General features: G+C 38.0%; 1 protein-coding gene across 1 annotated transcript; it reads left to right on the plus strand.

The window, feature by feature from the left end:
* The first annotated feature begins 601 nt into the window (after positions 1-601).
* LOC102150893 (proline-rich protein 2) lies at positions 602-32,596 on the plus strand. Its single transcript, XM_023643128.2, has 5 exons — positions 602-694; positions 1,600-1,635; positions 2,576-3,994; positions 31,097-31,344; positions 32,503-32,596. Exons 1-4 carry the CDS (start codon positions 631-633, stop codon positions 31,324-31,326), a joined length of 1,749 nt encoding a protein of 582 aa, XP_023498896.2. The 5' UTR covers positions 602-630; the 3' UTR covers positions 31,327-31,344; positions 32,503-32,596.
* Positions 32,597-72,089: the final 39,493 nt, after the last annotated feature.

Below are 72,089 nucleotides of genomic sequence, written 5' to 3' on the forward strand. Positions count from 1 at the left end.
GATCTCTGTGAGCCCGAACAGGCTGAGGGTCAACTTTCTGTCATCCATGTGAGCCCAAACATTTGTTTTCCTCACACATTTCAATGTTACACAGAAATGATCTAATTTTCATCAAAAAATTTTGATAAATATCATAAAGACAGGTACACACACACAATGATTCATAGAGCCAGAGGTGTAATAATGGCCAGAGATACGGACCTTCTTCACTTTTGGCTATAAGATCACTGTCAACACATACACACACATACACACACACACAAAAGACAATGTTAGTACAGAGAAACACTCTCACCATCAGTCTGAAAATCAGATGATGACATAAACATTTCTAACATCAGTACTGACTGCTTGGACACAGTTCCTTCAAAAATGACCCAAGTCACATGTGGTGCCTTTTAAGAGTGAGACAGCAACAACAAGCTCTCCACACCATCTTGCTGGGCAAAGTCCCAAAAGGAAACAAGGGATGCACTTGACTTGACTGAGTAAACTCTCACGTAGTCGATCAGGTGACGAGGTCCATCCAGAGTGGAGCTCAAAGATTCCATTGTTCTGTTGTCTTTATAAAGGAAGCCGCCCGGGTTCTCCCAGCACAGAGTCGGGAGCAATTCCAGAGCTTCCTCCAAGATGCTGCTGGTTGTGCTCTCAGTGGCCTTGCTGGCCCTGAGCTCAGCTCACCGCCCAAATTATGGTAAAAACACAAAAATGGCGCGGGGGGTATTGGGACTCTGCTTGGGGCTTGGCAGATGACACTGCAGTGAGGAAGGAGGTATGGAGGGGAGAGAAATGAGAGGAAAGAGGAAGCTACAGTGGTCTTAAGACAAAGATAAGGCCAGTCATGTCCTCATTGCATGCCATGTCCTTATATTTTATTTAAAGTGCAGTTGGAACCCAAGAAAGAATTTCAGCCATGGGAAAAACAAGGTAGGGTTTATGTTTTGAGAAAAGTCTCTCTGACTGTGCTGTGAAGGATGCACTGGACGATGGTGAGACTGGTACAGGAGACGTTCAGTTATGAAGATATTATGGTAATGAATATAGACAGTGAGTGAGGTAGCATTGCTAGGGGATGCGATATAGACGAAGATGAACACACATCAGAGCTATTTTAGAGACAGAGAAAAGAATAGGAGATTTCTTTCTCTCTACGTAGAGATAGAGAGATACCAGGGCCCAAGATTCTCATTTTTCTCCCACCCACATTTAATATTTCAGTGTGCTGTGGGCGATTTATGGAAGACTGTATCCAAATATTTTCTCCTGGTCACCCCTTTTGAACAGCATGTTAATATAAATCTAATAGTTAATGATGAAAGAGGGCAGAAGTATACTAAAACATGAAATACTATAGCACTTAGCTTAAATTAGCATTAGGCTTTGAAGGATCCGAGGTTGGTTGATTCTCAGAATACTAAAATCCTTGCCATCCCCTTACATCTTCCTCCCTATCCAAGGGCATCACAGACCATGACAGACAAGCTAACTTATGAGATATACAGGTAGTTGTTGGAAGGGTGTCTTTCCCTGTAGAACAGTTGTGAGCTCTCAAAGATTTGGGACTTCATTTTTCACTTCATCCTGTGCTTCTTTTCCTAGATGATTCCTATGAAGTGTATGCCGACCTTATATCAGGTAAGTCCCAATTAATCCTCAATCAAAATTCATTCCTTTCTTTTCTCAAGAATTTTTCAATTCTCCAATGTTTTATTATCATCATTTTCTTGTCAAATATTGATTAATGTTAGTACCCTAGAGAAATAGGCCATCCTTTAACCAACCTTAATTCTGGGAACCAAGAGCAGGTCCCCAACTTGAATAACAGAGATGTCTCTGGCCTGGATGACAACAGGAGTGTGCTGCCTGTTCCCTCAGGCCCGGAATGACTGCTGAGAGGTGACAGAAAAAGGGCAGAAGTCTTAATTCTGACTCCTTCATCCTACTGAAAACCAACCCCTAGGTTTTTTCCTTCTTCCCCAGTGTTCCTCTCTATAAACCTGTGGTCTAACAAGAAATGCAAAGAAATAAGGATCTGGCTCCCTTTTCTCCATGTTTCTGCACTTGACTGTGTCCCTGCGGCCAATAACAATTTGCCACAGATCTTTAGTGAATCCTGTGTGGGCCATCACTGTCTCTCTCTCTCTTAGTATTTCTCTACCTGGGTCTTTCAGCCTGAGGTTCCCCCATGGAGCCCAAGTGGCCAGACTGGGAGTCACAGTTGGCAAGTTATGTCAGTGGCTCGAAATAAAACTGGCAATATAAGTGAAATTAATAATCACTTTTCTTTTACTCTGCCTTTGGAGACATTCTCTGGGAATTTTAAGATATCTAAGAACTGCTGCTTCATCAAACTCAAAGTCACATGTTTGTCTCAGGAGCAAAGAACTAGCATTTCCATATCACTGGTGTGCACATTAAGATTTTACTGCATAAGGGAGCTGTGGACAGGAGTGAGGTTGGAAGTTAGGAGGCAGGCTCTGAGAAAAAAGGGTGTTGGAAAAGGTCATCAGAAATGAAAAGGAAAGGGGAGAATTCGATCACTAAGCTCATCTATTCTTCTGTCATACCCTTGCAGATGAAGATAACTCAAGCCAGAGCCAAGAGCAAGAGCCTCAGAGACCACCTCCTGGAGGAAGACCACCTCCTGTAGGACGCCCACCTAGACCCCCTTCAGAGGATGTAAACCTAGGGGATGCTCCTGAGCAGCAACCACCCAGACCACAAGGCAATCAAAATCCTCCTCCCCCACCTCCTCCTGGAGGGCCCCAGGGACCACCACCCCCACCAGCAGGACCTCCACCTCCAGCCCCTCCTGCTGATGGAGACCAACAGGATGCTCCTGAGGAGAGAGGACCCCAAAGAGGAAGACGCCCAGAAAGATCCCCTTCTAAGGATGCTCCCCAGCAGCAACCACCCAGACCACAAGGCAATCAAAATCCTCCTCCCCCACCTCCTCCTGGAGGGCCCCAGGGACCACCACCCCCACCAGCAGGACCCCCACCTCCAGCCCCTCCTGCTGATGGAGACCAACAGGATGCTCCTGAGCAGAGAGGACCCCAAAGAGGAAGACATCCAGTAAGATCCCCTTCTAAGGATGCTCCCCAGCAGCAACCACCCAGACCACAAGGCAATCAAAATCCTCCTCCCCCACCTCCTCCTGGAGGGCCCCAGGGACCACCACCCCCACCGGCAGGACCCCCACCTCCAGCCCCTCCTGCTGATAGAGACCAACAGGATGCTCCTGAGCAGAGAGGACCCCAAAGAGGAAGACGCCCAGAAAGATCCCCTTCTAAGGATGCTCCCCAGCAGCAACCACCCAGACCACAAGGCAATCAAAATCCTCCTCCCCCACCTCCTCCTGGAGGGCCCCAGGGACCACCACCCCCACCAGCAGGACCCCCACCTCCAGCCCCTCCTGCTGATGGAGACCAACAGGATGCTCCTGAGCAGAGAGGACCCCAAAGAGGAAGACATCTCGTAAGATCCCCTTCTAAGGATGCTCCCCAGCAGCAACCACCCAGACCACAAGGCAATCAAAATCCTCCTCCCCCACCTCCTCCTGGAGGGCCCCAGGGACCACCACCCCCACCGGCAGGACCCCCACCTCCAGCCCCTCCTGCTGATGGAGACCAACAGGATGCTCCTGAGCAGAGAAGACCCCAAAGAGGAAGACATCCAGTAAGATCCCCTTCTAAGGATGCTCCCCAGCAGCAACCACCCAGACCACAAGGCAATCAAAATCCTCCTCCCCCACCTCCTCCTGGAGGGCCCCAGGGACCACCACCCCCACCGGCAGGACCCCCACCTCCAGCCCCTCCTGCTGATGGAGACCAACAGGATGCTCCTGAGCAGAGAGGACCCCAAAGAGGAAGACATCCAGTAAGATCCCCTTCTAAGGATGCTCCCCAGCAGCAACCACCCAGACCACAAGGCAATCAAAATCCTCCTCCCCCACCTCCTCCTGGAGGGCCCCAGGGACCACCACCTCCAGGGGGCCAGCCACAGCAGTAATATGGAATTCAATGGGAGGTATGATTCTATTTCACTCTCCATCAAAGGCCCTAATACCTACAGTTTCAAACTTCACTTTGCCAATGAATCAACTGGAAACATGTTGGAAGTGCAGAGTCCTAGGGCCCATTTATAAGGATTTCTCTTTGGATATTCTAAAATAGGGTCAAGACTTTATTTTTAACAATCTGTTCAAGGTAATTTCCATTTTGAGATACACTGCCATAAGTCTCAAATGTAGACTTTTTCCCCAAGATTACCTGTCTTAAAATGGGCTGGTAAAGAGGAACTAGAGCAGTGTCCTCCCTTTGGTCCTCCCTTCTGCTCCTCCTCAGGCTCACAGACTTCCCATCTCAAGTTTCCACTGGACCGCTCTTTGCTCTGTCCTGCCTCACAACAGGCTTCCTGGGTCCAGTGTCCCTGCTAAATGATACTTCAATTTTATACTGCTAAAACTTACATAGTCTTTTAAATATTTACTTTTAAATTAGTATATGCTCAAGATAAAAAAAAATAACACTAACAGAACAGAGTGGTGTGAAATTAAATCTTAAAGGCTTGTCTCGCCCATCTCCCCACATCCTCCCCAAAACCAACCACTATAACACTTTTGAACATCTTCTTAGAATAATTTATGCTTATTTAAACATAAACTAATCTTTTTATTTTTGCAAATGATATCTTAATATGCAGAATTAACATTGCTCATTTCAAATAACGTTTCTTAGAAAACTTCCTTTTCAGTTCATAGAGGTACAAGGCCCTGTTTGGTCTTTTTTGCTTTTGTTTTATGATTGGACACTAATTCATTGTGTGGCTATGTCAAGATTTCTATAACCAGCCCTCTGCTAGTGGACATGTAGGCTGTTTCCATTTCTACTGTGATAGAATATGTTGCATCTTTGTAAATATCTCTTTGAACATTTTCAATAACAAACAAAAGATAAACGCTCTGAGAATAATCTATTTCATTCATCTTCCAAGCGACTACTTAGGGCACATTATCTCCCAGGTGTGTAAAAAAAGGAAACAAAAAGAAATTAGGAAGGAACAGGGAGAGCGAGAGAGGGAGAAAGATGGGGTCCCACTTACTTCACTTCTGTAACTCCAGCAATGGATTAGAAACTACCTGCCATGTCTTGGCTTCTCTGTCAACTTCCTTTCTTGTTTATTTCAAAGGCTGAAATTGGGTCCAGGGACTCTTTCAACGGAATATAGTCACGAGACATGTAACCATGTTTCGGTCAACAATGCACTGCATATACAATGGTGGTCCCATAAGCTTAGTACCACATAGCCTAGGTGCATAGTAAGCTATGCCATCTAGGTTTATGCAAGTACATTCTAGGATGTTTGCACAACAATGTTGCCTAGTCACTCATTTCTCAGAAGCGATTCTTGTTGTTAAGCGATGCATAGTGGTATTATTCAGCCTTAGAAAAGAAAGGAAATTCTGACACATGCTACAACGTGGATGAACTGTGAAGAAATTATGCTATGTGAGATAAGCCAATCACAAAAGGACAAATACTTTAGGATGTCATTTATAGGAGGTTCCTAGAGTAGTTGAATTCATGGGCTCAGAAAGTAGAATGAAGGTTGCCCAGGGCTGCAGAAGGAGACAATGGAGAGTTAGTGTTTAATAGGTACAGATTTTTCCTTGGGGAAGATGAAAAATTTCTGGAGATGGATAGTGGTAATGGTTGCACAACAATGTGAATGTACTTAATGCTACAAACCTGTGCTTAAAAATGTACGCTGGTAACTTTTATGTTATGTGTGTTTTATCACTAAAAACTTTTTTAAGCGTTTTTGTTCTCTGATGTTTCTTTAAATTATGAATCTCGTTCCAAAGAAATTTGCTTTATCTCTATCACACAATATTTATCACATAATGATTTCACTGTTGTTCAGCTGTAAATTTCTTTCCTCATAATTTTTCTCTAACCAAAGGTTATTTTATACTATACTAAGTTTCAAGTAGTAGGGGTTTAAACTATCCTCTCACTATCGATATGAACTGTCATATTTTCAATGAATTCCTTCCTTAAATTTTATGCCTATGGTCGATTTCTAAGAATGATTCTTGGGTGCTCAAAATAATGTCTTCTCTACTTCTAGATAAAGTTCTATATGTTATATATGTTCAAGCTTAACAATATCACTTCTATCTTTTCTTATTTTTGCCTGCTTCAACCATGAGCTTAGGATTTTAACATGCCGTCTACTCCCTTTGGTGTCTTTTGTTCCCCAACTTTACCACAGACTGTCTTGGTATCTTCCTCACTCAGTTTGTGATTAGTATGATTATAATTTCAAGGGAAAGGATTGCCTTTTGAGACAAAAATAAATTTACTAGGTGATTTTACTCACATTACAGCCCACGCAGCTCATTTTCACCTCTGGGATATAGCTCTCTTCTTTCTGGAGGCCTTCCTCCAGAAAGGGTTTTTAGAGAGGGTCTTCTGAGGACTTATACACTAGAGAATACATGTATTGTCCCCTCAATTTAAATGATAGTTCAATGGATATATATTAGATCTTGAAAGTCTTTCCTTCAATACGTTAAAGAAAAGTTACTACACTTCTTCTCTGCCTCCAGTGTTGCTGTTGAGATGTCTAATGTCAATCTGATATTTTTATTTTGGGTATGATCTTCTCTTTCTCCCTAGTCACTGTTAATATTTTCTGACTAACTCTCATGTTTCTAAGTTTCCTGTAAGCTGTTTTGTGTGGCTGTCCTTTTCTTGTTGCTCCTGTTGCCACCCCATGAGTTCTTTCAATGTTGGATCTTTCGTCTCGTCTTGTCTGCATGCTCAAATCATTCTCCTTCATTTTGTCTAAGGTTGCTCAGGATTTTCATGTATTTTTTGTAGTGAATGGTCTTTTCAGTTGTCTGGTTATTTTTCCCGTGCTCTCATGTTCCCCTGAGGGTATCAATTATATTGTGTGACAATGAGTACCAAGGAGTGGCCAAAGCACAGACTTAAGGTTTTGAGACTCCTGATGATTTTAAGAAGGTGGAGGATGTGCACTCTCAAGGAGGACATTCATGTCATGGAGTGGGACCAGCCCCTGTATGCTGACCCCCCACGAAATGACTGTTTACCTTAGGGAACTGCTATACCTCCACACCAACCATTGCTCCTTGCCAAGAACTTTTCTCGCTTAATTGTAACTCACTATCTTGTGGTATGGTAGACAAAAGAGTGAATAAATCAAAGTATCTCCCTTATCAGTGTTTCCCATCTATTCTCAACCTCAAGCTACTATTTTCACTCACACCATCTCATAACAATGTTCTATCTCTTTAAGCTTTCTCACAGTTTTTACTTTAGTTCTTCAGATCCAAATACTCTCCCCTCACTTCTATGGCATCTCCAGAATTGGATTAAGCAGAAAGCCAGGAACTGGATCTATTTCACATGTTATTTAAAAAGTCTCTGTTTTACAAACACTTTATTTCAACATTGATAAAAATAAAATAACTTCTACCTACAGTGTTGCCAAGCATCAAATAAGTAACCACATGTGAAAGTGGTTTAAAAAGCAAAAACAGGGGCTGGCCCAGTGGCGTAGTGATTAAGTTCACACACTCCGCTTCGACGGCTAGGGTTCACAGGTTCAGATCTCAGGCACAGATCCACACACCACTCAACAAGCCATGCTGTGGCAGTGTCCCACAGACCAAAGAAATAGAGGAAGATTGGCACATATGTTAGCTCAGTGACAATCTTCCTCAAGCAAAAAGAGGAAGATTGGCAACAGATGTTAGCTCACGGCCAAACTTCCTCACCAAATACAGTAAAATTACCTCACCAATGTGAATATAACTATTAGTAGGAGCAAAGTCATCATAGTTTGAATGCATTTGTCTTACAGCCGGGTCCAGTGGACAAGGAAAGTTATTTGGCTCTATCTTCAAAATATATCCACATTTGACCACTCTTCACTCTTCCTGCCGTCACCTTGGTGGAATGGTGGCTGGTCCAAGTCACCATTACCTCCCATGTAGATTATTGTGGAAGCCGCCTATGGGTCTCTCTTCTCCTGTTTCAGCACCCACAGAGTGATTCCAGTAACATATAGATCAGACCATGTCGGAATCCTGATCAAAACCTACCTGTGGCTCCCCATGTCATCATAGATCATTCATAGAGAGGCATACTTAATATTTTTAGCATGTCAATAACACAAAAAGCAATATACAGTCAAGGCAGTCCCTATCAAAATCTCAACAGTATCTTTTTGCAGAAAAAGAAACCTCTATCCTAAGATTCATACGGATACTCGAGGGACACCAAATACCCAAATAATCTGTAAAAAGAAGAACAAAGTTGGAAATCATACATTCATGATTGAAAAACTTACTACAAAGCTGTGGGAATCACTGTGGTACTGGCATAAAGACAGATATGGAGACCAATGCAACAGAATCCAGAGATAAACTCCAGATATATGTCAAATGCTTTTGGACAAGGGTGCCAAACCATTCAACAGCGAAAGGACCATCTTTTCAACAAATGTTGTCAAGAAAGCTGGATATCCACATACAAAAAAATGGAATTAGGACCTTACCTTGCACGATGTACAAAGTTAACTTGAAATGGATCAAAGACCTAAACATAGGAGCTAAAATTAGACAACTATTAGAAACCATGACATTGCACTTGGCGATGATTTCTTGGATATGACACCAAAAATGCAGGCAAAAAGAGAAAAGGAAAATATTAACTGGAATTGATCAGAATTAAAAACCTCCACATCAAAAGGAAAACACCACAAAGTAAAAAGACCACCCACAGGATGGAAGAAAATATTTGAGAATTAAAACTTTCTAAAGGTACTATACGAAAAATATATAAAGAATTACTACAATGCAAAAGGTAAACAGAAACACAACTCAATGACAAAATAGCCAAAGGACTTGAATAGACAATTCTCCCAAGAAGACATCCAAATGGCTAATAAGCATCTGAGAAGATGATCAACATCACTAAATTATATGAAAATTTTACTCAAAACTAAACTAAGATACCACCGCAAGCCCATTAGAATGATTTTTTTTGAAAAAGAAAACAGAAAATAACAAGTGTTAGCAAGGATGTGGAAAAATTGTAACACTTATACACAACTGGTAGGAATCTAAAACTGTGCAGTTGTTGTGGAAAACAGTAAGGCAGTTTCTAAAATCTTAAACATCAAATTACCAAATATACAGAAATTCTACTTCTGGGTTTATACCCAAAAGAACTGAAGCAGGAACTCAGACAGAAGTCTGTACAACCTCTGAGCAAAGAGTGGCATTACTCACACTAGCCAAAGGGTAGAAACAACCCAAATATCCTTCACCGGGTGACTTTATAAACAAAGTGTGGTGTGCATGTGCATACAATGGAATATTATTCAGCCTTAAAAAGGAAGGAAACTTAGGCTTGAGAAAGGAAAGAAAGCCTAAGAGGAAAGAAATGGAGACCGATACATTTTAGGTCTCTGATAAGGGCCCCCTACCACCTGGCTTACATCTTCAAAACCTACAACAGATTTGAAGTACCCAGGAGTGAATAAGAGATCCAAAACTAAGCTCTGAAAAATGAAACAAAAGATATCTGCATCTGGCCTTCTGGCAAAGTCTGAGGAGGCAGAAAGCCTTGTGCAGAAAACCTCTTGTCCAGGTGGAAGACACATAACAGATTAGGAATGACTACAAAGAGATGCTTAGACAAATGCTCCCTGTATACACAGCACAGTCAAGTGGAAAGTCTTTTCCAAGATGACCAAGATAGGTATGAACATCCCTGGAAGATGGCTAAACCAGAGAGAGGACAGAGGGCCACAGCAGTGGATGCCAGAGTGGACTAACATCCATAACCGGGGAGAATCTCGAAAGTCTCCATCAGTGCCATTATGGGACCAACAAATGGAGACCTGAGGGATTAAGATGAAGCACAATGTGGCTACTAACCACACAGACCCCATTCCCACTAATGTCCTGGTAGAACTTACATGCCACCTGAAGTAGAGGGTTGGATGATACTTAGAGCAGAAAGATCCTGAAATAACTGGGTGTACCCTGAATTAACCAGAATGAAAAATAATTGGAGCAAGAGATAGAAATTAAGTTAAGATAGAGAAAAACAAAGAAAGCGGCATTTTTCAGACACCTGGGCTGATGGTCTTGGGTTTACATAACCACTGCATAATCAAAAAATCATGGCAGTAGGTGAGATAGAGATGTAGACAGGGCTGAGGGAACACACAGCAGTGATATCTAAGAGGCACTGCAGGACAGCCAGAGGAAGGGAACCTAAATTAAGATTGGAAAGATGGATGGAATTTTAGTAATAAAGGTCATGGAAAGAATTTCAATGCTGAGAGAACAGTATAATGCAAAGGACAGGAGTTGGGATAGGGCAGGGAGCCCTTGAAGAAGAGAAAGATTTTTAAAGTGGGTAGAACATGGAATGGAATGGAGGAGGGGGAGGGACAGAATTCAATATTAAGCTGGAGTTCTGAATCCAAAAGCCGCTGGAACTAACTTCCAGCTTCCTGGAAATACAGGGGATAGCCTAACAAGTTCAACGGGACAATGAAAAGAGAGCCAACATATCCAGAATGTGAGACAATCCTAAAGACATATGACCCACTTACATCAATAAAGCAACGGCATGGGGAGAAAGGAGAGAGGACGCCCTTCTCTAGATTTCTTCATCTAGAAACAAAAACTATTTGTAACAACCAAATATAGGGAAGAATCCAGGTTTTTCTGGAGCTTAAAGCTTGTATAATTTAGATTGCTCTCTTTAAGAAAAACAATACAAAATGATGAATGCAAAATTGTTAGGCCCCTCCCAGGGCCTTGGAAGGGGCCTGTGTAGATGAGGGACCCCAAAGCTTAAGCTTCATTAACGTCATCGAAAATGCAAGACCTACTAAATGCAACAAGTAAAACTTGTTCAGATCCAAATTTGATCAAACCAGCATTTGTTCCACAAAAACCTGAAAAGACATTTTTAAGATTATCAGGAAATTCAAGGATAGATTAGGTTTAGCTAGAAAACAAACAAACTGAGTGAAATTTTCAGACAAATCCAAACACATTCTGTGCCTCATCAGAAACTTGAGTTTCTGTCTGTCTGTTTAGTAAAATGGACAAAGGATTTTCCTGTAATATTGAGAAGTTAATTTTCATAGTTCTAAGGCTGGTTAACTGGTAGACTTGAAAGTACGGGTGTCTCTTATAGGAAACTTTCTTTATCAGATTATTGGAGTAGAAAACAGTGATTGTTCACCTAAAATTGTTTTCTAGGGTTAAAAAAGTAGTTGAGCTACTCACCAAGAAAACTGTGGAAATTTACCATTGACTATGAACTCATGTTCATGGTATGTTTAATGCAGCCAGGGAAAAAGGACTGTGCTGATGCTTCTAAGTTAGGCACAGAGATAGCAATCCACCTTGCGAGTAACTTGAACAAACAAAAAAAGGAAAGAAAGAAACAAAGTGACCATTTATAGAAGCTCTTTTATGCTCTATCAAGGACTTTGTCCTTTTAATCTAAGGATGTAGGAATGCTCTCAGAGTATGAAGCCAGGAAGTTACAGGATCAGAACTACACATAAAGATACTGATTGTTTTCAACATGGGGCATTGAACACATATGTTTATTTCTGCTCTTTCCAAATGCCCCCAAAAAACCTATAAGATGACATAAAGAAGGAATGAATGCCCAGGGATCAGAGGGATGGGAGAGGAGACAACCACAAACGAGACACGTGAACAAAATTGTAGAAGTGGAATGACTAGGTGACAGGACAGCAGTGCAAATCTATTTACTCCAGAATTCCAGAAAAGCTTGGTTTTTTTAGGCTATTGCAATTTTCCATCCAGATATTTGTATTTCTACACGTTTGACTGTATAATCTGCATTTCTGATTTTTTGATTGCAGAAATTTTAAATGGTTCTTACAAACAAAGTCATTCTCTCTCCATTGCATTTCCTAAATATAGCTGATGCTTACAACGTGTGTGGCTTTGTGAAAGTCACTCAATCCTATTATGCTTTTATTTCCTCATCTCAAAAGTGAACATAATGCAGATATCAAAGGGCTATTGCGAGGACTAAAATGAATAAAAAACATTTATCACCATGCTAGGCACAAAGAAAGGATCAATAGACATTGAGCTACATAGCCACACATGTAAAGAAATTTAACATGTGATGAAGAGAGCAATTCAAATCACTGCAGGAAACTTGGTCATTCAATATAGTTTAGGGACAATTAGCTAACCAATTATCTTTTTTAAAATTATCTTATTGAGGTCGTATTGGTTTACGACATTGTGTTATTTCAGGTGAACGCTATAACATATCAGTTTCTACATAGACCACACTGTGCTCATCACCAGTAGTCTAGTTTTTATCTATCACTATTTATATGTGTCCCTTTGCCCCTTTCACATACACCCTCAACCCCCTTCTGCTCTAGAAACCACTAATCTGTTCTCCTTATCCGTGTGTTTCTTTATCTTCCACATATGAGTGAAATCACACTGTGTTTGTCTTTCTCTGTGTAGCTTATTTTGCATAACATCATACCCTCAAGGTCCATCCATGTTGTTACAAATGTGGTGATTCCCTCTTTTTTTATGACTGAGTAATATTCCATTTTATACATATAGCACATCTTCTTTATCCATTCATCAGTCGATGGGCACTTGGGTTGCTTTTCAGCTCTGGTGAAGAAGGCTGCAATGAACACAGGGATGCATAAATCTAGTACGGTTGATTTCACTTCCTTTGGATAAATAGCCAGTAGTGGGATAGCTGGATCCTATGGTATTTCTATTGTTAATATTTTGAGAAATTTCCATACTGTTTTCCATGCTGGCTGCACCACTTTGCATTCCCACCAGCCGGGTGTGAGGGTTCCCTTTTCTCCACACCCTCTCCAACATTTGTTATTTCCTGTCTTGTTAATTATAGCCATTTCAATGCGTTTCAGGTGATACCTCATTGTAGTTTTGATTTGCATTTCCCTGATAAAGAGTAATGTTGAACATCTTGTCATGTGCCTCTGGGTCATCTGCATATCTTCTTTGGACAAATACCTATCCATATACTCTGTCCATCTTTCAATAGGGTCGTTTGGTTTTTTGGTTGTTGAGCTGTATGAGTTTTTTCTATATTTTGAAAATTAACCCCTGTCAGATATATGATTCGCAAATATTTTCTCCCAATTGGCAGGTGGTCTTTTCATTTTGTTCATAGTTTCCTTTGCCTTGCAGAAGCTTTTAGTCTGACGTAGTCCCATTTGTTTATTTTTTCTTTTGTTTTCACTGCCTGAATAGACATGGTATTTGAAAATACGCTGCTAAAACTGATGTCAAAGAGTGTACTGCCTATATTTTCTTCTAGGAGTTTTATGGTTTCAGGTCTTCCATGGAAGTTTTTTTCCATTTGGAGTTAATTTTTGTGTATGGTGTCAGATAATGGCCTACTTTTATTCTTTTGCATGTAGCTGGCCAGTTTTCCCAACACCATTTATTGAAGAGACTTTTCTTTTCTCTATTGTATGTTCTTGACTCCTTTGTGAAAAACTAGCTGTCCGTAGATGTGTGAGTTTATTTCTGAGCTTTTAGCTCTGTTCCACTGATCCATGCATCTGTTTTTGTGCGGGTACCATGCCATTTTACTTACTAGAGCTTTGTAGTATATTTTGCAGTCAGAGATTCTGAGGCCTCCAGCTTTGTTCTTTTTTCTCAGGATCTCTTGAGCTATTCAGGAGCTTTTGCTCTTCCACACAAATTTTAGGATTCTTTGTTCTATTTCGGTGAAAACTGTCATTGGGATTCTGATTGGGATTGCATTGAATCCGTAGATTGCTTAAGGTATCATCCACATTTTAATTATGTTTATTCTTGCAATCCATGAGCGTGGACTATCTTTCCACTTCTTTATGTCTTCTCCAATTTCTTTCAATAACGCCTTATAATTTTCAGTGTATAGCGCTTTCACCTCTTTGGTTAAATTTATTCCTAAGTATCCTAGTCTTTCTGTTGCCATGGTAAATGGGATTGGATTCTTGACCTCTCCTTATGCTAGTTCGTTGCTGGAGTATGCAAATGCAACTGATTTTTCTAAGTGGATGTTTCACCCTGTAGCTTTGCTGCAGTTTTGATTATTTCTGTTTTGTTTTGTTTTGTTTTTTTTCTGGAGGAAGATTAGCCCTCAGCTAACTACTGCCAGTCCTCCTCTTTTTGCTGAGGAAGCCTGGCTCTGAGCTAACATCCGTGCCCATCTTCCTCTAGTTTATACGTGGGACGCCTACCACAGCATGGCTGCCAAGCAGTGCCATGTCCGCACCCGGGATCCGAACCAGCGAACCCCGGGCCGCCGAGAAGCAGAACTTGCGAACTTAACCGCTGCGCCACCGGGCCGGCCCCCAGTTTTGATTATTTCTAATAGTTTTCTGGTGACTTCTTTAGGGTTTTCTATTATTGAATCATGTCATACAGAACCAGGGAGAGTTTTACTTCTTGCTTTCTAATTTGGAAACATTTTATTTCTTTTTTCTTGTCTAATTGGTCTGGCTAGGACATCTAGTACTATCTGGCATAAGAGTGGCAAGAGTGGGCATCCCTGTTCTTAGAGGAATAGCTTTAAGTTTTTCATCATAGATTGTGATATTGTCCATGGGTTTGTCATATACAGCCTTTATTGTGTTGAGGTACATTATTTTTTTTTTTTAAGAAACTTTTATTACATGTGAGGTTATCCTTCATAGCATCTCAAATCACCAAGGACACTCTACAGGACATCTTTGGATAACTGAATTTTTCTCTTTTTTTAGGAAGATTAGCCCTGAACTAACTGCTGCCAATCCTCCTTTTTTTTCTGAGGAAGACTGGCCCTGAGCTAACGTCTGTGCCCATCTTCCTCTACTTTATACGTGGGACACCTACAACAGCATGGCTTGCCAAGTGGTGCCATGTTCGCAACTGGGGCCAAACCAGTGAACCCCAGGCCTCTAAAGTGGAACCTGCACACTTAACCACTGAGCAACAAGGCCAGCCCTGACATACATTATTTCTTACCCATTTTATTGAGACTTTTCAGCATAAATGGAAGTTGGATCTCATTGAATTCTTGCTCTGTATCTATTGAGATGATCTTGTGATTTTTGTTCTTCATTTTGTTTTTCTTTGTTTGCTTTGCTTTTTATCCATTTTGGTAGCCTTTTTTCTTATCTAGAGCATTCAGTCCACTTATATTGTTTTCAGATGTACATCATAATATATTTCGAACTCTGTGTAGATCACATCATGTTCACCACCAAAAGACTAGTTACAATCCATCCCCACACACAAGTGCCTAATCAACCCTTCCACCCTCCTCCCTCCCCCTTCCCCTCTGGTGACCTCTAATCCAATCTCTGTTGCTAGGTGTTTGTGTGTCATTGTTTTGATCTTCTACTTATGAGTGAGATCATATGGTATTGGACTTTCTGCCTCTGACTTATTTCACTTAGCATAATGCCCTCAAGGGCCAGCCCTGTTGTCACAAATGCCCGGATTTCACCAAGTCTGTGGCTGAGTAGTATTCCATTGTGCATATATACCACATCTTCTTTATCCATTAATGCCTCAATGGGTACCTAGGTTGCTTCAAACTCTTGACTATTGTGAACAATGCTGCGATGAACATAGGGGTGCATGTATCTTTATGCATTCGTGTTTTCATGTTCTTTGGATAAATACCCAGCAGTGGGATAGCTGGATCATATGCTAGATCTATTCTTAATTTTCTGAGGAAACTCCATACTGTTTTCCATAGTGGCTGCACCAGTTTGCACTTCCACCAGCAGTGTATGAGTGCCCCCTTCTCTCCACATCCTCTCCAACATTTATTGTTTCCTGTCTTGTTAGTGATAGCCATTCTGATGGGAGTGAGGCGATATCTCACTGTAGTTTTGATTTGCATTTTTCTTATAGGTAATGATGTTGAACATCATTTCACATGCCTGTTGGCCATCTGTATGTCTTCTCCGGAGAAATCTCTGTTCAGATCTTTTGCTCATTTTTTAATTGGGGTTGCTAGGTTTTTTGTTGTTGACATGTATGTGTTCTTCGTATATTTTGGATATTAACCCCTTATCTGATATATGGTTTGCAAATATCTTCTCCAAATTGTTAGGTTGTCTTTTCATTTTGCTGATGGTTTCCTTTGCTGTACAGAAGCTTATGAGTTTGATGTCCTGTGATTGGTGTATTTTTTTCTGTTGTTTCCAATGCCTGGTCAGACATGGTTTTTGAAAGAATGCTGCTAAGACCAATGTTGAAGAGTGTACTGCCTATGTTTTCTTCTAGAAATTTCATGGTTTCAGATCTCACATTCAAGTCTTTAACCCATTTTGAGTTGATTTTAGTGCATGGTGTAAGATAATGGTCTCCTTTCATTCTTTTGCATGTGGCTGTCCAGTTTTCCCAACACCATTTATTGAAGAGCCTCTCCAATCCCATTGTGTGTTCTTGGCTCCCTTGTTGAAAGTTAGCCATCCATATATGTGCGGGTTTATTTCTGGGCTCTTGATTCTGTTCCGTTGATCTCTGTGTCTGTTTTTGTGCCACTACCATGCCTTTTGGTTCATAGCTTTGTAGTATATTTGAAATTCATGAGTGTAACACCACCAGCTTTCTTCTTTTTTCTCATGATCCCTTTCATTATTTGGGGTCTTCTGTGGTTCCATACAAATATTCAGGTTCTTTGTTCTATTTCTGTGAAAAATGTTGTTGGAACCTTGATAGGGATGGCATTGACTCTATAGATTGCTTTAGGAAGTATAGACATTTTAACTATGTTAATTCTTCCAATCCAAGAGCACAGAATATCTTTCCATTTCTATGTGTCTTCTTCAATTCCTTTCAACTATGGTGTATAGGTGTTGGGGTACAGCTTTCACTCCTTTAGTTAGGTTTATTCCAAGTATTTTATCCTTTTTGGTGCAATTATAAATGGGGTTGTATTCTTAATTTCTCTTTCTGCTACTTTGTTGTTAGTGTATAGAAATGCTTCTGATTTTTGTATATTGGTTTTGTATCGTGCAATTTGGCTGGATTCACTTCTTATTTCTAAAAGTTTTTTAGGGAATTCTTTATGGTTTTCTATGTATAAAATCATATCGCCTGCAGGTAGTGACAGATTCACTTCTTCCTTTCCAATTTGGATCCCTTTTATTTCCTTTTCTTGCCTGATTTCTTGGCTAATACTTCCAGTACTATGTTAAAAATAAGAGTGGTGAATGTGGGCATCCTTGTCTGCTTCTCGTTCTTAGAGGGAGAGCTTTCAGCTTTTCTCCATTGAGGATGATATTTGCTGTGGGTTTGTCACATATGGCCTTTATTATGTAGTGGTATTTTCCTTCTATATCCACTTTGTTTAGACTTTTTATCATAAATGGATCCTGTATCTTCTCAAATGCTTTCTCCACATCTATTGGGATGATTGTGTGAATTTTATTCTTCATTTTTTTACCGTGGTGTATCACATTGATTGATTAGTGCATGTTGAACCATGCCTGCATTCCTGGTGTAAATCCACTTTGATCATGGAATATGATCCATTTCATGTACTACTGTATTCAATTTGCTATTATTTTGATGAGAATTTTTGCATCTATGTTCATCAGCAATATTGACCTGGAAATTTCCTTCTTTGTATCCAATTATCTTTAAACACTAATTTCAGAGGTCTATCACAGAGCAATCACAAAAATTAATTTCAAATGGTTTAAGGAGGCAAACGTGATTTTTACAAAATTTATGTATGTTTATGATGTTGAGGTGAAGAAGTAGAGTGAGAATGTCTATAACAGTGAGGTGGGGAGGTGAAGTAGAGGTGTTTAAGGTAGTAAAGTAGGAAAACAAATCTGAAATGACACACAAAATGCAGGGATGTAAACAAAAGGTAAGCAAACTGAAGTACAACAAAAATTTAAAGTCTTTATAATAAAAACCACCTAAACAAAGTGAAAAGACATTGAAGGGATAAGGAGGAAATATTTATAAAAGGTCTCTCATACGCAGAATTAATATCCACAATATAGAGAGAAACTAAATGAAACACTAGGAAAACTACAAAATAACCAATAGAAAAATTAATAAATGTCATAGAAAATGTTATTGTTTCACGTCTACAGGTCTATATTCAAGAAAGTACTGGAACGACTATAATAGGCTGAAGAGCAAAGGGTGAGAATGGAGCTCATGTCTGGATGTATGGTGCTTTACCACATAGTCATCTGGAAAATTTTAAAACTCTGATATGGACAGTGGTCCTGGCCATATGAGGTGTTTATGGCATTAATACACATCGGCTTACACACTCTCAGACACAGTCATCTCAGCTGAGATGAACTGCTGAGCCCGGAGGGGACAGTCCAGCTTCCAGGAAATCTGACACTCACTGAGTCCCACTCATCACCCATAACTATGAACACACTGGAGAGGATTTGGGGGGTCAGAACACTACCTGCACTCTCCTGGATAATGGTGCGCATCCCTCCATGAGGCATTCCGACAGTCAGTCCTCTCTTTTCTTTGAACAAGTTAGCCTTATCTGATTTATCCATCCGCTGCCTGTGAACCTTCTGACTACTACTCAGAAACAGATACGAGCAGTCATTTCACACACACAAAAGTACACATAAATGGCCAATAATCATACAAAGCAATTCCACTCTCACTGATAATCAGGAAGATATACATTAAGATGAAGTACCTTTTGTCTTCTAGAGTTACAAAATTATAAAAATACCAGATATCAAGGAATGGAGAAGATGTCAGCAAACCAAGTATCTTCATGTACTGCTCCTATCATCATAAATTACCACAGATTTTCAGGGAAGCGTATATTGACATTGTAGAACTGCAGACATTAGGACACAGAATTCCATTTCCTGACAAACTCTTGCTATCCTTGAAATTCTCTATAAAATACGCAAAAGTAGTGTTAGTGTCCTTAAACAATATTGGCACTACCGTGTACAGACTTTTCATTCTTATTGCGTTTCACTGAATTAGCATGCTGTGGATTCTCAAATACACCATCATTTTATGTGCCACTAAAAAGGAAAAAGCATAGCCAATTAAGCTAACATGTATTATCTATTGAAAGACCCATTCTGTTTCAGTTAGTACTGCTTAGAACAAAACACCCCGAAACTTAGCGATAATATAACTTGACTGTGGTGAGAAATCGTATTACTGCTGAAAGTCATAATGTTGTTATTCTGAGACTGTTTACGTAATGTGAGAACATCCCATCACCCCTCGTGTCCCCTTAATTTTTCAATGAGTCAAGAATCCATAGATTCTGAGACATAGAAATATGTCTATCACCTGCGAGGCAGTGAAACTAACATGGTAATATCTAATGTTGCCGACTATTTCTTTGATTAGGGAACGAAGGGCTGACAGAACCACCCTTTGAACAACCTCTACGACTCTTGATGTGCTGAAATTCCCACCTCATTGCTTATTGTAAAATGATAATTTTTGCTCTCTCCTTTTCAATACACCCTAAAGACACAGTTCTTACATGGTTCTTTCTGAGGACATTAAAGGTCTCAATGTCCAAGACTCATAAGACCTGCCATCAGGCCTTTACTTCTCTTGGCCTTGGATACTTACCAGTTCTTCAGCCTCTCAACCTTATGCCTGGGCTCAGGGTCTAATGCCATCTTTCCCCCACAAGGAAATGTCATGCCTTGGAAACACCCTTCTTTCTCATGGTTGACTGCAACCATCATTGGCAGAATGATGTTCCCCTGATCTACTTCAACATTTAAAGCTTAACCCAGCTGACACGCCCAAGCTTCAAGAGTACGGGATACATCTGTTCTCACTTCAACGGCAATATTAGCTACTGTGTGCCTCACTTTATATGAGAGTTTCCATATTTGAAGGAAATTTAGAATCTGAGATAGGAGTCTTAAACAATTATTATCCATGCCCTTCTCTTTATTGATGCTTTCCTATGAATCATAAGGAAATGAACCTCTTCAGTAAACTCTGTCAAGGCTTCAATTCCCTTCCCGAGGTTTCTGAAAACTCTCACTATCTTCTTAGGAGTATTAAAAGATTTGGTGAAGAGTTCCTTCAGGTTGTCTTGCACCATCCACTGAGGGTCGCTAAAGCACAAACGACCTTTGATTTTCCACACTCATCTCCCTACACTAATTATGTACTAGCTCCAAACCATTTTCCAAAACAATTATGGTCATGGTGGGCAAAACAACTGCCTTCATCTGTAGACCTACAATCTTGGATACCTAGGTACTCTGCCTCCTCATTGGAGGTTGGACAGAGAACACACACTTAGTATTTTAACCTGGTGGTGAGTGCACTGGGGTCTTTCCTCCCACAGCCATGGAAGAGGTAGAGAGTTGAAGACCCAGAATTTCAAACGAAGTTTATCTCTATTAATCATCCTGATGTTTTCTCCAGGGCCACTTCCCACTCCTGATATCTACTCAACTCTGACTTCCAACACTCTGAACCATTCTCACCTCCTGAGATGTCTTCTCTTGGATGTGCTTTCAACTATGACTTTTCTTCCATAATGCTTCTCTGTCCCTCTAAAGCCCTGCTTTCTACCCTTAGGAAGTCCTCATAAATTTCTAATCTACACTTAATACTCTATTTTTCAAAAGTGTTTTGAATTCATTCTTTTATGAATACTTTCTATTATTTCAGAGAATTTGCCTCAAAAGGCAATGTAAATACATGACTTCTGTTTCATTTTCCTGATCAAATCTCATGCAGAATAATTTTTAATGGTTACCTGAAATGACTAAAGAACAGCAAGTTTCTTTTCAATATTTACAAACACTCCAAGAAATTTATAAGCATATATACATTTTTGGGGGGGTTTCTCCATAATGAAATGCTTCTCATTATACAGATTATTTTGTTATCAGAATGATTGTAGCTTTATGAAAATAAGTGCAAAATATTCCTTCTTTCTATGCTGTATTATAATTGGAATAGCATATTCATGGTCTAGTCCTTGACGATTTAAAAGAACTAACATTTAAAACCATGTGGAATTCTCTCTTTTAAAGAGGTCATTTTTACCATCTTTCTCAATTTCAGCCATGGATTTTGGTTTCTTTGTGTCAATCAGATATTTCCGACTCAGTTGTGTGAATTTATATTTTACTAAGTGTTTGTTTTACTCAGAATTTAATGTAACTCGGCATAGAGTTGTAGTTTCTATTTTTTAATCCATTTCCTTTCATCATCCACAGTTTCTTTCTCAATTAGGTAAGCTTATTTATTTATTTCAAATTATACGCTTGCATTTATTTAAAATTTTGCTTTTATTTTTATTCTGAGGTTAGCATTGTATTTGCTGATTATTGGGTTTACTTTGTTTTTCTTTCACTATGTCCTTGAATTTATTATTTATTTCACTTATTTTTATAATATTTTCTTTAGTAACAAAGGCGTTTGATTCCAGAAATTTTTATGAGGAAAATGTTGATCTAATCCATAGGTTTTAACAAATTGAATACTCGTTTTCTAAATTCTTGAATAGTCTGTGATTTCACATTTGACTTTTTTCCACCTAAGAATTCCTTAGAAATGCTTTTGCTTTTGTCTTCAAGTTCTTAGAAGGGTTTGTCAATGATTAATTTCTAAATTCTAACTTGTGTTTCATGGTGGACAAGAAAGCTGTTTACTAAGTTTCTTTCTTAGGATTGGCTGTTTTTCTAGTACTTTAATTGGATAGCTGTTCTCTAGTTTTAAAGTGTATCAAAAGCATCGGGGTGTTTGTTAAAGTGAAGTTCCCAGAGCTTTGGTTCTGCAGCTACTTCTTTACTCTGCCTCCAAAGGAGGCTGAAAACTTGCAGTTTAATAAATATTCCAAGTGATTCAGATGCACCTGATCTACAAACAACAGTCCTAGGGATATTGTTATAAATAATCAATATTGGGAAATCTTCCAGGGGCACTGAACAAAATCCTTAAATTTCTTGAGGGAATGCTTGTGGATACCTTAACATAGTAGAACAGTCTTATGATTGGTTATTTACATCACCTATAGCCCTTTATGTCCACACCTATGAAAAAACAATGAATGTATATAAACCTATTGTGATGTTGTAGTGTTTCTGCCCATTTCTTCCAACAATTTTTGTTTAAACACAATATTTCATGGATTCCTGAACATATTTTTTCTTATTGCAAAGCTGAAATCAGTCTGTATCATAAAATTAATGACATCTTACAATTTCTTTGGGCCTGATGAATCATTGCTGGTGCAGGTACAAAAATCAGGACTGCCAGCTTAATATCTGTAGACTGATTGTCATTGGTTTGAACAAAAGTCTGAAGGACGATTGTAAAGCAGTCTTTTAGATCATGATAACTAAACAGTTGTGGGAGAGGTGGTGAGTACTAAATCAGAAATATCTGTCAATATCCATGAGACAGGAGTCAAAGATAGGCTAACTACACAACAGTAGCAACAGCATAAGACAGCAACAAAAACAGCTTTTTTAAAAAAATATAATCTTTTTCTTAAACGTTGCCTTACAAACAGATTTAATGGATTTTACTATCAGAAACTGCATTCGCTGACTCCAACAGGATTTCTCATCTCGGCTGAGGATGCATAGTCCAGCTGTCAATATCGTTTGATCTAGACCCAGTTCATCAATGGAGCTGATTCTCTAAATGCTGCCAAACAAATGAAGGAACAAGTGTCACTTAAAGAAGTTACTATACACTCAAACAAACCCAGTTCTGTACTACGTCCACCTGTAGGAAACAGAAAAGAAAAGAGGCAAAAAGATGTAAATGAAACAGTGTCATCAGGAGCACTAAATAGGAAAGTAGGCTGCCATAATAGAAGGCAAACAGTTATGATAAATTTACAACACTGTTTTAAAGTAGGCAGCCTAAACAACAGAATGAACAGAGATAAAGATTGAAACAGGGAGGAAAACAGAATATTAACGTATTTCCCACGATACAATGGAAAAGAGGAGAGAGAAAAGAAGTGTAAGGGAAAATTTCAGAACACAGAGAACAGATTTAAACATTTTAATAACTGTTTAAAAGGGTTCTAAAATAAAGATTATAAAGAATGAATTATCAATAAAATAATATGACAATTTTTCTAAAGTTAAAATGATTCCAGACTCTCTAAATGTTAAGGGAAAATAATGTAAAAACTCCCCAGGAAGAACCGGGAGAAATTTTTGAATTCAAATCTAAGCAGAAGATTCAAAGATCCTTCTAAAAGTACAATGGGAAGCCAAAGAGTAGACATTGCCAAGAAACAAAGGAGCATCATGTTGACTTCAGACTTCTCATTTGAAATTTTGCAAGCTTTAAAATATTAAACTAATCTGTTCGCAATTCCTGAAGGATAACATCTTCAACTAAGATAGCTACTATTTACTTGTCAATGCAAATAAGAACTTTTCAGACTTGCAAGGATTTTTGAAAGAATTGCTCCACTAAAACCAACACAAAGGGGGCCAAGAAAAACAAATAAGGAAAGAGGATTCTAAATAATAATGGTCTCAATAATTACTAACGAAATAGCAATAGAACTTAAAGAAATCAGAACTAATATCCAAGAATGTGAAGATAATTTTTCCAAACTAAAATAAAATTCTTGGAGATTTTAATCAAAGGTGAATAAGAAACGGTATCTTGGAGAACCAGGGAAAACACAGTCTTCAGAGGAGATTTGTGTTGCGTCCAGAGCCGACCACAATAGATGCTGATTAGTTATCAACATGCATAGAAAAATATAAAAGTCTTAATCCAAATAAGCTGTTCATGCAGAAAAAATTAATCTCCTATCTCATGCCATAAGGAAATAAATTCCAGATGATTGAAAATACACTAAATAGTCATCTCAACAAAAAAGGAATAAGAACAATAAAAAGAAATCGAAGGAAAAGCAGGCAGGAAATCTATTACCTGAAAGAATAAAGTTTGTTAAATTACATAATTGGTAAGTATTTAAAAGGCACTTGGTTAGAATGTATAAAAAGGCATTCTCACACAGTTATATATGCTCAGATATATTTCATACGTTAGCGAAGTACAAATAAGATTTGTGACCCAACGGATTCTTAGTCTTTGTCAACGGGACTGCCCTATGCTGAAGTTTTAAACTCTCAATGCATTGCCTCTCAGTAGCCACAGAAAAGGTTGAGTTTAAAATTCAGTACTTAGTCCCAATAGAAACCCCTTAATAATCAGTACTGAAGGATAATTCATGATAAAGGGCATCAGTCAGCACGTTTCTAATGGTGCAGAAGAAAAAGGAAAAACCAAATTGTGATAAATGAGCAGAATAAGGAATTGAAGCTAGACTGCTTGGGAATCTAAACAAGGATTAAAGAGCTATCTGGTTCTCTACTGCCCTTTACCCTTGACCTTCATCCTTGGCAAGAAGCTCATATACTCCTCCCTGGTGCTCTTTGTGTTTCATCTGGGGATATCGCTTCTGATATTTGCTCTGTAATGGTACATTGATAACTTCTATGCATTCCCATTATTTGGAAAACTTCCTGGATTCAATGACACTTTTACAATGAGCATAACAAAATTGGTATTAATAAAAGACACCTACGCAATAAGGCTACTGACCTCAAGTCAGAAAAAGGATTTGGGATTTCCTCTGGCTCTTCCTTCTATCTTGAAATCAGAAAGAATGATGAGAATCTATCCAGTGGGATCTCTGTGAGGGCACAGAGCTCATTCATGAACATCTCTGAAGAAGATTGACAAACCTCATGTGTGTAGAGGAGGGGATCTGAGGAACTATCCCTCAGCCTCAGATTTATCCACCACTCCAATAGTCTAGTCATTATACTTTATCCTGTGAATGATTAAGTAGGATTTTGTTTTCTTAATCCTGCCTCACACTCTTAACTCTTACTGAGCTAACCATTAACGGAAATAGATTTTGCTTAAACTGCTACTTGAGTAATTAACTTTTAAATCTCATAAACAACGTCATACATGGTTGATTATAGCTTGGAACTGAGAGTATTTCACATTCGGATTTTGATATCTATGAAATTTAACAGAACATTCAGTTTTATGTCCATAAACTGAGGAATATATTCTCTATCTCTGCTCAGAACAGACGTGTCCTTAATTTGATTTCGGTAACTCTTCCTAAGGCTTTTTCTATATTATGTTTGTTCTACCAAGCTCTAAATAGAAGGCTCACATTATTCCTACTGAAAAAGGCATAAAACAAGAGGACCTACATAAAGCCAGTTTGGAAAAACAATGGCATGCAATGTCGACTCTCCCCTCTAGCTCCCCAAAACACCTCCAAATATGATTGGTCTCTGACAGAATAAAGGGCTCCAAAAGGGGCAGAATATCACTAGTTGAAGCCACTCCTCCAGCTTCAGGAAGTCAAATGTATGCAGTTTGACAGAATAATTCCAAACTGTATCACAAAATGCGTGTTACTACCTTACTGAGAGAAGTCCGGTAGTTTTGGTTTCAGGGAGAAATATCTCAAAGTTTGTGCTTTGCAATTAGCCCTCTTTCCTCCAGCAGGATCATTTTGGTTCCAAATGCAGGAAACTCTACTAAAATTAGCTGAAGTGAAAAAGGAAAATTGAATATTCAAATAATGGGGAACTCAAATATGACTGGATTCAGTGGTTCAAAAATGTTGTCAAAAGGCTTTAATCAATCTCTCAGCTTTCTATGTGTGGCTGCCACAATAAGTGCCGGCAGCTTCATATTCCACCTCCTTATCTCAGCAACTCATTCATATATGAAACACTTGGAAGACCCTGATGAGATATGTCTTAATCACATGTCAATTCCTCAGCCGGGAATTGTAATAAAAGCTAAGTACTGTTCTTAGCGAACCAGGTTCATTTTGCCTTTCACGCCAAATGCTGATCACCAAGATGATGAGTTTGCAGCAGAGAAAGGGTTTATTCACAAGGCAGCCAAGTGAGGAAATGGGAGAACAAGTCTCAAATCTGCCTCCCCAAACATGAGGACTAGAGATATTTATGGGGTAGAGGGGCAAGGTGGTCTGCAGTGTGGAGGGAGATGACTGGAGGCAACGAGGAAGGAGAAAACTGACGATCTGCACAAGTGTAGTCAAGCTTCATGGCTCTTCATAGGAAACAAACTCTCAAAATGGTGGCATTAACATGATCTTGGTGTGGAGTTTTTGGTTCCATGATGTCAGGAGGCCGCCTATTGGACACTTGTGCAAGTCCAGTTTGTGGGGTGCTACTCTCAGCCAGCAAGAAACAGACAGAGGTTGACTCTTAGTTCCTTAGGCGTCTGTTACCATGGTGACCCAAGACTCAGAGAGATGTTATCTGGGAGGAACCAAGGGGGAGTCCGATAATATATTGTCTACCTATATGACTTTTTAAAAATTATCTTAGGGAAAGACCCGAACTGTGTGATATTTTGCAGAATGCCCTGCTCTCCTCCAGTACTCACCAAGCTGAAGAGAAGCCTGCCTTCCATCAGGACTGCCCCTTCTGCAGCCACCCACACAATGTCACTAAGTCTGCATGGCACTCCCTTCTCACCCTTATGTCTGACCCTCCTAACCAACCTGAGAGTCTGCCATAAGCCGCCTCGTCAGGACTGCTCATATCCAGTCTCTCTTGTAAAATACATACGGAGAAATCAGAGACAGTCATCCCAATAACAGAAGGGAAACTGAAGGCCCAAGACATCTCCCTTCCTCACACAAAGCCTAGCTAGAACCATTCTACTTTCCAGTGCAACCAGAGAAGAATGGCCAACTGCTGCTATCTCCCCACTTCTGGAATTTATCCATAATTATGCCAGGAAAAAAAAGAGAAAAACAGTCTGCCTGGTCACCTTGCAAGGGCAAAGTTATCCGGAGCAAACTCCATTGTATTAGAAAACTTCCCTTTAATGTGTTGTGCAACAATTCAGAGAGGGCCAGACTCAGACAATCATGTGCGCAGCACAGGATCCACTCATCCACAGTGCTCAAGGGCCTGTCTTGAGGATTTCCAGCCACATGGCCCTCCTTGTGATATCCCATCCAAACTATCTGCAAATTCTCACTAGCCCTGCGCAAAAACTGAACAACATATTAGAGACGGCACAACCCAGACGCTCAAGGGTCCACTCATCCACATTCCTCCTGAGGCCTACCTGTAGGGTTTCCAGCCACATGGCACTCTTTGTGATATCCCAGCCTAACTATCTCACATTCCCACAAGACTTGCAAAAAATCTGAACAGTAACACGAGATCTACACTTGTTCTGAGATCAGTGGCAGTCGATGACACTGAATCAGCTTGATTTTCACTGAGGATTAGCTGACAACTACTGAATATGACAGAATGATCAGCAACTGAAAAGGCAATGAATGCAAGTAACTTAAAAACACCTTTTTGGGGGCTGGCCCCATGGCCAAGTGGTTGAGTTCGCACGTTCCGCTGCAGGCAGCCCAGTGTTTCGTTGGTTCGAATCCTGGGCGCAGACATGGCACTGCTCATCAGACCACGCTGAGGCAGCGTCCCACATGCCACAACTAGAAGGACCCACGATGAAGAATATACAACTATGTACCAGGGGGCTTTGGGGAGAAAGAGGAAAAAATAAAATCTTTAAAAAAAAAAAACACCTTTTTGGAAACACGATGATTTGGTGCAAAATTTTACACACAAAAGCAACAAACCTGGTGGAGAGCAGAACAGCCTCTGATTAAGATGATTAAATAAAGGAATTCTCCCAGAATGCATAGCCAAAAACAGAAAACACACACACAAAAAAAAAGCTGGACATGAGAGAAAAGAAACCTAGGGCAGATTGATTCAAGAGATAAAATAGCAACAAATAAGTTTCAGAGGTAGAGTGGGGAGAAATGAGCATCTGAATATTGCAGAGAAATTTCCCTGTGTTGAAGAAATATCTGAGGAAACACATTCCAGCACAGAACCTGACTGAAAACTAGACGATCAGTGCAATGCAAGAGAGGATTTTTGGTGGGCACCCGGCTATACTATTGGAGTGGATAATTTTAGACACTAATTGATAAGTGGGGGTGGTAAAATGTATTTCCTAGAAGAAATAAGGCCCAAACTGAATCCTACAGAAGATTCTAGAAAAGGGAAACAGCATAGAAGTCTTAGAGACATAAGATAGCATGATTCATTCAAGCAACTCTATTCATCTTGTTCAAATTTAGAAATCCCACAGTGGCTTCAGTGTCCACCTTTGCTTTCACTAAGTTTCATAACCCCAAGAATATTAATGAAAACAGAAAGTTGTAGTTCACCTGTGTTCTACAACACCAAGGCTTCCCTGATTAAAGACAGATGCAGAGAATCTTGAATGATCTCTCTGGGCCCGAACAGGCTGAGGGTCAACCTTCTGTCATCCATGTGAGCCCAAGGTGTGCTTTCCTCATACATTTCAAAGTTCAACAGAAATGTTCTCCGGACCATCAAAAATTTTTCCTAAATATCATACACATAGGCACACACATGCACCATGATTCATGTAGTTAGGGGAAAAATAATGGCCAGAGATACGGACCTTCTTCACTTTTGGCTATAAAATCACTGTCAACACACACACACAAACAGACACACTCATACAGAGAAACAAACAAGACAACGTAAGAATAGAGAAACAACCTCACCATCAGACAGAAAATCCAATGATGACAGAACATTTCTAACATCTGAACTGACTTCTTGGGCATGGTTCCTTCAAAAACTACCCAAGTCACACATTGTACCTATTAAGAATGAGACACTAACAATATCCTAGACACACCATCCTGCTGGGCGAAGTCCCAAAAAGAGACAAGGGATGCACCTGACCTGACTGAGTAAACTATCACCTAGTCTATCAGATGATGAGGTCTGTGCAGTGTGGAGCTCAAAGATTCCATTGTTCTGTTGTCTTTATAAAGGAAGCCACCCGGGTTCTCCCAGCACATAGTCAGGAGCAACTCCAGAGCTTCCTCCAAGATGCGGCTGGTCATGCTCTCAGTGGCCTTGCTGGCCCTGAGCTCAGCTCACAGCCCACATAATGGTAAAAAAATGAAAATGGGGAGGAGGGGATTGGGACTCTGCTTGGGGCTTGGCAGATGACACTGCAGTGAGGAAGGAGGTATGGAGAGGAGAGAAATGAGAGGAAACAGGAGGCTACAGACTTCTTGACACAAGAGAAGGCCAGTCATGTCCTCATTTCATGGCAAGACCTTGTAATTTATTTAAGGTACTGTTGGAACCCAAGAAAGAATTTCAGCCAGAGGGATGACAAGGTAAGGTTTACATTTTCAGAAAACTCTCTCTGACTGTGCAGTGCAGGATGCACTGGAGGATGGTGAGACTGGTACAGGAGAAGTTCAGTCATGAAGATATTACAGAAATGAATATAGACAGTGAGTGAGGTAGCCTTGCTAGGGGATGTGATATAGACGAAGATAAATACACATCAGAGCTATTTCAGAGATGGAGAAGAGGATAGGAGATTTCTTTCTCTCCACGTAGAGATATGGAGATACCAGGGCCCAACATTCTCATTTTTCTCCCACCCACATTTAATATTTCAGTGTGCTGTGGGCGATTTATGGAAGATTGTATCCAAATGTTTACCCCTGCTCACCCCTCTTGAAAAGTATGTTAATATAAGGTTAATACTTAAGGAAGAAAGAGGGCAGAAGTACACTAGAACACGAAATACCACAGCACTTAGTTCAAATTAGTTTTAGGGTTTGAGAAATCCTAGGGAGGACAAAAAGGGCCTGTTCTATTTGCAGTTTGTAGTGGATTCCCAGCATAGTAACAACCTTGCCATCCCCTTACATCTTCCTCCCTTTTCAAAGGCATCACAGACCATGACAGACAAGTTAACTTATGAAATATACAGGTAGTGGTTGGAAGGGTGCCTTTCCTGGTAGAACAGTTGTGCACTCTGAAAGATTTGGGACTTCACTTTTCACTTCATCCTGTGCTTCTTTTCCTGGATGACTCCTAAGAAAAGTAGCTCCACCCCTCGTATCAGGTAAATCCCAATTAATCCTCAATAAACATTCTTTCCCTTCCTTTCTTGGGAATTTTTCAGTTCCCCAATGTCTTATGACCATCACTTTCCTGTCAAATATTGATTAATGTCATTACCCCAGAGATATAGGTAATCCTTTAACCAACTTCAATTCTAGGAACCAAGAGCAGGGCCCCGACTTGGATAACAGAAGTGACTCTGGACTGGATGACCACAGGAGTGTGCTGCCTGTTCCCTCAGGCCAGGAATGATCGTTGGAGAGGTGACAGAAAAAGGGCAGGAGTCCTAATTGTGACTCCTCCATCTTACTGAAAACCAACCCCTCAATTGTTTCCTGCTTCCCCAATGTTCCTCTCTATAAATCTATTGTTTAAGGAGAAATGCAAAAAAAAATAAGAATCTGGATCCCCTTTCTCTCTGTTTTTCTACTTGACCATGTCCCTGTGGCTGATAAAAATTTCCCACCATTCTTTGGTGAATCCTGTGTGGGCCATCACTGTCTTTCTCTCCCTCTTAATATTTCTCTCCCTGGGTCTTGGAGCCTGAGGATGTCCCATAGACTCCAAGTGACCAGACTTAGAGTCACAGTTGTCAAGTTATGTCAGTGGCCTGAAATATAACTGGCAACATAAGTAACTTTAATAATCCCTTTGCTTTTCCTTTGTCCTTTGAGAAATTCTCTGGGAATTCTAACATATCTACAACCAGCTCTATTGTCACAATAAAAGTCACATGTTTGTCTCAGGAGCAAAGAACTAGAATTTCAATATCACTCTTATGCACCTTAAGAGGACTACTGCATAAGGAAGCAGTTGACAGGAGGGAGGTTGGAAGGTTTCAGGCAGGTTCTGGGAGAAAGGGGACCATAGGCTAAGGTCATCGGAGATCAACATGAGAGGGGAGTCTTTGATCCAAAACCATATCTATGCTTGTGTCTTACCTATGCAGATGTAAAGGCCCCAAGCCAGAGCCTAGAACAGGAGCCTCGGAGACCACCTCCTGGAGGACCTCCACCTGGACTCCCTCCTGCTGATGGAAACCAAGAAGATGCTCCTCAGCAAGAACCACCACAACCAGGAAGACACCCAGCTAGATCCCCTGCTGAGGATGACAAGCCAGAGGATGCTCCTCAGCAGAAACCACCCAGACCACAAGGCAATCAAAATCCTCCTCCCCCACCTCCTCCTGGAGGGCCCCAGGGACCACCACCTCCAGGGGGCCAGCCACCCCAGTAATATGGAATTCAATGATAGGTATGATTCTATTTCACTCTCCATCAAAGGCCCTAATACCTACTGTTTCAAACTTCACTTTGCCAATGAATCAACTGGAAACATGTTGAAAGTGCATAGTCCTAGGGCCCATTTCTAAAGCTTTCTCTCCAGATATTCTAAAATAGGGTCAAGACTTTATTTTTAACAATCTGTTCAAGGTAATTTCCATTTTAAGATACACTGCCATAAGAGGCCTTTTTCCCCAAGATTACCTGTCTTGAAATGGGCTGGTAATGAGGAAGTAGAGCAGTGCCCTCCCTTTGGTCCTCCCCTCTGCACCTCCCCAGGCTCACAGACTTCCCACCTCAAGTTTCAACTCAACCACCCTCGCTCAGTCCTGCCTCACAGCAGGCTTCCTGGGTCCACTGTCCCCGATAAGTGATACTTCAATTTTGTACTGTTAAAACTTATCTAGTTTCTTAAATATTTACTTTTATATTAGTATATGCTCAAGGTAAAAAAAAATAAAAGTAACAGAACAGAATGGTGTGAAATTAAATATTAAATGCTTACCTTGTCCGATCTCCCCACATCCCTCCCCCAAACCAACCACTATACCACTTTTGAACACCTTCCTACAATAATTTATGCCTATTTAAACATAAACTAATCTTTTTATTTTTGCAAATGATATCTTCCTCATATGCAGAATTAATCTTGCTCATTTCAAATAACATATTTCTTAGAAAACTTTCTTTTCAGTTCATAGAGATACAAGGCCCTGTTTCGTCTTTTTTTGGTTTTGTTTTACGATTGGACACTAATTCATTGTGTGGCTATGTCAAGGTTTCTATAACCAGCCCTCTGCTAGTGGACATGTAGGCTGCTTTCCATTTCTACCATTATAGAATATGTTGCATCTTTGTAAATGTATCTTTGAACATTTTCAATAACAAACAAAAGATAAACTCTCTGAGAATAATCTATTTCATTCATCTTGCAAGCGACTACTTAGGGTACATTATCTCCTAGGTGTGCGAAAACAGGAAACAAAAAGAAATTAGGAAGGAACAGGGAGAGCGAGCAAGGGAGAAAAATTGGATCCCAGTTACTTCGCTTCTGTAACTCCGGCAATGGATTAGATACTATCTGCCATGTCTTGGCTTCTCTGTCAACTTCCTTTCTTGTTTATTTCAGAAAAGGAATATGAAGATAGCATCACTTCAGAAAGCCTTCACACTGGAACAATGCAGTCTGTCTTCAATATATCAACAAAATAATCAGCATCCAATTTCTGATTGCCATCTCTCATTCTGGGTGTTTGTGAGTCTGGAATTTGAGGGCTGTGAACACAGCACAGGACCATCAAAACCCCTTCTCTTTCAAGCTTCACCCTGGGCCGTTTTCCTAGAAAACATTTTTACTTTGCTCTTTCTTTGGGAACAGAATAGATCTCTCCTCTTTCTCCCTGCTATCACGCCCTCCCTCCTCCCAACACCTTGATTCACAAGCCAGCTGCCAACTGAAAGAATGCCTGTCGTCCTCCCTTCTCTGGATGATACATCACAAGTACTATTTCTTAATATCATATTTCAGAGCTTTGACGGAAATTAATGTTAAAGAGACAAGGAAAATATAACAAATGTGAGGAAGTTGCATAGGCTGACAGAATTCTTAAAATTTATGAAATAATTTCTCTTGCTCGCTAGGGAAACGGATGTGGTTCTAGGCCTCTTCTCCCCCTAAACCACTATACCCCGTTCTCTCATTTTTATCATTGCTCAATTCTCTCACACCTTAGGCCCCCCACATTCTTTAACAAAACCTGAGTGGATTTCATAAAGGAGGTAGCGTAGTGCATTGTAAAATAGAAGCAAGGAATTTGGAGTCCTTCAAACTGAGTTGAAGTCCTAACACTTTTTCCTCCAGCTCTGGACATTCACCACACTACTTCAACTCTCAGACCCTCAGTTTCCTCATCTGCAAAATGAAGATATAGTAAGACCTACCCTAAGGGATCCAGAGTAAGCTACCTAAAAACTTTCAGAGATTGACCTCACCTCTTCCTAATAACTATTTGAGGAAAGAACAACACACACGAACTTATTAGCAATTAAATGTTCCCAAATTTAGAAATTTGAGAAGGCTTTGTCAAAAGATCTAATTACTACATTCTCTGACAAGGTCTCTTCTGCCTTTTAAAAGAAAAAAACTCACTTTGTCTATATTTATTAGCATTTTCTCCCTTACCATTCTATTTGGAAATGCCTTATTAGGAATTATCTCTGAGTATCTACTCGTCTGTTGTGTATATTGTTACACATTTCACATTGACATTTAAATGATGACATTTTGAAATGTAAAGACTTCTTAAGCTTCTCCCACATCAGGAATGTGTTAGAGAACACAACGAAGTATTGCTCTCATCAGATCAAAGTTGGCCCACCACTCAACTTAGAGTATCCAGAATGAGAATACAGAAAACAAAATACTCTTTTCTAACAGATTGCATAGCTGGTTCTTAGACGAAAACAATGAAAGTGACAAAGTTCTTACAATTCTAATAAAGGATAAAAGAACAGAGAACAATACAAACCAGAAATGAAAGATTAACTCTAGATGCATCAATTTTAAAAAGAACACGAAAGCATGATGTAAAACTCTATTCTGATATGAAACTTTCAGTGATGTTGATGTTATTGTAAGATGACTTAAATTACCAAATTTGACCCAAGAAGTTTAGGAAAAGTTGAGTAGAAAAGAGCCAAGAAAGAAATGGCAGATTTTGATCCGACACTGTCTCCAACAACCTATCACTATTACCTCCAGCATCAATGGACATAGCAAATTTCAATATCTAACTTTTTATATCATGAAAGAACATATCACTCTTGTAATATTGAAATTGTTCTCAAACATAGAAAAGGTTAACAAGTTTCTAAACTCATTCAGTGTGGTTCACAAGACAAAATAAATAAACCTGAAAAAGTGTTTCAAATATGATTCTGCACGCATGTGCGGAACAGTGTTATTCACAATAGTCAGAAGATCACAGCCACAAAAATGTCCTTCCATGGATGACTAGATAAACAAAATGTGGTCTATGCATACATTGCATGTGATGATTTGTAAGAAATATAAATGTTCAGTCATTCGGATGACCAAAATATATTTCTCAGATATATTTGTTCTTCATCCACAGCTCCCGACTCCCATCTCCCAAAACCCTTGGAATCTCCTGACTGATAAGAGCAATGGGAGAATCTTGTGTGATCATATTTGGTCTCTTGCCCTCAGTGCCTGACAATGCTTCAGTGCCATAAAGGTGAAATGAGTGTCTTGTTGTTCATAACATGCTCTTTCTCCTGCCACATAAACTCTAATAATCAAGGCAACTTTAGCAAAGCACCTAAGGAGAGAGACTGGTTACCAGGAAAACCAACCATGAGGAGAGTGTTGGAACTTTCATTCCCATTCCCTGATTTCCAGGGAGGAGAGTAGTTGGGGGGGTTACCTCAATCACCAAAGGCCAGTAGATAATCAATCATGCATATGTGACGAAGCTTCCATAAAAATCCAGAAAGAGGGGATTAGGAGAGTTTCCATCTTGGGCAACCAAAATCCTTCCACATGCCACATGCCGAGCCCCAAGCTCCACGAGGATAGAAGTTCCTTTGTGCAGGACCTCCCCTCATGTATCACTTCATCTGGCTGTTGATTCCTATCCTTTAATCTCCTTCATAATAAATCGGTAATCTAATAAGCAAACTGATTTTTCTGAGTCCTGTGAGCTGTGCTAGCAAGTTAATGGAACACAAGAAGGGCATCATGGGAACCTCTGATTTATACCCAGTGGGTCAGAAATGCAAGTAACAATGTCAACTTGCACTTGGCATCCTAAGTTGGAGGGACTTGCTGGAACCTCCAATTTGTGTCAGAAGCAGAGGTAACAACCTTGACTTGCAGCTGGCATCAGAAATTGAGGGTGGTCTTGTGGGACTGAGCCCTTCACCTGTGGAATCTGGTTCTATCTCGAGGTAGATTGTGTCAGAGCTGAGTTGAATTTGCAAACACCCTGCTGTTGCCTAAGAGTTGCTTGTTGGTGTGGGAAGACTCCACACACAAAGGTTGCAATTGGGTCCAGGGACTCTTTCAATGGAGTACAGTCATGAGACATGTAACCATGTTTTGGTCAACAATGCACTGCATGTACAATGGTGGTCTCATAAGCTTAGTACCACATAGCCTAGGTCTGTAGTAAGCTATACCATCTATGTTTGTGCAACTACATGCTAGGATGTTCTCACAACAACTAAGAAATTGCCTAACAACTCATTTCCCAGAAGGTATTCTTGTTAAGCGATGCGTGACTGTATTATTCAGTCTTTAAAAATAAAGGAAATTCTGACACATGCTACAACATGGATGAACCTTGCAGACATTATGTTCAGTGAAATAAGCCAGTCACAAAAGGGTGAATATTTTATGATGTCCATTATATGAAGTTCCTAGAGTAGTTGAATTCATGGACTCAGAGATTAGAATGAAGGTTGCCCAGGGCTGTGGAAGCAGACAATGGAGAGTTAGCATTTAATGGGTACAGAGTTTTGTTGGGGAAGACGAAAAATTTCTGGAGGTGGATGGTGGTAATGGTTGCACAACAATGTGAATGTACTTAATGCTACAAACCTCTTTACTTAAAAGTGTAAAATGATAACTTTTATGTTATGTGTATTTTATCACTATAAAAACTTTTTAAGCATTTTTGTTCTTTGATGTTTCTTTAAATAAAGAAAATTTAAATTATGGATCTTGTTCAAAAGAAATTTTCTTTATCTCTATCACACAATATATATCATGTAATTATTTCACTCTTGTTCAATTGTAAATTTCTTTCCTTATAATTTTTTCTTTAATCAAAGATTATAGTATATTATTTAAGGTTCAAGTCACAGAGGTTTAAGCAGTCCTCTTACTATCGATATGAACCTTCATATTTTCTTGAAGTTCATTCCTTAAAATTTATGTATATAGTAGATTTCAAGAATTATTCATGGGTGCTCAAAATAATTTGTAGTCTCTACTTCTGAATAAAGTGTTATATGTTATATATGTTCAAGCTTAATAATATCTTTTATATCTTTCTTTATTTTTGCTTGCTTGAGCTATGAGTTTTTCAGGAAATGTGTCCAAATCTTCCCTGTTGCTTGTTCTCTCTTTATCACACAATATTTCACTCCTTAATGTATATATTTGTGATAGCATCCTTGGGCGCAATATATTAATAGTTGTTATGGTTTCCTTATCTATCCTTTCTTTTACCATGATACACATGCCTCCTTGCTTTTGAGATTCATTTTTTTGGCACTGCATTCTATTTTGTCTGATGACAAATTTACTACTCCAGATTTCCTTCAATTCATGGTTTCCCGGTGTCCGTTTTCATATCTTTGTTCTCATTTTGCCATCTCTTTTATCCATATTATCTTATCTCTTATTAACAAATTTCTTTTGGACTATTCTAATCAATCTAAAGTCTTTGTCTTTGATCTAGGAGTTTAAAGTAATTATGTGATTTATTTTGATTACTATTTTATTCAGTGTTCCTTCTACCAGCCCATTTCCTATTCTCTGTTTTCCATCATTTCTTGTTGTTTCTTGTCATTTCTCCTTTCCCGCCTTCCATTGCATAGATCAGATTGTTTTATGTTGGTGTGAAAAGTATATATTCTACTCAAAATATAATAAAGCCTTAATTGTGTTTATTTTTTCCTTTAATTTTCTGAAACTTAGCAAAATGCACATCTTCTCACTGAACAGGACAGTAGGACTTTAACATGCTGTCTATTCCCTTTGGTGTCTTTTGTTCCCCACCTTTACCGCAAACTATCCTGATATCTTCCCAATTTGGTTCTTGATTTTTATGAGTGTAATTTCAAGGGAAGGGAATTGCCTTTTTAGATAAAATTAAATTTATTAAGTGATTTTACTCATGTTACATGCCACACAGCTCATTGCCACCTCCCGGATATAGTGCTCTTCTTTCTGGAGACCTTCCTCCAAAAAGTGTTTTAAGAGAGGGTCTTCTGAGGCCTTATGTACCAGAAAATACATTTATTGTACCCTTAATTTAAAAGATAGTTGCTTGGATGTACATTAGATCTTTAAACTTTTTCTTCCATACTTTAAAAAAAATTACTCCATTTCTTTCCTGCCTTCAGTGTTGCTGTTGACTTCTAATGTCAATATATTTTTATTTTATGCACGATCTTCTCTTTTGCTTTAGTCACTGTTAATATTTTCTCATCAACTCTAATGTTCCTAAATTTCCTGTAACCTGTTTTGCACGGCTGTCCTTCTCTTGTTATTCCTGTTGCCCCTCTATGAGTTCTTTCAATGATGGGTCTTTCATCTTTATTCTGTGAAATAATATGCCATTATTTTTCTTCACATGTCTTTTGCTTCATTTTCTTTTCTCTTACTTTTGAGAGACTCATTATATGCATATTAGCATTTCTAAACTTTTATTCTTCTTCTCTCTCTCTCCATATATATGAATATATATACATAAATACATATAGTATCTTTATTTTTTGTGATACTTTCTAGGAGAGATCTTCACATGATTTTCAGTCACTACCTTGTTCTAAATCTGGTTCTATTCTACTGCCTATCTCAACAATTATGTTCTTTATTTATGTATTTTTTCATATCCAGTATTCACAATTTTTTCTTTGTTATAACCTATTCTTCCTACTTGATGTTACCAGTTATCCCATTATCTTTTTTTTATTTTTTATTGTAGTAAAAAAAAAAAGTAACATAAATTGACCATCATTTTTTTTTAGTTTAGCTTTTAGGGTTTTTTTTATTTTCAGTAAAATTGGATTATAGCATTATATACCTTTCAGATGTATATTGTAATATATTTCAAATTCTGTGTGGATTACATCATGTTCACCACCCCAAAACTACTTATAGTTCATCACCACACATGTGTGCCTAATTTCTCCTTTTGCCCTCCCCCTCCCCCTTCCCCTATGGTAACCACCAATCCAATCTCTGTTGCTATGTGTTTGTGTGTCATTGTTTCTATCTTCTACTTATGAGTGATATCATATGGTATTTGACTTTCTCCCTCTGACTTACTTCACTTAGCATAATACCCTCAAGGGCCATCCATGTTGTCACAAATGGCCAGAATTCATCCTTTCTTATGGCTGAGTAGTATTTCATTATGTATATATACCACACCTTCTTTATCCATTTGTCCTTTGATGGGCACTAGGTTGCTTCCATGTCTTGGCTATTGCAAATAATGCTGCAATGAACACAAGGGTGCATGTATCTTTATGCAATTGTGTTTTCAAGTTCTTTAGATAAATACCCAGCAGTGGAGTAGCTGGATCATATGCTAGATCTATTCTTAATTTTCTGAGGAAACTCCATACTGTTTTCCATAGTGGCTGCACCAGTTTTCACTCCCACCAGCAGTGTATGAGGGCTCCCTTCTCTTCACATCCTCTCCAACACTTGTTGTTTCCTGTCTTGTTAATTATAGCCATTCTGATGGGAGTGAGGTGATATCTCATTGTAGTTTTGACTTGCATTGCCCTTATAGCTAATGATGTCAAGCATCTTTTCATGTGCCTATTGGCTATCCATATATCTTCTTTGGAGAAATCTCTCTTAAGATTTTTTGCCCATTTTTTAATTGGGTTGTTGGTTTTTTTGTTGTTGAGACGTATGAGTTCTTTGTATATTTTGTAATTTTGTATTTTTTTATATTAACCCCTTATCTGATATATGGTTTGCAAATATCTTCTCCAAATTGTTAGGTTGTCTTTTCATTTTGTTGATGGTTTCCTTTGCTGTGCAGAAGCTTTTTAGTTTGATGTAGTCCCATTTGTTCATTTTATATTTTGTTTCACTTGCCCAGTCAGGCATGGTACTTGAAACTATGCTTCTGAGATTGAGGTCAAAGAGCGCACTATGTTTTCTTCTAGAAGTTTCATGGTTTCGGGTCTTACATTCAAGTCTTTAATCCATTTTGAGTTGATTTTTGTGTATGGTGTGAGATATGGTCTATTTTCATCCTTTTGCATGTGGCTGTCCAGTTTTCCCAACACCATTTATTGAAGAGAACTTCCTTTCTCCATTGTATGCTCTTGGCTCCCTTGTTGAATATTAGCTGTCCATAAATGTATGGGTTTATTTCTGGGCTCTTGATTCTACTCCATTCATCTGTCTGTCTGTTTTTGTACAAGTACCATGCTCTTTTGGTTACTATGGCTTTGTATTATATTTTTAAATCAAGGAGTGTGATACCTCCAGCTTTGTTTTTTATTCTCAGGTATCCTTTGGCTATTCAGGGTCTTTCATTGCTCCATATAAATTTTAGGATTCTTTGTTCTATTTCTGTGAGAATTGTTGTTGGAACTTTGACGGGGATTGCATTGAATCTATAGATTGCTTTAGGAAGTATGGACATTTTAACAATGTTAACTCTTCCAATCCAAGAGCACAAAATATCTTTCCATTTCTTTGTGTCTTCTTTGATTTCTTTCAACAATGTTTTATAGTTTTCAGTGTACAGATCTTTCATCTCTTTGGTTAAGTTTATTTCTAGGTATTTTATTCTTTTTGTTGCAATTGTAAATGGGATTGTATTCTTAATTTCTCTTTCTGCTACTTCGTTGTTAGTGTATAGAAACACAACTAATTTTTGTAGGTTGATTTTGTATCCTGTGACTTGACTGTATTCATTTATTATTTCTAAAAGGTTTTTAGTGGTTTTCTATATATAAAATCATGTCTTCTGCAAACAGTGACAGTTTCACTTCTTCTTTTCCAATAAGGATCCCTTTTATATCTTTTTCCTGCCTGATTGCTCTGGCTAGGACTTCCAATACTTTGTTAAATAAGAGTGGTGACAGTGGGCATCCTTGTCTGGATCCTTGTCTGGTTCTTATAGGGATATCTTTCAGTTTTTCTCCATTGAGAATATTTAAGTGGGTTTGTCATATATGACCTTTATTATGTTGAGGTATTTTCATTCTATATCCATTTTAATTAGAGTTTTTATCATAAATGGATGCTGTATCTTGTCAAATGCTTTCTCTGCATCTATCGAGATGATCGTGTGGTTTTTGTTCTTCATTTTGTTAATGTGATGTATCACGTTGATAGATTTGCTGATGTTGAACCATCTCTGCCCCTGGAATGAAACCCACTTGATCGTGAGGTATGATCTTTTTAATGTATTGTTTTATTCGATTTGCTAGCATTTTGTTGAAATTTTCATCATTGTTCATCAGTGATATTGGCCTGTAATTTTCTTTTTTTGTGTTGCCTTTGTCTGGTTTTGGTATCAGGATAATGTTGGCTTTGTAGGATGAGTTAGGAAGGCTCCACTCCTCTTCAATTTTGTGGAAGAGTTTGAGAAGGATAGGTATCGTGTCTTCTTGGAATGTTTGGTAGAATTCACCAGGGAAGCCATCTGGTCCTGGACTTTTATTTTTGGGGAGGTTTTTCACTGCTGTTTTGATCGCCTTACTGGTGATTGGTCTATTCAAATTCTCTACTTCTTCTTGGTCCAGTTTTGGAAGGTTGTATGTTTCTAAGAACTTATGCATTTTTTTCTAGATTATCCAATTTGTTGGCGTATAGCCTTTCATAGTATTCCTTTATTATCTTTTGTATTTCTGAGGTGTCCGTTGTAATCTCTCCTCTTTCATTTCTGATTTTATTTATTTGAGGCATCTCTATTTTTTCTTGGTGAGTCTAGCTAAGGGTTTGTCTATTTTGTTTATCTTTTTAAAGAACCAGCTCTTGGTTTCAATAATTTTTTCTAGTCTCAATGTCGTTTATTTCTGCTCTGATTTTTGTTCTTTCTGTCCTTCTTCTGATTTGGAGCTTTGTTTGTTCTTTTTCCAGTACCTTTAGATGTGTTGTTAGATTGTTTATTTGGGATTTTTATTCTTTGCTGAGGTAGGCCTGAATTGCCATAAACTTCCGTCATAGAATTGCTTTTGCTGTATCCCATAGATTTTGGCATGTCGTATTTTCACTTTCATTTGACTCTGGGAATTTTTTTATTTCTTCTTTGATTTCTTCATTGACTTAATCATTGTTCAGTAGCGTTTTGTTTAATCTCCACATTTTTGTGGCTTTTCTGATTTTCTTCCTATAGTTGATTTCTAGTTTTATGCCTTTGTGGTCAGAAAAGATGCATGGTATTATTTCAATCTTCTTAAATTTATTGAGACTTGTTTTGTGGCCTAATATGTGATCAATCCTGGAGAATATTCCACATGCATTTAAAAAGAATGTGTATTCTGTGGTTTTTGGAAGGAATGTTCTATATATCTACTAAGTCATCTGGTCAAATGTGTGGTTTAAGACTAGTGTTTCCTTATTGATCTTCTGTTTCCATGATCTATCCATGGGTGTAAGTGGAGCGTTAAAGTCCCCTACTATTGTTGTGTTACTGTCTATTTCTCCTTTTATATCTCTTAATAATTGCTTTATATATTTAGGTGCTCTTGTGTTGGGTGCATAGATATTTACAAGTGTTATATCTTCTTGTTGCATTGCTCCCTTTATCATTATGTAGTGCCCTTCTTTGTCTGTTGTTACAGTTTTTGTTTTAAAGTCTATTTTGTCTGATATAAGTATTGCTACCGCCACTTTCTTTTCTTTGCCATTTGCATGGAATATCTTTTTCCATCCTTTCACTTTCAGTTTGTGAATGTCTTTAGGTCTGAAGTGTGTCTCTTGTATGCAGCATATACATGGGTCTTGGTTTTTTATAAATTGACCATCTTAACCATTTTTATTGTACAGTTCAGTTGTGCTAAGTTTATGCACTTTCTTGTGCAGTAAATCTCCATACTGTTTTCATCTTGCAAAACTGAAATTCTATACTAATCAGACAAGTACTCTCATTTTTTCCTCCCTCCACCCTCTCATTTATGTTTTTGACGATATCGTAAAACAGATTTTAAATTCCTTATCTTCATGCTCAAATAGTTCTCATTCATTTTTGTCTGGATTGCTCAGGATTTTTATATATTTTTTGTAGTGAATGGTCTTTTCAGTTGTCAGATTATTTTTTCCCATGCTCTCATGTTTCCCTGAGAGTACCAGTTATTTTGTCTGACAATGAGTACCAAGGAATGGCCAAAGTACAGACTCAAGGTTTTGATCTTCCTGATGATTTTAAGAAGGTGGAGCATGTGCACTCACGATGTGTGTCACTAAGGGAAACCACATGATCTGCTGAACCCTCACCAAATGACTATTCACCTTGGGGAACTGCTATTCCTCTACACCAGCCATTGCCCTTTTCCAAGATCTTTTCTTGTTTAATTGTAACTCCCTAGCCTTTGAGGTAAGAAGAGGAACTTGGAGTGGCTCAAGGTCTGCCAATCATGTGTGATTATCTCTTCCCTTCTTCAGCCCGGGCTATGGAGCCCAGATGTTATACCATAGACCCTGCAGCTCTGAGCTGGCATTGCTATTTGTCTGCCTTATAATGGATGGGCCAGAAAGTGATCTTCAGTATGGTAGATAGAAGAGAGTATAAATCAAAATATCTCTCTCAACCATGTTTATTCCCAGGCTTAAGCTACTATTTTCTCTACACAATGTCACAACGACATTCTATCTTTTTAACGTTTCTTGTAATTTTTACTTTATCTTCAAATCTAAATACTCTCCCCTCACTTCTATGGCATCTCCAGAATTGGAGTAGGGAGAGAGCAGGGAACCTGACCTGTTTCAAAAGACTTGTTAAAAAGTCTATTTCTTACTAATACTTTATTATACTTTATTTCAGCATTAGTAAAAATAAAATAATTTCCACCTACAGGATTTCTAAGTATCAAATAAATAACCACTTGTGAAAGTGGCTTAAAAAGTAAAAATAAATCACAAATGTAAATTATAATTGTTGGTATGAACAAAGACATCACAGTTTGAATGCATTTTTCTCACACCCACTTACAGTGGACAAGCAAACCTATTTGGTTCTATCTTCAAAATATATGCAAAATTGGCCACTCTTCACTCCTCCCACTGTCACCTCACTGGGATAGTGGTTGTTCCAAGTCACCATCTCCTCTCATCTAGATTATTGTGGAAGCCTCCTGCTGGTCTCCCTGCTTCTACTGTAGCCCACATAGAGGGATTCCAGTAATATGTAGATCAAACCACGTCAGAATTCTGCTCAAAACCCTCCTTTGGCTTCCCCACTTCACTCAGAGTAAAATCCACAACCCTCATTGGTCACAAAACTCTACATGATCAGCTCATTATCCCCTACCCCAGCCCCCTGTCTGACCTCTCAATGAGCCACTCTCTCTTTCTCACCCCCTTTGTTGCTCCACTGCCTTTCAGGTGTTCCTCAAACACCCTAGGCCCCTCCAGCCTCACAGGCTTGAGGGATATTCCTTCTGCCTGAAATCTACATGGTTCACTTTAACTGCCACATGTCTCTATGCAAAAGTCCCCTCTTCAATGAGGCCTCCCATTGCCATCACCCCTGTTAATTTATATCTCTCTGCCCTGCTGTTATTTTTTTCCATAGCACTTATTACTAACAAATATTGATTAAATTATTTTCTTTTTTCTTTGTTTGTTGTTTTTCTTGCCTCTAAAATGCAAATTACATGAAAGCAGTGGTTTTGCCAATCTTACTCACTCCTTCATTTGCAGCACTTAGAATATGACTGAGGAATAAATAAAAATCTTGCTTTTTTAAAAAAGGAAAGAGCACCCTTGTTTGTATTCCAAGTATTCGTGACTCCCCAAATACCTGGAATCAGGCACAAGATCACAGATACAAAACTACAAAGGTTGTCATAGCAAATTGCTTTGACTGAGTCTGCAGAGGGAGCATCTGGTGTCTCAGCAGACACTGAGAACTGCCAAGAACATAAAGCAATATACGAGAAAGATAAACAGATACTGCATCGAATCACTTATATTAGGAATCAAAAAAAAAAAAAAAAACAGACAAACCATAGAAAAAGATAGTAAAAAGTGGTTGCCAGGGCCTAAGGGGTGGGGTCAATAGGGAGAGGTTGGTAAAAGGGTACAAACTTTCAGCTATAAAGTGAATAAGATCTGAGGATCTAATGTAAAACACAGTGACTATAGTTCATAACACTGTATTGTATAATTGGAATTTGATTAAAGAGTAAAACTAAATGCTATCACAAAAAAAGATAACTATGTGAGGTGATAGATGTATTAAATAACTAGATGGGGGAATCTTTTCACAATGTATATTCACATAAATTCACCATGATGTACATTTTAAATATCTAAGTATTTTATATGTCAACTATACCTCAATAAAGCTGAAATTGAAAAATATATATATGTAATAACTTCCTTTTTCAATTGACACTAATAGATTGCAGGTCAGGAGTGCTACCTATTGGCAACATTTCTAAAGTGCAGGAATAGTTTTTAGGGAAGAGAGTTAGTTTCAAGGTTGAATCTATAGAACTAAATACACGATGAGATCATCTATCTCAAGTATTAAGAAGTCAGAATTAGATTTCTAATTTAAAATTGTAACTAGCAAGCAAATCCTGACACAACTTTTCCCAAACTTCAGCAAATTTATTCATAAAGTCAAAAGAAAAGCACAAACTGCAAGCATATTGAATATCAACAATAACTTAAACCAAGTGCAAAACTCTGGGAGTAATTTTTATTGATTAAAAGGAGAATTCATTGGCTTAATAATGCAATTTATTGTATACTTAGATTTCAGCACTTTAGAAGCTTTTTAGAGAGAGATAGAACCCATTTTATTAATTCAGACATTTATTGAACAACTATTTTCAGAGCATCTTCTAGGTGTCAGGAACTGCTCTAGGTGCTAGAGGTATCACAGTGCATAAGATGGGGGTCCCTGCTCTTGTGGAGTTTCTGCCCTATGAGTACATATGTAAAATAACTAAGAAATCAATTAAAAGTAAACTTTCAGATGGAGATAAGTCTTTGAGGAAGCAAAGCAAAATAACTGGACAGACTGATTCTAAGAGCCAGAGGGCTTTTAACATAGGGGGTCAGAGAGGGCCTCTTTGAAGAGAGGATGAATCAATTAATAGTTACTGCATAAGAACCACTCAAAACCTTAATGGCTTAAAACAACAGACATACCCTATTTTTCATCCTTCTTTGAGTTGGCTGGGTCATTCTCCTCATCCAGGCCAGGTCAACTGTAGCTCAGTGATCCTGGAGGGCCTGACCCACAGCCTGAGGTATAAGCCCAGATGGATGGAATGGCCTTGCTTCTCTCCAAAGGTGATGGCAGAGGGGTTCCCAGGAACAGAAGAGAAAAATGGGCTCATGATAAAGGGAGGTGGGTGGGAAGTAACATACATTAATGATGAATAACTAGTACTTTCTATCTTTAAGTGATTTCTAAAAATCAATCAATTTACTGGACACAATAACATAGATTTACTTATTTGATCAGCGTGTTAGTCTCCCAGTGCTCCTGAAAAAATTATCATGAATTTAGTATCTTCATATGCACAAATTTAATGGAAAGACGTTTCATGTTCATAGATGAAGACAATATTGTTAAGATGTCAATACTTCCAAAAGCATTCTACAGATTCACTTCAATCCTTATCAAAATCCCAAACAATGTATTTTGCAGAAAAAGAAAACTATCCTAAAATTCATGTGGATACTCAAGGGACGCCCAGTAGCCAAATAATCTTTAAAGAGATGAACAAAGTTGGAAGACTCACATTCCTGATTTCAAAACTTACTACAAAGCCGTGGTAATCAGTGTGTTACTGATAAAGACAGATTTACAGACCAATGCAATATAAAAAGCAGACCAGAAATAAACTCCATATATATGATAAAATAGTTTTTGACAAGGGTGACAAACCATTCAATGGGGAAATGATAGTCTTTTCAACAAAAGGGTGTTGGAAAAGCTGGATATCTACATGCAAAAAAATGAAGTTGGAACCTTACCTTGCACCATATACAAAAGTGAACTCAAAATGGATCAAAGCTCCTAAACTAGGAGCTAAACCTATAAAACTATTAGAAGAAAACATAGGGGGAAAGCTTCGTAACATTGGATTTGGCAATGATTTCCTGGATATGACACCAAAAGTACTGGCAACAAAAGAAGAAAAAAATATTAATTGGATTTCATGAGAATTAAAAACTTTTGCATCAAAGGACAATGGCCACAAAGTAAAAAGGCAACAAATGGAAAGGAAGTAAATATTTTCAAATCATAAATCTGAAAAAGGACTAATTTCCAGAATATACAAAGAATTCTTATAACTCAAAGAGTGAAAAAGCACAACTCAATTAAAAAATAGCTAAAGGACTTAAAGAGACAATTCTCCCAAGAAGACACACAAATGGCCCATAAGCACATGAGAAGATGCTTGACATGACTAAGCATTAGGAAAATGTTAGTCAAAACCAAAATAAGAGGCCAGGCCAGTGGCACAGTGGTTAAGTGTACACATTCCACTTCGGCAGCCCAGGGTCTGCCAGTTCAGATCCTGGGTGTGGACATGGCACTGCATGGCAAGTTATGCTGTGGTAGGCAGCCTACATATAAAGTAGAGGAAGATGAGCTTGGATGTTAACTCAGGGCCAGTCTTCCTCAGCAGAAAGAGGAGGATTGGCAACAGTTAGCTCAGGGCTAATCTTCCTCAAAAAAAAAAAAAAATAAGATACCACATTCAAGTCCATTAGAATGGCTATGATTTAAAATGAAAAAAAAATCCAAACACAGAAAATAACAAGTGTTAGCGAGGATGTAGAGAAACTGTAACCCTTTTTCATATGACAGTTCCTCATAAACTTAAACATGCAATTACCATATATCCAGCAATTGTACTTCTGGGTTATAACCCAATGGATTGAAAGCAGGAACTCAAACAGAGTAGCATTATTCATAACAGCCAAAAGGTGGAAACAACCCAAGTATCCTTCAACAGATGACTAGATAAACAAAATGTTGTGTGTGTATATGCATACAATGGAATATTATTCGGCCTTAAAAAGAAAGGAAATTCTGACACATGCTACAACATGGATGAACCTTGAAGGCACTATGCTAAGGGAAATAAACCAGTCCCAAAAACCAAATCTTGTATGATTCCACTTATATGACGTTTCTAGAGGAGTCAAATTCACAGAGACAGAAAGTAGAATAGAGGTTGTCGAGGGTGGGGGTGGGGAGGTGGGGTGAGGCAGGAATGAGGAGTTAGTATTGAAAGGGTACAGAGTTTCAAACAGGGAAGGTGAAAATGTTCTGGAGATGGATGGTGGTGATGGTTGCACGACAATGTGAATTCACTTAATGCCACAGAACTGTACACTTAAAAAATGGCTAAAATAGTAACTTTTATGTTATGAATATTTAACTACAATTTTAAAAAGCAGACTAGTTTATTACTACATACTTCTATAGGTTAGAAGTCTGACACGGGACTCACCGAGCTAAGGTCAAGGTGTTGGCAGGTTTGTGTTCTTTTCTGGATGCTCCAAGAGGTGATCCTTGCCTTTTCCAGCTTCTAGAGGCTGTCTACATTCCTTGATTCATGGCCTCCTCCTCCATCTTCAAAGCAACCTGCATAGTAATCCCCCTATCCTATCACTGCGTCTCTTTCTCTGACCATGGCAGCGAAAGATTCTCTGCTTTGAAGGGCTGTGGTGATTAGATTGAGCCCACACAGAAAATCCAGGATAATCTCCCCTATCTCAAATCCCATACCCTTAATCATATCTGCAAACTCCCTTTTAGCTTATAAGGTAACATATTCACAGGCTCTGGAGATTGGACATCACTGGGCATCACTATTCTGCCTCCCACAGTCAGTTCACCCCAACATCACAGGGAGAGAGGGAGTTCTTCAAAACTACTCTTCTGGGGGATCTTCAGGCAGTCAATATACTAAGAAGACTCCCCATCTAACATGTCATTGACTATGTCTCTATTTTGTACTGTGCCATGCGTTCTATTATCTTCCTCTCTTAGGGACACCTTGAAGATCTCTCTCTCTCAATCTTGAAGCCTGTATCAAATTATGTTTAGTAACTTTTATACTCATAAGGTATTTTCTATGGAATAAGCTAAGTACTTTACGAACTTTGCTTCATTTAGTCCTGCTAATAACCCTAGGAGTTAAGTGCTATCACTATCCCCATTTAGGGGAATATGTCAAAACTGAGGTAAAGAAAAGGTTAAATACCCTGCCCAGATTCACCAGCTAAGAAACAGAAGAGGCAGGATGCAAAGCCATTCTACCTGATTCTAGAATCTATGTTCTTACTCACTATATCATACTGCCTTTCACTGTTATTTCTGCTATTTTATTCAGTCAGCTTACATGAATAATTTTGTCTCACTCATGCCATTGTGAGAACGTGGAAAGGATACCTGAACTGACTCAAAGGTGGTTGTGCTGAGTTTCTTGTTCTGGATGAGGAATCCTGGGTTGGAAGACAATAGGTATTAAGAGAGAACTTTTAGTGGCTTCTTTTCCTACGGATTTCAGGGGCTGAGGCTGTCGAATAAAGGCTTAAACAGGAGAGCCTGGGACAGCCTGGCTGAGTATGTCTGAGAGTTAAAGGCTAAGGATTTGTGTTGTGCTGGACACATGTGCCTAAGGGGAAGCCCTTCCTCACTGCAAAGTAAATAAAAATCATTTTTATATCACATAAAATTTTGGATTACACAAGCTTGTAAGAATCACTAATTCCATTCACCATTTGCTAAAGGGTTTATCTCTGAGGCACACACCAAAACAGAGATTCCAAAACACCTTAACACTGCTCCTGGCAGAATCATCAGCTTGTGAAAAATACAGATTCTAGGATCCAACCCAAAATCCAGTAATCCAGACTCTCTAGAGGAAGGCCCTAAGAATTTTATTTTAAGATACCTCAATAATTCTGATGTAGCTAGCCCAGAATTGGCACTTCTTAATCTACACATTGGGCAATCCAATAAAAAATACAGCAATAATACTGTGCATTCAGATGGAAAGCATGGCAAAACTTACACTTTAATATTCTGTCTTTTCAAACTGAATGATTTCAAAATCTTCACCAAAGTCTCATGCTTTTGTTTCCAAAAAGAAAACTCACAGTCATTTAACCCAACCCCTTGAGTACGCTAGGAGACAATCTGTAAATAAAAATAAAAATAGCAGGTGAAAACCAAAATTTTATGTATAGATGCCGAGAGTCTTCCTGTGTGGAGCAAAAAGAAGATATTATTTTCCTGTGTCATTATAAACAGGCTACATGGCTGTTAAACATATAAAAAAATATTTGAATTCACTCATAAGAGAAATAAAAATTGAAACTATAACTCATTTATCAGATTGGCAAAAATTTTAAAAAGCTTCTCAACATAGTTGGTGAGGCTGTAGGGAAAGAGGAAAAATCATTGCTGGTAGATTTGCCAATTCATATAACGCCTATAGAACATAAATCTAACAAAATGACATATGTGCTTATCTTTTGACCTAGCATTTCCTCTTCCCAGAATTTACTCTGAAGATGCGATTCCAACCACAAGGAAATAAATATGAACAAAGTTAATCATTATAGTATTGTTTGTATTCCCAAAATATTGAAACAACCTAAACGTTACTTTCTAGGAGAGTAGTTAAGTAAACTATAGTGTACCCATCCAAGGAAGTACTAAGCAACTGCAAAAGAGAATGAGGAAGATCTCTTTGAATTGATATGGAATGATCTCCAAGATATAATCTTAAAGGGGAAATGCATAAATGCTACCATTTTTGTAAGAAAGGAAGAAGAAAACAACATGTTCATATATCTGTTAATTTTTGCAAAAACAAACACAACACAGATAAGCCAGAAATTAATAAGATTAGTTACCCAAAGGAAGTGGGTGGAAAGGGGGTTGCAGGGATTGGAGATTGGCAAGATATAGCTTTTTGTATAATTTTGACTTTGGGTATCATTTTAATGATTCATATACTCTAAAAATGAATAAAAACAAAGATGGGGAATAAAATAGAAATTTAAAACACACAAAAGAAATAAAGCTAATTATATTTCAAATAAATAGCATAACCAAACTAAAATAATTCACCTTGGAAGATATTACTTTGGCTATATGCACTCAATCTAAAGACAAAAAGTCATTGCAAATAAATATTAAATTCTAGTTAGTGTTATTTTGCCCCCAGTGATAAGTAGCAATTCTGAAACCACTTTCAGATTTTTAACATTGGGCAAATGAGTAAATATATGGAGCACAGTGGGAGTCAGATTTCTTAAAATTGAACAAGATAACTGTAAATATAGAAAGGGGAAAACTGTCATGTGCTCTTGAATCAGAATGTAGGTATCAGTAGGAGCTCATGGTTTTTAAGAGACACAAATATATGTGCATGTGTGTGCCTGTGTTTTTCTTAGCTCTGCCGGCTGAAAAAACCTAAAGGAAATAATACCACAAGTACTAATGTGCATAACTACTTCCAAGAAATTGCTTTCTAATTACCACTCTGCACTAGAAGAAACTAGAGATCCCTGGGAATATAGTTGATTCTACCCCTGAGACAATAAAAGTAGCAGATGATCTTAAAATACCTTATTGGGCTATAAAAGGATAGACTTAAAAAAAATGGAGACATAACAAAATGACACAGGAGCTAGCTTGAAGCTTTCCCATTGGACAATTTCAGGATTATATGAGCATCAATGTAAATAATAACAACAATGAACTATAGCCTACCAAATGAAATATGAATCTAAAGTCTATACTTTAAGAAAGAAAAAAGAATGAAAGAAAGAGAAAGAGAGAGAAAGAGAAAGAAAGAGAGAGGTAGGGAGAGAGGGAAGAAGGAAGGAAGAAAGAAGAGAAAGATCTTCCTTACCTTACTAAGACAATATTTGAGTGCAGAAGAAATGATAGAGTTAGAAAATGGCTGTTTTTGCCACTTTCATAGTAATTAACAATCTGTTTAAACAAGAATCATCAATGGATGCTAAAAGTAGTAGGTGAATTTTAATGAACAGAGTCTTTACATAGTCTCAAAGTTTTCTCCACAAATTACTTTTCAATTACCAAGGAAGAAATAATCATTTTAAAGCAGAGAAACCTGGCAGACACCACCTTAATCAAGTGATCAAAACTAACATCACCAATAGTGAGACAAACCAACATCATTACCTTCTGATCTCTGCTTCACTGAGAAAGACACAACATCATCTTTGTGGCATTTCTCTCAAAAATGCTTTCCACCTAAAGCTAATCATGAAGTAACTTCCAACATACTCAAATTGAGAGACATTCTACAAAACAACTGGCTTGTATACTTCAAATATTTCAAGGTTATGAAAGACAAAGGAAGGCTAAGGAACTGATCCACATTAAAGAAAACTGTATAGCTATTGAGGCATAAAACTAATGCAGTGCATGATTCTGGATGGGATCCAGGACCATGCAAAAGTCTTATCTATAAAAGGCACTAATGGACAATTAAGTACATTTCCATGTGACTGTGGGTTAGATAATTGAGGCTTTATGTATTAAATTTCCTACTTTTGACTACTGTACTGTGGTGAGACAATGTCCTTGTACCTAAAAAATATACTTTAAAATATTTCAAAGTAAAGGAGCATCATATTGCAACTTACTCCCAAATGCATCAGAAAACAGATATGGGTGTGTATGTGGGTGTGTTGGGGTGTGTGTGTGTGTGTGTAAGAGAGAGAGAAAAAACACAAATGAGAAAACAATTGGGGCAAAAGGTTAACAATTAGTGAACCTGAGTAAAGGATACGCAGGAGTTATTCCTACTATTCTCACAACTTTTCCAGTGAATTTGGAATTACGTCCAAATAAAAATTACCAGAAAAGCTGTTGAAAAGTGATTGAATTAAATGATTGCTATAATTTTTCCCCACTCAAAACTCCATACAGCTGGGATTCTGATTTTGAAGATCTGGTTTCAATTTCAACAAGTATAGTTTTTAAGCCCTTATAGGCAATATTTTACCTGTCCCTACATTGAAATTTCCTAGGGCAGTCTTAAGCAAACATCAGTGCAAAATAAACAATAGCCATTCTATAGGTAAGAGAGAGAAGATGAGTTTTACTGGAAGCTGAGAAGGCAGTTTCCACAAAGGAAGAATATCTTCCAGAGAAACTTGGTTTTCTGTACAGTTTTATATCTTTTTAGAACAAAGAACACAGATTAAACATGCCCAGGATACATATTCATCAAAATTTCAAACAGATATTCAGCTGGAAATTAGTAAGTCAACATGACCCTGCTGTCCAAGAAAGAGAATTTATCCTCGGGAGTACTAAAATGTGTGTCACCAATAGGGCATTACTGAGACAAATATTGTAGGATGGGAAATATGCATTCTTTTCTTAAGAAAGTGTAATCTTTTACTTTGAGATAACGTTTAATGCACTCTTTACAGTAATAGTTAAAGCAGATGTACAATGTATGTTTGACAGGCCATAAGTCAGGCTTCTTTAGCTCAGACTGAATCAGTTTTAAACCAAAATGGCTACCCCACATAGCTCAATACGTGAAAATCTCTTGTTATGATACCAAACCTCTTAATCTCAAGTTCATGAAATAAGACAATCACTGAGATATCAGTGTTGGAGATGGAGAAGACTTTATTCAAATCGTCCAAAACAAGAAGGCAGGAGGATAGGTCCCCTCAAATCTGCCCTAATGAAAGAAGAAAGCAGGGGGTCTTTTTGGAGCTAAGGGGTTTGGGAGGAGGAGTTTTGGAGAAACAAAGGGGAAATTCATGTTTCTTTCACTCCAGATAAGTCCGTGGGCAATCAGACTTCTGGATGTCAACAGCAGCTGGGGCTGTTTATCTGGTGATCATAACTTCCTTAAAAGCATTCTTTTTCTTTTGCAATACAAGCTCATACATCCTTGTGACCCCTGAGTCACCCTTCACGTTAAACAAGAAAACAGCAAATTAACAACATTAAATTTTTCTTCTGTGTCTGTATTGGGAACAAGGTCAAAGGGCAATCATGTTCTTACTGAATATTTACAGTTACTTTCAGGTACCTGGCTTCAGTTATTTACACCTTTTGATCAACAATCTTTCAATAGAAAGCACTGATGATCAAGATATTGTCCCTTGGTGCAAAGGTGATTGATGCCTGCCTTTGGTTCATCATGTCCGTCAGTTCTAGGCTTTTATTTTATTGACTTGCCCAGTTATCCACATTCAGGGGAAATAGTCATGTATTGTGGCCAAGCATAACAGTATATATCAACAGGGAAGCATTTCATAGGTTACGTAACATCAATTATCTTTAGATTATCACACAAACATTGGAAATGTGATTTTGCATGACTTCCATGACTAGTTTAAAAGAATAAGTTCTAGGCATAGTCTTTGTCAGGAAAAGAATTCATCTAAAGTTATAAGATTGATCAACTATCTCAAGTTTTTGAGCAATCATCGCTCTAGCCTGCATTCCAATCTTACCAAAAAAAGGATTTAAATGAAGAGATATAAGATTGGAAATACAGACCTGGTCCAGTCTTGGGACACCTATCAACAACAAATCCCATATTATCATCCTGGTTTGGAGGTATTTGTCTTAGTAAGTCAAAATCAGGTGTGAGAAATAGAAGTTGAAATCCACCCAGGCAGAGAGACCTTTTTTCAAATGAGAAATGTGAATCCATGAGTCCATGCTCTTTAATTTTTCAGTGAATGGATTGCTTTTAACCATGCACTTTATCCATGGATTGGTTAAAAGTACTTGATATAGTCCTTTCCATCTGGGCTGCAGAGAGTCTTTTAATTGATCTTTCTTCCAATAAACAAAGTCTCCAGTTTGAACTTCATGGTCCTCCTGGGAGCTCATTGTGAAAGAAATCAGCTACCAATCTTTCATTTCTTTTGTGTCTCAATGAGATCTTGACAATGATGTAAGATATCTCCTTTGTGTAAACTTGGTTCATACATTCCTTCATCTAATTCCATATGTTGTCCTGTTATTATTTCAAAAGGAGACATCCAATGTTTACCAAAGGGTGTAGATCTAAGATTGAGGAGCACTAACTGAAGAGCTTTTGGCCATTAGAGAGAGTAAATACTTCTGACAGATTTGTCAGTTGAGTTTTGATAGTGCTGTTAGTTATTTATACCAAACCTGAGGATTGGGGATGATAAGACTTGGTAAGAGTTTCCCAAACAGGAGTTATTCTTTCCAATAACAATTTGCCTACTTCTAGGACCACTGCTCTTCTACAACAAAAGGTCTCAACCCAATGTGAGAACATACAGATCACTACTAAGATATAGAAGTGTGCCTTGAGATGTTTACATTTGAACAAAGTCCAATTGCCATACCTCAAAGGGTTCCTTAGGAAGAGGAAAGTGGTCTTGTGACCCATATAGTGTTTTCCTGGATTATATTTAGGCCATATAATACAAGAAACCTATGCTTTATGAGCCACTGTGGGTGAAGGTTTCAAAATAATATGGTTCTCCCCATAAAATAATCTTTTCAGTGCCCAATGAGTTAATTTATATATATGCTGGAGCAGTAGCCATTGTGCTCCAATAGACACTATGGGTTTTTTATCAGGCCCAAACCACATCTGTGTGGTCATGTGAAAAATTCCCCCTTCTCGTTGCCTTATTTGTTTCTCTTCTTCCATGGCAATTTCTTGAGCCTATAGAAGGAAATCTTTCATTGGGTTAGCAGGGTTAAGAGCAGTAGGCATTCTCAAGGCTGGAAAAGATCTCCAGCCCAGTAATGTCCCTGCTCATCTTTTGAGTAAGATCCATCTGTAAACCAAATTAGATAATAAAATGCAGCCATGGTCATTTTCCTCCTGCTATACTGGAAGAAATGTAGTAGGGTTACAATAATGACTAGAGTTACAAGTGATAACATTATACCAGGATGCATTAGAAATTTTTTCAGAAATTTTATATAATTTCTAAAACACATATTTATAACCTACAGGCATAAAAAGATATTCATACAGGAGGCTAAGCGTCACTTATTTGACAATACTTCCCATGTAATTTAACATACCAAACAAGCCTAATTAGTTTAATATCTCCTTCTTTATAAGAAGAAACCAATTGTTTGAGGTGTCCCAGGTGCCTGCTGAAAATTCTTATAGTTGCTTATGTCAAAAGAAAGACTTCATTTAGGATTTGAATTTTGGGAAAGCTTGTCAAAATGTTAAAACACTTAGTCAAACAAGATCATAGGTCACTGTGAAATAATGCTTAATTATCCATTTAACTATGGTGACAATTAAATATTTTCAGGAAAATGCAGAAAATTAAATAGCTGTAAGAAAAACCTTAGCTCTTATGATTAAAACCTAATAAAAAACAATACAGGAAATTAATTTTGATAAAACATAAAATACCTACCATTCTGATAGACTACTCAAAAGTAAATAAAAAAGTTTCCATAATCTTTTTATCAAGAGCAGACTAAAAGCCCAAGAAAATTATCCTTTAAAGAGAAAGAAAACTAAATTCTAATTTTTGTACCAGCTTACATTTGATATTAAAACTATTCACCTAATTAAATTCATTTCAATCTTAGTCAACTTGACCATGCACAAAACTCCTTCCTCGGGGTTCCTGTTCCACAAACCTTCTATAATTTTCCTTTTTACATCCAGAATTTGTTCCATATCTTCCCTCTTTTCTAGTACTTTCGGACAAAAATGTCTCCATTCCTTACACCTACCTTCTTTACTAGAAATATGCTTCTTACTTTCCTGGAATACAAAGATGTTTCCCTAACTAATTTTCAATGGCTTTAATCACATATATTAATTAGAATTTTTAGCCTTTAGAAACTTTAATTTTTAGTGAAAACTAAGAAATAAGCAATTATGAACTTTCATATCAACATTCTGTGTCTTGACAAATTTATAAATACTTTTTATAATTTCTAGAAGCATGGTACTTCATAGTAAAGTCTTTTAATAGAGTACAAGACTTGTTTACTAATAGTCCCAAACATCTTTTAGTTTCTCTGTAATAAGAAGCCAAAAGTAGATAAACCTATATTTAATCATTAATGTCTACTATTTTATCTTATGTGGAAATGACCTAGATACTCAATAAATTTCTATCATTTAGCTTTGTTTAACAAAACTCTAATGTTTCAAGTTATCAAAAGGTTTTGAAATTATTCTTAGTACATATATACCATAACACATAATTATGATTAAAAGTTCACCTAAAAGTTTTATCTTACCTGCATCTATTTACTTGTTTCCAATAATTATGTTTAGATTGCTTACAAAAACTTCATGAGATATTAGACAAAATGAGCTATTATTTTTCCTGACTAATTTTTTAACAGAAATAACATCAGCTCATTTAACTACTAAACCCAGGTGAAATGAAGATTGCATGTCTGCATAATAGCCAATGCTGATAACCTTAAGGACATGCTTATTTCAATCAAACCAACAAATTTAAATAAGCTTTCATTTACTGAAGATTATTTTATATCACATTCACTTGAAAGATATTTGAGTTCGTTTCTATTACATTTATGTAAGTACTTACTTTAAGCCAATTAAGTAGAGCTCTTTTAGAAATTATACAATCCAGAGGCAGAAAAATATCACACGTATATAACAAATTTATAGACACACACATAAATACACAGATAGATGTAACAAAAATTTTATAGCCTCCATTTGTAAAAGTTTCCTTAGATTTTTGGGCAAGTGTGCTTTCATAACAGTCTGCATCACAAAAAGCTTTTCCTCCCTTTTTTTTTTTACTTCAGTCTCAGGAATCTGGGAGGATCTAGATAATTGCTTCCAGAGAGGTCACAAGATTTTTTAGATAAACAGAGGAAGTTAACTATTTATCAAAGTACTGACACCCCCCCCCATCCAATTATATTGTCTTTAATTTGCTTCTTTCCCTCTGGGTACATAATTTTATCTTAATTTAGGGAATAAAGCCAAAAAAATCCCTATCAGGCTTTGAATATCAGCTCCCAATTTGGCCAAATTTCTGATCATACATTGCTAAATTCTTTTAAGTATCTAGTCAGGTTTCAGCCAAGACAAAGAGTACCTATTCCTGGCAGCAGTAAACAACTCCATTAGTTTTTAATTTTAGTTTCCCCCTGACTGTTTAGGGGTAGCAGTTTCCCAGGAAATCTCAGTCTCATTAACTTGAGGAGGAGCTCATCTTAGTCCCTCCTTCACAGGTAGATAATGGGAGTGTCAGTAAAGATGATTTAATAGACTTTCCCTTTAGGTACCTCTTATACCAATTTTTTTATTAGATTTTTGCAACAAAACTTTCAATAAGGTGATTTTGGAATTTTGAAGCCTTTGGTTTCAAGTGCACTTCTTAAATGATCTTACCTCATTGGAACATTCCTTCTAATGGCCAATGCAATTCCCTTGAGGCTGGCAGCAGTCTGGTAGGACTCTTAGCTGCCATTGGGGTGCAACCCAAATTTCTTTCTGACCATCTCTGACTGCAATGGGGTACAACAACATTTTTGGGCCCCCCAACCTGAGGATTGTCAAACCAAGTCCTCAGGGGATAAAACAAGCTTAGTAAGGTTATGCTGTTCTTTGCAAATATTTACAGCTTCCAGAGCCTTTAATTTTTGAAGAATTGTGTCAGAAGGTGGCACTCTTGACTCTAGTTATTAAATATTTCTCTGTTCCATGGCTCTTAAGCCTAGTGGACAAAAGACAAATTTTGAAAGTTCAAAGGAGCCCCAAAGTAGCCACCACGATTTTAAATTATCCTGGCTGTTTTGATGCAAAGATGCAGCCATTTACAGTTATCATCATTTTGTTAAGCACTTGCAAGTATCCAGAGTTACAAGAGGAGGCTGCCCATTCAAGAGTTGGCCAGCTTTTAGAAGCATGATTCCCTGTTTTTAATTTTTAACTATAACTTCTGAACAATTTCTAAGGACAGGGGTCAGAAGTGTGCTGCTTATAACTGTCACTTCCAAAATGACATGAACACTCATTTATGTGTCTTGGTTTCTCTCACAAGCATCCTAAAACTACTGTGGGGGCTTGGACCACTTGATGACTAATCTATATGTGTGCATCCCTGGACAAGCTTTTAGTTAATTTATGTGAATGATCACAATCCAATTTCCTATGGGACCACTGCATGTCATGAGGCTCAACTTAAGACACCTCCATGAAGTTCTCAGTCACCTGAGAATACCTTAAACCTGTAAGGAGCTGGTATCCCTTCTTTTCGGAGATAAATGAGTTCAGTCTCTCATTTTGTTGTTAAATAGTTTGTTCAGACTTTATAGACACAATTCTTTCCAATTTAAAGCCAAATTAAAAGATCAGCCTGCCCAATTCACTCCAAAGTTCCCCCTAGCCTCCCCTGGCCTAGGAAAGTCCCCATAGTTCCTCTTACCTAGCATATTCCCTCAGGTTTCTCTTACCTAGACTATTTCCCTTACATTTCTCTTACCTGGGATATTACCCCTAAGTTCTTCTTACCTAGGATATGTACCAATACCCCCTTAAGACATCTAGTCTTAAGACTTGAAACAGTTCAAATAAAAGTGAGAACCTATGACTTAAATAAGAATGTCTAGATTTTAGCAAAACTCACCAGGAGCACCTGAAGTGTGGAGTGAAGCTGGAGGGGCTCAATGAGCTCGTTGCATGGAGCACCAGTTTGATGTAGATTACAGGTGGTCTCTGGTGGGTTTCTCTGAAATCCTGCTGCCCTGTTCCAAGAAACGTCAGTGCAAAATAACCAATAGTCATTCTATGGGTAAAAGAGATAAGGTGAGTTTTGCTTGAGTCAAGGTGAGGATTATAACTCCAGAAGGCAGTTTCCACAAAGGAAGAATGTGTTCCAGAGAAATATGGTTTTCAGTACAGTTTTAAACCTTTTTAGAACATACATTAAGCTTGCCCAGGATACATGTTCATCAAAGTTTCAAAGTGGTATTCAGTTGCAAATTAGCAGGTCAATGTGACCCTGATGTCCAAGAAAGAGAACTTATCTTCAGGAGTACTAACATGAACATTACCAAAAGGATGTTCCTGATAGAGCATTACCTATACTGATGTCCTAGGAGAGGAGGTATGCATTCTTATTTTAAGAGAGTGCATTATTTACTTTGAGGTAATGTTTAATGCACTGTTTACTTTAATGTTTAAAGCAGATATGCATTGTAGGTTTGATAGGCCATAAGTCAGCCTTCTTTAGTTTAGGCCAAATAAACTTTAAACCAAAATGGCTACCCCATATACCTCAATATGTGAAAATCTCTTGTCACAAATTATCTCTGAATTCTCTACTCCACCCCAACCCTACAGACCAAATAGTTTAATACCAAGGAAATACACGACGTACATGTAGAAATGAACTAGAAATTTTGCGTTGAAATAACTAGTGTTTAACTTACATAAATTGACCCACAGAAGACTCTCAGAACCCAGGGTGAGTATTCTTTGATTTTATTTTTTTCAGTCACATAAATTGTTTCCATTTAGCACAATCTTTCTCCTCAACCCCTATGGTCAAATATTAATAACAATAATAACAACAGCAACAAATAGCATAGGCCAGGCAGTGTTCTAAATGCTTTACATAATTTAAATGATTACATTAATGCATTAATTATGGAATTTATTATTACCATACAACTATCCTTATGTTTTAGAAAAGAAAACCAAGGCACAATGAGGTTAAGTAATCTGCTCAAGGGCACTGTGATATTGTGATTTATAAGAAGAAATATATATTTGGTCTTTGTCTCCATTTGTAGCACAGAGCTGCTGAAACCGTTAGAGTTGCCTAAAGGAAGAGAGCAATAAAGGTGTCTTTTGTTATGCTGATGAGGTTATTTCGAGACCACATCTAAGGATGGGAGTTGGTTGCCAGGAGAACCAACCATGTGTTTAGAGGGTTGGAATTTTCAGTTCCACCACCTCACCTCCAGGGGGTGAAAGGGGCTGTAGGTTGAATAGATCACTAATATTAATAATTTAATCAATCAGGCCTATGTAATAAAGCCTCCATAAAAACAAGACGGTTCAGAGAGCTTCCAGATTTGGGAGCCAGAATGTTTCCATGTGCCACCATGCTGAGCCCCAAACTCCTCAAGTACAGAAGCTCCTTTGTTCAGCTCCTCACCTTATGCATCTCTTCATCTGCCTATTGATTCGTGGCCTTTAATATCCTCTGGAATAAACCGGTAATCTAGTGAGTAAACTGGTTTCCTGAGTTCTGTGAGCCACTATAGCAAATTACCCAAACCCAAGGAGGAGGTTGTGGGAACCTCTGATTTGTAGTCAGTAGGTCAGGAGTACAGGTAGTAATCTGGACTTGGAATTGGTTCTGAAGTGGAGGGCAGTCTTTTGGACTTTGAATATTAACCTGTGGAATCCAATGCTGCCTCCAAATAGTGTCAAAACTTAGTAAAATTGTAGAATTGCTTGGCAGTGGGGGAAAACCCCAACCCATCAGAACTGGTGATCAGAAAATTTAGTCACAAAGCTAGGAAGTTATGGGCTGAGGTTCAAACTCAGACCCTCTGGCTCCAGAATCTGGGCTGTTCATACCTATTGCATGCCACTTTTTATGGTTCAGCAAGATCCTTCACATATTATCTTCTTCTTTAGCTTCCACAGGGACACAAACTTGACTGAGGGGCAGATGTTTGAACCTGAATGCATTAATTTCCTTCCTCGTAGCTGGGGAACAGCCACTCTCTATGTCCAAATGCCACTTTCCCAGTGTGTATTATGTTAGATGCAATAGACCAGTTCTGGTACCTTAAAGTGAGTCGGAGTGGGTGAGCTGCATCTCCCTTCAGGGCCTCCAGATCTTGATCTCTGTTTTCATTTTGATTTAATCATTCCTCCTTTGAAGACTGATGCTATTTCCCCATTCAAAGGCATAAGAGTGAAAGGGCAGGGTAGGATGGATAGCACCATGGAAAGCACTAGATGGTAGCTGGAAGTGAGACCAGCTTCCTCACTGACTGACTGACCCATTTCTCTGAGCCTCAATTTCTTCCCTTATGAGAAGTCAAGTGAATTTAGAGCTAACCAATTTACTAATGGGTTTTATGGACATTCTCTCTTAAAATGGAACAAAGAGTTCTTAAGTCACAAAATTAAAGATTAAAAAGGATAAAACATGTAAAAGCGTTTGTAAATTTTTAAACTGTATACAAGTATGAGTTACTATTAACAGTCATTACTACTCAGGTCCAAGACCAGGAATTATATAATAGTCATTTCTATCTGCTGTAAGATCAGTAGAGCAGAACTGGTTACAAACTGACGTCTGAGTTCAAAGATTAAGAACTTATCAGATACACAAAAAAATCCTATAGGACTCCTTATCTTCCCATAATCATAATTCAGGAGACCATTACAGATGGACTAGTAAGCTTTATTTGGCCTAATAGATAGAGCATAAAAAGCAGCGTGAGATAATCTAGTGATTTTCACTGTCTTCAAGTGAAGAGCAAATTCCTAGGCACAACTGAAAATTTTCATCTGTTTAAATTTGAAGAATATGCTTGGGAGTCATGCAAAACATCCTGGTTTTCTAAGTCAAGAAGCACACAGGACCCAAAAACTAAGTGAGACATTTAGAATTTGGTAAGAGATCTCCATGGCTTTAGTGAGACTTTCATGGCCTTACTGTAAGGTCTCTGTGACTTTAGTGTGAGATCACTGGAGCTGACATTAACCTGAATCACTGAGGTTTAGCTTTTTGGACTTAATAGAACTTGGGAAAGGGACTAACATTAGTTAGGGAAACACTTTAGTTCCAATGAAGCCCATAACAAGAAAAGCACAGTTTCAGTGTTTCACTTTATGAGCACTGGATGGACAGAACGATTTTTACTTCCTATGATGTCTCTTAGGAAAATCACAAGACAAAACTTTCAAATGAAAAGGTAGCTACACATGCAGAATACTACAAAACTCTGAAGAAAGAAATCTAAGAATATGTAAATAAATGCAGACATATTCTGTGTTTATGGATTGAATGCCCAACACTGTTAAGTGTTCAATTCTTAACAGCTAATTCCCAACTCAATATATAGATTCAGTGCAGTGTTAATCAACATCCAAGTAAGTTATTTTGTAGATATTTCAAAAATGTATTCTAAGTTTACATAGAGAGCAAAAGACCTAGACTAGCCAACACAATACTGAAGAAAAAAAACAAAATTGGAAGAATTACTAAAGCTACAGTAATCAAGACAGTATGGTACTGACAAAAGAATAGACACATAGATCATAGAAACAGACTAGAGATCCTAGAAATAGCCAAATGGGTTTTGACAAGGGATCAAAGGCAATGCAATGAAGAAAAGATAGTTTTTCTTAAAAATGGTGCTGAAACAACTTGTTAAAAAACAAAATTCAACCAAGTCAATTTGAAGATCTAATTGGCTTTATTAAATGACTCATGTATTGGGTAGCATCCCATTTAGCAACTAGAAGGGCAGTCTGAGGGATGTATAAAATGGAAGATTTTTATATGAAGATGGAGAATGGGGTAAGAAGGTATTAGCAAAAGAAAAGAAAGGATTATTTCAAACCAGGACATCTCCTTCTGGGAGAAAGAGAATAGCCAGGGTTATATCATGGAGATTACTTCTTCTTCGTCTGAAGGATAGAGAGGGCCCACAAGACAGATTATCTCACTTGTACTGACCAGAAAATTCTAGATGGTTGATTAAGATTGCATTTCTGCAGAAGGTCAAAACAGCAATTAGACCAGGTATTAAATCTAGGTTTAGTGTTACGGGTTTTAGCACAAGCGATGACATTTTGGGCCTGTGGCTGTTCTCTTTAACAAACTGGACCTTCATATGCAAAAAAAAAAAACAAATTTGAACCTAAACACAAACCTTACATCTTTCACAAAAATTAACTCAAAAGGAATCATAAACTAAATGTAAAATGCAAATCTATAAAACTTGCAGAAGAAAACGAGAAAATCTAAGTGAGCTAGGTGATGAGTTTTTAGATACAACACAAAAAGTGTGATCCATAAAAGAAAAAATTGCTAAGTTGAACCATATGAAAATTATGTTCTGAAAAGAATCCAAGGATAAGCCATAGACTAAAGGAAATTATTTGCAAGACACATCTGATAAAGAACTTGTATCCAAAATATACTAATTCTTAAAACTCAACAGTAAGAAAACAAACACAATAAAAAAATGAGTGAAAGACCTAAAAAGACACCTCACCAGAAAAAATATCGAGATGGCAAATAAGCATATGAAAAGATGATCAACATCATATGTCAATAGGGAATTGCATAATAAGACAACAATGTGATATCATTACACAAATCTTAGAATGGCTGAAATCCAAAAAAAAACTGACAATACCAATTGCTGGCAAGGATGCAAAGCAACAAGAACTCTCCATCATTGCTGGTGGAAATACAAAATGGTAGAACCATTTTGGAAGACAGTTTAGTTTGGCAGTTGCTTACAAAACTAAACATAGTTTTACCATACAATCCAGCAATTATACTCCTAGGTATTTACCAAAGTGATTTAAAATTCTATTTCTATGCAAAAACCCACATGCAAATCCTTATAGCAGCTTTATTCACAATGTCAAAAACTAGAAGCAACCAAGATGTCCTTCAGTAAATGAATGGATAAATAAACTGTTATACACACATATAATGGAAAATTATTCAGTGAAAAAAAGAAATAAGTTATTGTCATGAAAAGATATAGATAAATTAAAGTGCATCTTGCTAAGTGAAAGAAGTCAATCTGAAAATGCTACATACTCTATGACTCCAATTATAAGACATTCCGGAAAAGGCTACACTATAGATATGGAAAAATATCCATAGTTTCCAGGAGGGAGGGGAAGAAGGATTAAATAGGAGAAGCACAGGAGATTTTTCAGAGTGGTAGAACTGTTCTCTATGATACTGTAATTGTGGCTACATGATGCTACACATTTTTCAAAACCCATTGAATATTAAAAATCATTTAGGAGTTTAGGAAAATCTCCCAGTGGAATGCAGAATGTGACAAAACAATCTAACTGTGCTACAAAGCATGAAACAAGCTCACTAAAGAGAGTAGGGAGAAATGGGTGCAGACGTATGTAACTTAGAAAATGAGTAGAGTTTGTAAAACAAAGGCAAAAGAAACTGTACATAAGCACTGCAAGATAGTTGATAAAGTTGTTTCCCATAGAGGTACTAAGTTAACAATTCTGATGCTTTTGTACATGTACACTGGTACTGAAAAATTGAGTAAATGGATGGCAGATGAGGGGAGCCAGGTTTCACACTGTTGGAGTGGAAGTGTGCAGATAAGCAAGAGGAGGGGGCTAGAATGATCCATGTGTTAATGGGTTAAAGTTGGAGACATCAGTATGAACTTATGTTCAACTTAATATAGATATAGATGAACCACAATTTTTACACACAGAGATATTTATATGTAAGTTTATAAACATGAGTTTAGTAAGGGACTAGAAGCAATGACACCTCAGTAGTAATGAGCATATCTAGCACCCAGATCTTGGTTTCTAATGCTATTGTCCAGTGAAAGGAATTAAGGCTGCTTGTAGAAATGGCCAATTCTTGGACTGGGGCAGAAAATATACAAGATAAGCCTGAAGCCCTTTGTAGTACCAGAAAGTAAGGAAGGGTTCATTTGGGGGGAAAAAAAAAGGAGCGGTAAGGGCAAACCTCCCATGCAGAATAATTCCAAATAGTTTATATAGATACCTCACCCTCAAGCATGTGGAACATAACTCTCCACTCCTTACACTATGAAAAGGATGGGAAAGAATAACTTCACAGTGGAGAAACCTGACAAACACTGAGTCAGGCTAGTGATCAAGGTCAGCATGAATAGTGATAAATTATGTTGATAGTATGTACTCTTGATATGATGTAATGAATACCATGTTAACTTTACCTGTCTGGTATTCTAACCAAGAATCCCATAGGGGTTGGTGTCAAGATGGCAGCATAGGAAGACTCTGAAATCACCTCCTCCCATAAGCACAACCAAGTTACAACTTTTCTTGGAAGAATTGTCTCTGAAAGAGAACAAAAAACTGGACAAAAAAGAATCCCCACAACAAGGGACAGTCCTGACTGAGGCAGAGATTCCTGTATGAAGAGAAAAAAGCCACCTTTGCAAGCCATGGAGCATCGCAGGCAGGCAGGAGCAAGCCTAAGGTACACAGCCTTCCCTGGAGGAGTGGAGGACCCAAGCTGGAGTGCATTCCTGCTATAAGCATCCTTAAAACTCAGCACAACTGAAACGAGTCTCATAATATCTGGCTTTGCTAGCTATAAACTACAACGAGGAATACAACTAGAAAAGATATCAGACATCAGTGGAATAAAGTTATCTCTTAAAGGGCTCATGCACAAATTCACCCATTTCAGAAAGCAACCTAAAATCACCAGAAAGAAAGGTTCATAGTCCTTTGGTGAAAAGAGACTCACATCATAGGCTCTGGGTGCATCTCAGTGAGAGGTGAGACCTCTCCAGGGACTAAGACATTGCTGGCAGCCATTATTGTGACCTAGTACTGGAGGGCTAACACAAATGCTGGCAGATGCCATTGGACTTCTTCCCCTAGCCTGTTAGCCCAGGGTCTGCTCCGCCCACTAAAGCACAGATTTAATCCAGCTCAGCTAGGGCAGGCAGCAGCCCTAAGGCCTAGCTCCACCCAACAGCAAGCCCTTGGGCAACTCTTGGGCCTACATAGACTGGGTACCTGGATCTTCTGCAAGCAGACCAGTGGGTCTGCCCCTGTGGGGTAGGATAGAGTATGTGGGGCATGGGGGCAGGGTGTAGGGACCTCTGAGTGGGGCGACTGGGCACAATCCAGAGGATCAGGATGTGTATACAAGCCAGGACTGTATTTACAGTGTGTGTGGACCTGTACAGTGTGTGTGAGCCATGCGGCTTATTGGCAACAGAATACCTGTGTTTGTCAATCACATAAGGGATTGGCCTCGCCTTCTAAAGCCTGAAACTATTGGGTGCTCTCATGCCTGTGACCACCCCACTCAACTGCAATCCTGCGAAAGTTGACAACAGCCTTGCAGGCCAGAGGCCTACAACAATTGTAAGCCCCTGAGCCTAGCAACCAGCCACACTGGGGGTCTACTTACTTAACAGAAAAACTGCAAGAGGAACGTGCTATTAGACTTTGCAGCCAACTGTGCTGGGGCTCTCCAAACTCGATAAAATGACTGTAGGGTCGATAGAAGCCCCCCACAGCTGAGCATTACAACCAGCCAGCCAGGGGACAGCCTAGATTCCCTGGGCATCTGCAGCAAGATCAACTCTCCCACAACAGAAGGACACACGTAGCCCACACAGGGGTCACTCCTGGAACATTTGGAACCAGTGAGACAAGGGAAGCATGCTGCTGGGCCTCAAAAAGATGTCTCTTACATAAGGCCACTTCCTCAAGATCATGAGACATAGCTGACCACCTAATACATAGATATAAGCACAGAAAAGGAGGCAAAATGAGTAGGCAAAGGAATATGTCCCAAGCAAGGAAACAGGACAAAACCAAAGAAAAAGAACTAAATGAAACAGACATAAACAACCTACCCAACAAAGCGTTCAAACAAAAAATCATAAGGATGCTCACTGACCTAGGGAAAAGAATGTGAATCATCACAAAGTGAATATGTCAACAAAGAATTAGAAAATATAACAAAGTACCAATCAGAAATGAAGAACACAATACTGGAAATGAAAAGCTCACTAGAAGGATTCAATTGAAGAGTAGATGATGCAGAAGAACAGAACACTGAACTGGACAAAAGACTAGAGGAAATCACCCAAGCTGAACAGATAAAAGAAAAAAGAATTAAAAAGAATGCTAACAGTCTAAGGGAACTCTGGGACAATATCAAGTGCACTAACATTCGTATTATAGGTGCACCAGAAGAGAAAGACAAAGGGGGCAAGAATCTAGTTGAAGAAATAATAGCTGAAAGCTTTCCTAACCTAAGAAAGGGAACAGACATCCAAGTACAGGAAGCTCAGAGAGTGCCAAACAAGATACCCCAAATAGGCCCACACTAAGACACATTATAATTAATATGTCCATAATTAAACATAAAGAGAGGATCTTAAAAGCTGTGAGAGAAAGGCAACAAGTGACATACAAAAGAAACCCCATAGGGATAGCTGCTGACTTCTCAGCAAAAACCTCACAGGTTAGAAGGGAGTGGCAAGATATATTTAAATGGCTGAAAGGAAAACACCTGCAGGCAAGAATACTCTATCCCCCAATGTTACCATTCAGAATGGAAGGAGAGACAAAGAGTTTCCCAATAAAGGAAAAATTAAAGAAGTTTGTCACCAAGAAACCAGTTTTACAAGAAATGCTAAGGGGACTTAATTAAGTGGGAAAGAGAAGACCACAAATAGGAATAAGAAAATTATTTTTTTAAAAGGCAATAAAATCACTGGTAAAGGCAAAAATACAGTAAAGGTCCATTCACCTAAGAAGATAATATGAAGGTCAAAAGACAAAAGTACTAAAATTACCTATTTCAATGGTAAGAGGATACGCATACACAAAATAACAGGTTAGATATTATATCAAAAACATAAAATGTTAAGGGGCCAGCCCAGTGGCCAAGTGGTTAAGTTCACGCATTTCACTTCAGTGGCCCAGGGTTTTGCCAGTTCATATCCTGGGCACAGATATGGCACCATTCATCAAGCTATACTGAGGCAGCGTCCCACATGCTGCAACTAGAAAGACCCACAACTAAAAATATACAACTATGTACCAGGGGGACTTTGGGGGCAAAAAGGAAAAATAAAGTCTTTTAAAAAAGCAACAAAACACAAAATGTGAGAGGAGAGGAGTAAAGGAGTATAACTTTTAGAAAGAGGTCAAACTAAAGAGACCATAAACTCAATATAGATTGCAATCTATGTAGATTATTATATATGAACCTCATGATAACCACAAACCAGAAACCTACAATAAATACACAAATAATTAAGAGAAAGGAACCCAAAAATAATACTAAAGAAAGCCATAAAACCACAAGGGAAGAGAGGAAGAGAAGAAGAAAGGCACAGAAAAGAACTACTAAAACACTCAGAAAAAAGTAACAAATGGCAGTAAGTACATATTTATCAATAGCTACTTTAAATGTCAATGGACTAAGTACTTCAACCAAAAGGCATAGGGTGGCCAATTGGATAAAAAAACAAGACTCATACATGTACTGCATACAAGAGACACACTTCAGACCTAAAGACACTCACAAACTGAAAATAAAGGATGGAAAAAGATACTCCATGCAATTGACAAAGAATGAAAGCTGGGGCAGCAAGACTTATATTAGACAAAATGGAATTTAAAACAAAAACTGTAACAAGACAGTCCTAACAAAGCAGGACACTACAAAATAACAAAAGGAACAATCCAACAAGAGGATATAACACTTGTAAATAACTAACAACATAGAAGCATCTAAATATATAAAGAAATTATTAACAGACACAAAAGGAGAAATAGAAACAAAATAATAGTAGGTGACTTTAACACTCCACTTACTGCAATGGCTAGATCATCCAAACAGAAGATCAATAAGGAAATATTGGCCTTAATGACACATTAGACCAGACAGACTTAGTAGGTATATATAGAACATTGCACCCAAAAACCACAGAATACACATCCTTTTCAAATGCGCATGGAACATTCTCCAGGATTGATCACATATTAGGCTACAAAACAAGTCTCAATAAGTTTAAGAAGATTGAAATAATACCAAGCATATATTCTGACCACAAAGGTATGAAATGAGAGATTAACTAAGGAAGAAAATCAGAAAAGCCACTAATATGTTGAGATTAAACAAAATGCTACTGAACAACGATTGGGTCAATGAAGAAATCAAAGGAGAAATCAAAAATTACCTGGAGACAAATGAAAATGAAAATATGACATGGCAAAATCTATGGAATACAGCAAAAGTGGCTCTCTGAGGGAAGTTTAGAGTAGTTCAGGCCTACCACAACAAACAAGAAAAATTGCAAATAAACAATCTAACAGTGCACCTAAAGTAACAGGAAAAGGAAGAACAAACAAAGCCCAAAATCAGTAGAAGGAAAGAAATAATAAAAACCGAGGAGAAATAAATGAAATAGAGACTAAAAACCAATGGAACTAAGAGCAGTTTCTTTGAAAAGATAAACAAAATTTAAAAACCTTTAGCAAGACTCACCAAGAAAAAAAGACAGAAGGCCCAAATAAATAAAATCAGAAAGGAAAGAAGAGAAAATACAACAGACACATCAGAAATACAAATGATCATATGAGAATACCATGAAAAGCTATATTCCAACAAATTGGATAATCTAAAGGAATGGATAAATTCTTAGAATCATACAACCTGCCAAAACTGAATCAAGGAGAAATAGAGAATTTGAATAGACCAATCACCAGTAAGGAAATTGAAACAGTAATCAAGAACCTCACAAAAAATAAAAGTCCAAGACCAGATGGCTTCCCTGGTGAATTTTACAAAATATTCAAAGAAGACTTAACACCTATCCTTCTCAAACTCTTCCACAAAATTGAAGAGGAGAGGAGGCTTCCTAACTCCTTCTACAAAGCCAACATTACCCTGATGTCAAAACCAGACAAAGACATCACAAAAAAACAAAATTGCAGGCCAATATCACTGATGAATATTGATGCAAAAGTCCTCAACAAAATACTAGAAAAAATGAATTCAGCAATACACTAAAAAGATCATACACTATGATCAAGTGGGATCTATTCCAAGGATGTAAGATGGTTCAACATCTGCAAGTCAATCAATGTGATACACCACATTAACAAAATGAAGAATTAAAATCACATGATCAACTCAATAGATGCAGAGAAGGCATTTGACAAGATACAGAATCCATTTATGATCAAAACTCTGAATAAACTGAGAATAGAAGGAAAGTACCTCAACATAACCAAGGCCATATATGACAAATCCACAGCAAATATCATTCTAAGTGGAGAAAAATTGAAAGCTATCCCTCTAACAGGAACCAGACAAGGATGCCCACTTTCACCACTCTTAATTAGCATAGTATTGGAAGTCTTAACCAGAGCAATCAGGCAAGAAAGAGAAATAAAAGGGATTCAAATTGGAAAAGAAGAAGTGAAACTGTAACTAGTTGCAGATGACATGATTTTATATACAGAAAATGCTAAAGAATCAACTAAAAAATGTTTAGAAATAATAAATGAATACAGTCAAGTTGCAGGATACAAAATCAACATAAAAAGTCAATTGCATTTCTATACGTTAACAACAGATTAGCAGAAAAAGAAAGTAAGAATAGAATCCCATTTACAACTGCAACCAAAAGAATAAAGCATTTAGAAATAAACTTAACCAAAGAGGTGAAAGATCTGTACACCAAAAACTACAACACCCTAAGGCAATCTACAGATTCAATGCAATCCCTATCAAAGTCCAAACACCATTTTTCACAGAAACAGAACAAAGAATCCTAAAATTTATATGGAACAACAAAAGACCCCAAAAAGCCAAAGAAATCCTGAGAAAAAAGAACAAAGCTGGAGATATCACACTCCCTGATTTCAAAATATATTCCAAAGCTATAGTAACCAAAACAGCATGGTACTGGCACAAAAACAGGCAGACAGATGAATGGAACAGAATCAAGAGCCCAGAAATAAACCCATACTTGTATGGACAGCTAATTTTTGACAAGGGAGCCAAAAAGATACAAATGGAGAAAGGAGAGTCTCTTCAATAAATTGTGTTGGGAAACTGGACAGCCACATGCAAAAGAATGAAAGGAGACCATTCTCTTACACCATACACAAAACGTAACTTAAAATGGATTGAAGACTTGAATATAAGACCTGGAACCATGAAATTTCTGGAAGAAAACATAGGCAGTACACTCTTCAACGGTGGCACACTTTCACATACCATGTCTGACCAGGCAAAGGAAACAGTAGAAAAATAAACAAATGGGACAACATCTAACTAAAAAGTTTCTGCATAGCAAAGGAAATCATCAGTAAGTCAAAAAGACAACCTAACAATTGGGAGAAGATATTTGCAAACCATATATCTGATAAGGGGTTAATATACAAAATACACAAAAATTCACATATATCAACAAAAAAAAAAACCTAACAATCCAATTAAAAAATGGGCAAAAGATCTGAACAGACATTTCTCCAAAGAAGACATACAGATGGGCAACAGGCACATGAAATGATGTTCAACATCATTAATTATCAGGCAAATGCAAATCAAAACTACAATGAGATATCACCTCACTCCCATCAGAATGGCTATAATTAACAAGACAGGAAACAATAAATGTTGCAGAGGATGTGGAGAGAAGGGAACCCTGACACACTGCTGGTGGGCATGCAAAGTGGTGCAGCTACTACGGAAAACAGTATGGAGATTCCTCAGAAAATTAAGAACAGATCTAATATATGATCCAAGTATTCCACTGCTAGGTATTTTCCTAAAGAACGTGAAAGCAAGAAGCATAAAGATATATGCACCCCTCTGTTCATTGCAGCATTGTTCACAATAGCCAAGACTTGGAAGCTACCTAGGTGCCCATCAAGGGACAAATGGATAAAGATAATATATATATACATAATGAAATACTACTCAGCCATAAGAAAGGATGAAATCTGGCCATTTGTGAC

The sequence above is a fragment of the Equus caballus genome, chromosome 6 (genome assembly GCF_041296265.1).
Source record: "Equus caballus isolate H_3958 breed thoroughbred chromosome 6, TB-T2T, whole genome shotgun sequence".
NCBI classification, from domain to species: domain Eukaryota; kingdom Metazoa; phylum Chordata; class Mammalia; order Perissodactyla; family Equidae; genus Equus; species Equus caballus.

Excerpts from the sequence above, each read along its gene's own strand:
- LOC102150893 (XM_023643128.2), top strand. The coding sequence starts at position 631 with ATGCTGCTGGTTGTGCTCTCAGTGGCCTTGCTGGCCCTGAGCTCAGCT. Across the intron at positions 695-1,599 it reads AGCTCACCGCCCAAATTATG|ATGATTCCTATGAAGTGTAT; the intron begins GTAAAAACACAA and ends TTCTTTTCCTAG. Across the intron at positions 1,636-2,575 it reads GTATGCCGACCTTATATCAG|ATGAAGATAACTCAAGCCAG; the intron begins GTAAGTCCCAAT and ends ATACCCTTGCAG.